The 52,300-nt window shown below is 52.8% G+C and overlaps 5 protein-coding genes and 1 pseudogene across 16 annotated transcripts; 2 read left to right on the top strand and 4 right to left on the bottom strand.

Moving 5' to 3' along the window:
* Window positions 1–2,328: 2,328 nt before the first annotated feature.
* Msln (mesothelin) lies at window positions 2,329–8,094 on the top strand. Of its 3 annotated transcripts, none has more exons than NM_001356286.1 (17): window positions 2,329–2,364; window positions 2,485–2,575; window positions 2,890–2,933; window positions 3,283–3,329; window positions 3,645–3,765; window positions 4,333–4,418; window positions 4,722–4,851; window positions 4,944–5,137; window positions 5,364–5,454; window positions 5,529–5,628; window positions 5,854–6,032; window positions 6,293–6,448; window positions 6,534–6,676; window positions 6,754–6,881; window positions 7,164–7,258; window positions 7,620–7,806; window positions 7,877–8,094. In NM_001356286.1, exons 2-17 carry the CDS (start codon window positions 2,488–2,490, stop codon window positions 7,963–7,965), a joined length of 1,878 nt encoding a protein of 625 aa, NP_001343215.1. In that variant the 5' UTR covers window positions 2,329–2,364; window positions 2,485–2,487; the 3' UTR covers window positions 7,966–8,094. The 3 variants fall into 3 exon arrangements, with proteins under 3 accessions (NP_001343215.1, NP_061345.1, NP_001361582.1); NM_001374653.1 differs by having other exon boundaries at window positions 2,355–2,364; window positions 3,633–3,765; NM_018857.2 differs by having other exon boundaries at window positions 2,329–2,575.
* Window positions 8,095–8,352: 258 nt separating this feature from the next.
* On the bottom strand, window positions 8,353–23,204 carry Mslnl (mesothelin-like). 4 transcript variants are annotated; one of them, XM_006524428.3, is made up of 16 exons: window positions 20,406–21,967; window positions 19,744–19,848; window positions 18,802–18,922; window positions 17,638–17,758; window positions 13,965–14,050; window positions 13,657–13,783; window positions 13,389–13,579; window positions 12,945–13,035; window positions 12,606–12,747; window positions 12,056–12,243; window positions 11,829–11,984; window positions 11,615–11,742; window positions 10,521–10,651; window positions 10,307–10,401; window positions 9,684–9,933; window positions 8,376–8,814 (listed from the first exon to the last, which is right to left on the bottom strand). In XM_006524428.3, the coding sequence occupies exons 2-16, from the start codon at window positions 19,784–19,786 to the stop codon at window positions 8,627–8,629; spliced, it is 2,058 nt and encodes a 685-aa protein (XP_006524491.1). In that variant the 5' UTR covers window positions 19,787–19,848; window positions 20,406–21,967; the 3' UTR covers window positions 8,376–8,626. The 4 variants fall into 4 exon arrangements, with proteins under 4 accessions (XP_006524493.1, XP_006524491.1, NP_808490.1 ...); NM_177822.3 differs by having other exon boundaries at window positions 8,377–8,814; window positions 19,744–19,844; window positions 20,406–20,667; XM_006524430.3 differs by lacking the exon at window positions 9,684–9,933 and having other exon boundaries at window positions 8,353–8,814; window positions 20,406–23,204.
* A 2,038-nt stretch (window positions 23,205–25,242) lies between these two features.
* Window positions 25,243–29,004, bottom strand: Rpusd1 (RNA pseudouridylate synthase domain containing 1). 4 transcript variants are annotated; one of them, XM_006523414.1, is made up of 6 exons: window positions 28,860–29,004; window positions 28,316–28,526; window positions 28,061–28,184; window positions 27,779–27,881; window positions 27,538–27,639; window positions 25,243–26,338 (listed from the first exon to the last, which is right to left on the bottom strand). In XM_006523414.1, exons 2-6 carry the CDS (start codon window positions 28,495–28,497, stop codon window positions 25,929–25,931), a joined length of 921 nt encoding a protein of 306 aa, XP_006523477.1. In that variant the 5' UTR covers window positions 28,498–28,526; window positions 28,860–29,004; the 3' UTR covers window positions 25,243–25,928. The 4 variants fall into 4 exon arrangements, with proteins under 4 accessions (XP_006523477.1, XP_006523479.1, NP_082285.1 ...); XM_006523416.1 differs by having other exon boundaries at window positions 28,316–28,455; window positions 28,860–29,000; NM_028009.4 differs by having other exon boundaries at window positions 28,316–28,504; window positions 28,860–28,990.
* A 268-nt stretch (window positions 29,005–29,272) lies between these two features.
* Chtf18 (CTF18, chromosome transmission fidelity factor 18) lies at window positions 29,273–37,677 on the top strand. 3 transcript variants are annotated; one of them, XM_006524017.4, is made up of 22 exons: window positions 29,273–29,460; window positions 29,584–29,766; window positions 29,859–30,006; window positions 30,158–30,332; window positions 30,735–30,827; window positions 30,913–30,965; window positions 31,073–31,211; window positions 31,969–32,178; window positions 32,607–32,704; window positions 32,941–33,064; window positions 33,156–33,304; window positions 33,394–33,487; window positions 33,765–33,863; window positions 33,931–34,061; window positions 34,469–34,616; window positions 35,424–35,648; window positions 35,734–35,883; window positions 35,977–36,107; window positions 36,698–36,842; window positions 36,924–37,055; window positions 37,282–37,339; window positions 37,423–37,677. In XM_006524017.4, exons 1-22 carry the CDS (start codon window positions 29,370–29,372, stop codon window positions 37,557–37,559), a joined length of 2,913 nt encoding a protein of 970 aa, XP_006524080.1. In that variant the 5' UTR covers window positions 29,273–29,369; the 3' UTR covers window positions 37,560–37,677. The 3 variants fall into 3 exon arrangements, with proteins under 3 accessions (XP_006524080.1, NP_663384.2, XP_030105500.1); NM_145409.2 differs by having other exon boundaries at window positions 29,292–29,460; window positions 29,587–29,766; XM_030249640.1 differs by having other exon boundaries at window positions 29,359–29,460; window positions 32,537–32,704.
* Window positions 37,605–39,535, bottom strand: Gng13 (guanine nucleotide binding protein (G protein), gamma 13). 2 transcript variants are annotated; one of them, NM_022422.5, is made up of 3 exons: window positions 39,430–39,535; window positions 37,909–38,040; window positions 37,605–37,780 (listed from the first exon to the last, which is right to left on the bottom strand). In NM_022422.5, the coding sequence occupies exons 2-3, from the start codon at window positions 38,004–38,006 to the stop codon at window positions 37,675–37,677; spliced, it is 204 nt and encodes a 67-aa protein (NP_071867.1). In that variant the 5' UTR covers window positions 38,007–38,040; window positions 39,430–39,535; the 3' UTR covers window positions 37,605–37,674. The 2 variants fall into 2 exon arrangements, with proteins under 2 accessions (NP_071867.1, NP_001344711.1); NM_001357782.1 differs by lacking the exon at window positions 39,430–39,535 and adding an exon at window positions 39,126–39,179.
* Window positions 50,888–51,658, bottom strand: Gm5836 (predicted gene 5836; annotated as a pseudogene).

The raw sequence follows: 52,300 nt of genomic DNA, 5'->3' as shown, positions 1-52,300 counted from the left end.
TCCTCCAGGACCTGAGTCTTGAGCCTACAATGGTGCTCCATTGAACTGACTGCACATTTGTCGCAACAGCCAAAGCTCTCCCCATCCAGGGTTTTCCCTAGGGTGCCAGGGTGAGGCATGCAGAGAGCACCAGAGTGAGAGTCAGGTGGCAGATAGGTCACATGGGGGTCACAGGGATACCAGCCAGTATGAACAAGTCTCCAGTGAATGACTCCTGGTCCACTTCCTATTAGGACAGCCTGGTGCTGGCTACCTGCGATTGGAAACTCCAGATCAGCTGGGGCTTCTCATAACAGTGTGCCAGGGACTTTCCTGGGGACCTTATTTCCTAGACACATCTCCAGTGTCCAGATTGTTAAGGGGCTCACATTGGTCTTATGGGGATCAGAGTGACAGGAGAGCCTATGCTAACTTAGAGGTCATACTCATATCCAAAGTGCATTGTGGGTAGGGTGAACAGTCATCTCCAGCAGTGCCTCTTGGCACCTCCAGCCCAGCTGGCCAAGGGTCAGGACAAGCACAGCCCAGGTTCTGAGAACTGTCAGAAGAGCCAGACACTCTCTGCCCATCATGGGCGTTCCACTCTGCCATGCCTAGGGGAGTGGCAAGGACTCACCTCCCTTCTGCCCCTCACTTCCTGTGTAACTCTAGCTGGCCTCAAGATATCTCCATGCTTAAGGCAGAACCAGGTGGCCCCTGTGTTAACAACCCACCCCTGTTTTTTGATCCCACCCACCCTCACCCACCCAAGCCTGACCTTTGCAAGGAATGTGGTCTGACTTCATTTCCTATCACTCAGGGCTAGCCCTCGACTGGGCTGGGGGGAGGCTTTGCATGTGGCTGTAGAGACAGCGCCAGGCAAAGAAGCAGAGAGAGGCTGTGATTTTTTTTTTAACTGTAACCCCTCACCTGCCAAGCTGGAGGGAACTGGAGGGAGAACGCCCACTTCCCCTCACAGTCCATGCTGAGGAGCCTTCTGGGGAATAAGGGACAATGTTGCCTGGCTATAAAGGAAAACCAGGGTCAGCTCTCTCCATGGCTAGGTCCTATCTTAGAGTCCTAGACAGGGCCAGCAAGGCCTGGCATAGATTGGTGCTCAGCAGGTGTGTGGGTGATAATTGAGCAGGGGGTGCTGACGCTGATCACAGGCGATAACTGAGCAGTGGATGCTGATGCTGACCATAGGCAATAAGGGGTGGGCAGTGGATGCTGATCGATGCTGATCATAGATGGTAAGGGGTGGGGTACATTTGAACGACTCTCCTGTGTTCCTCCAGTCCTGGGACCCCATACCACAATGCCATGGAACTGCTGTGGGTTTTTCTGTTTCACACTGAGATGCGTCCTTTGTCCGAGACAAGTGGGTACCAGAATCTTGAATTCTACATAACTATAGGACAGTGGCTCCCATCTGCATCTCTTAGGATGTGGTGTGAAAGATGCAGATCCCAGGGCCTGATGCTGCTTGTAGAGGCTCTTAAGGAACTCACACTAAGGCTGATAGACAGGTTTTGATTGACATAAGGCTGGCTGCAGGCTTCATAGTCTCCTGGGTTGAGGGGAGACATTAAGACATGTTTCTTGCCTGGGCTCACCTATCCTACACATCGTCTCCTGGTACACAGTTTGCTCTACCTGCTCAGGGGCTTCTTAGTGCAGGAGCCTCCTGGCCTGTGAGGTCTCCCCAGACAATCCCTACTGCTGGGTTGTTCAGGTAACTCACATACGGGGGCATGAGAAGTCCATATTCTGAGCAATGGGGGGGGCCAAGAGAGACCTGAGATAAAGTCAGCTAGAATACAGTTCCACACATGTTGAGGAGGGGAACAGCTCCGCACTCACCCTGTCCACAGAGCCCCTGAGCCCCACCCCAGAGGGGACACTGGATTGCCTGGTACCCATTTATTTACCTGCTATCCTGATCACACCAGAGCTTGAAAAACTCTCATAGAAGCCATGTCACCCAAAGGGACTGATCTATGGAAGAGACATCACCCCCCTCTACAGCGTGGTCAGCCTGATGGGGCCATGTGTTTGTGCAAGTCACAGATACCTCCAGTCCCATGCCTCAGGCCCAGGGGTGGTCCTGCGTAATTCCCAGCCTGAACCACTCAGTGCTCCTGGTACAAACGGCGAACCCGTAACAACCGGAGCAGGAGATAGCCCTGTCTCTTTGTCCTATACTTCCAGTTCTGCCCTGCCCTGTGAGGCTGGAGGGTGAACTCAGCTGTCCACTGCGCCTCACAGCAGAGGTGCCCCACTGACTCAGACCCAGTGCCCCTCCCTATAGGAGGGCTGGTTTTCCTAGGGGCGGGCCTGGCAAGCGGTCAGTGTGGAGAGTCTGCCTAGTAGACACTACTGCAGGTGCTCACAGAAGTTGGACAGCTGCTTTCCCAGGCCCAAAAGCCCCTTCGTTGTCTCCAAACAGTGGTGTGGGTTGAGGGGTGGGACAAGTGGGGACCTCAGAGTCATTGTTATCCACAGACCATGGCCTTGCCAACAGCTCGACCCCTGCTGGGGTCCTGTGGAAGTCCCATCTGCAGCCGAAGCTTCCTACTGCTTCTCCTTAGTCTTGGTGAGTATGGGTTGGGCTGATCCCCAGGAAGTGGTTAAGGAACCTTCATGAGTTGGGAGCTTGCTTTCTCCTTGGGTCATTGCTAGGTGACCTGCGTTCCAGGAGGGTTAGGACTGAGAACAGTGAAAGGCCTGGAAAGTGGGGACACTCCGAGCAGGAATGATCCCTAGGCCTACAGAGCATAGGCTATGACACAATGGGGTGAGAGGCCTTAGCTCTCTCTACACCCAGTGGGCTGTGCAGAGGGCTGGGACCAGAGAGCAGCCCAGTTTTGCCCCGGCCTCTCTTGTAGCTTTGTACCCTCTGGCTCACAGGGTGGATACCACGTCTGCAGACCCAGACTACAAAGACAAGCCAGGTGAGGTCCTCTGAGGGAAACAGAAGGATTTTCTATTCTAGTCTTGGGGGTACGGAGTGATGTTTTCGGTACTTTACACATGAATACATACCATCCCTTAGTGTCACTTTTCAAAGAGGGCTGTGGGCAGAGTTGCTGATCCCAGAGAGTGGCAGAACCCAGGATGTAGCTGGGCCCTGAAAGGAGCTGAGTTGGAGACAGTGGAGCCCTTGGGTGTTAAGTCCCTGGCCCCAGAGGTAGCCAGACTCAGACAGTATCTGGACCTTGCTCTCAGACAGTTGAGACCAAGCTCTAAGGTAAAGAAGCTCCTATCTGCTTGGGAAATGTCAGTCAGACCTTGTTCCCTTAGGAGGCCACACTCCTCCATGCTGTGAACGGTGCCGCTGACTTTGCCAGGTGGGTTCAGTACCTTTGGGGGCGATCAGGAGCCCTTGTGGGCTGAGTGAACAAGTGCCAGACATCCAGGTTCCCAAATTCTCTGTCTTGTCTGATCTCTACCCACTCCCTCCTGACCTGGCTGGCTCAGAGTTAGGGGAAGGACTGTGTCCCAGGGCCCAAGTACCTTGTCCCTCAGGTTGTCACTTGTCCCAAAGAGGGTCATGAGAAGCCCAGGGTTATGAAGGAAGGGCTCTGGGCAGGCAGGCAGGCAGGCAGGCAGGCAGGCACTTCCAGAGGGACAGTGTTGGATTCAGATCCCAGCCCTGTCCCCAGTCTCCCCACAGGCCTCTTTCTTGGCCTCACATGTGAGGAGGTATCTGACCTGAGCATGGAACAAGCCAAGGGGCTGGCTATGGCTGTAAGACAGAAGAACATTACACTCCGGGGACATCAGGTCAGTCTCCCACTATGGTCCCCACCTATACTATGATGGTTTGAGGGAGATACATGGTGGCTAGGAGGTTTGTGACTAGTTTCTAGAATTCCACTGCTCACCCTCATGCCAACTCAGGGTCTGGTCCTGGCTGGTGGCTCCCCTCAGAGCCCCTCTTGCTGCCTAACTGAATACTAGGTGTGTGTATCTCCTGGGGGCTCAGCTCCCTGGGGTCTGAATGCCTTTCTTCTGGGCCCTGCTATCCCAAGTCTGAGCTGATCTTGCTGTCCCTCTCCTGGAGACCTTGCATTCATTGTCTTTCAGGGCTCTGTCCTCAAAATATGGCCAATGGTAGCATGACTCAGGATGGGGAGAGGAAGGCCAGTGTGACTAGCTTATATGGATTCAAGATCAAGTCAGACCTATCCCTGACTATTGAGGCAGTGGGATGTTCGTGCCACAGTCTGTGAACAGAACTAGGGTTCAGCCGGTAGCATGTAGGGTGGAATTAGAACTGGGGTGCCCCAGGCCATCCTCGAGAGCTATGGCCCAGAAAATTCTGAGATGCGTGCCCTGGTCTCCCGGCAGCTGCGTTGTCTGGCACGTCGCCTTCCTAGGCACCTCACCGACGAGGAACTGAATGCTCTTCCACTGGACCTGCTGCTCTTCCTCAAGTAGGCCTCAAGCTGGGAACTTGGTCTCATCCCCCCCTTTGTCTAGCCCTGGGCTACAATGTGCAGTGACTGGGTGGCTTTGTCAGGGAGGTACTTAGTGGAGTATCGTGTGTGTGTGTGTGTGTGTGTGTGTGTGTGTGTGTGTGTCTGTCTGTCTGTCTGTCTGTCTGTCTGTCTTGTGTTTCTGTCTGTGTGTATCTGTGTCTATGTCTCTGTGTCTATATCTGTGTCTGTGTCTATGTGTGTGTCTGTGATGTGTGTCTGTACACTTACACAGTAGCCAGCATACCCTTGTCTCCACAGCCCAGCCATGTTTCCAGGGCAACAGGCTTGTGCCCACTTCTTCTCCCTCATCTCTAAAGCCAATGTGGATGTACTCCCACGGAGGTCTCTGGAGCGCCAGAGGCTGCTGATGGAGGCTCTGAAGTGCCAGGTCTGGAATGGTACCACCTACTAGAGGTAGAGACAGGGCACAGAGGGGGCATGGTTGTTCCCCTGAGGCGCTGATGCTGGCTGTGTGCACAGGGCGTGTATGGATTTCAAGTGAGTGAGGCAGATGTGCGGGCTCTCGGAGGCCTGGCCTGTGACCTGCCTGGGAAATTTGTGGCCAGATCTTCCGAAGTTCTCCTCCCCTGGCTGGCAGGATGCCAAGGACCCCTGGACCAGAGCCAGGAAAAGGCAGTCAGGGAGGTTCTGAGGAGTGGAAGAACCCAATATGGGTGAGTAGGAATGACAGCCTGTAGGCAGTGACATGTGAGGCTATCCACAGTCAGATTGGCTTTCTTAGGGCCAGGTCTCCCCTGCTGTATTCTGCCAGGTCTTGTTCCCTGGGAGGTTGCACTCCTGACCCCTCAGCAGAGGCATTGTCTGCTCCAGTTTCTGTCTCCCGATGTCTACCTGGGGTCACATTCTTGGTCTCTGAGCTATGTCCTTGTTTCTGGATAGCCCCCCATCGAAGTGGTCAGTCTCCACCCTGGATGCCCTGCAGAGCTTGGTAGCAGTGTTGGATGAGTCCATCGTCCAGAGCATCCCCAAGGTAAGGTCCTGCTACCCAGCCTGGCTTTGAGGCTGCTGGGCCTTGACACTCAACTCACTACGCTCCATCCTCAGGATGTCAAAGCTGAATGGCTGCAACACATCTCCAGAGACCCCTCCAGGCTGGGGTCTAAGCTGACCGTCATACACCCAAGGTTCCGACGGGATGCAGAACGTGAGCCCAGGGCCATTTCTATTGGGTAGCACACCGAGATGGGACAGTAGGGATAAGGGGTCTAGCACTGTAGAGTTTCATTTGGCTCCTACCAGTGGTCCTTCCTGTCTCCTCAGCTTGGGCAGTCATAACTTCACAGGGTGAATAGGATTGCCTCCATCTTGTCAGTGGGTAAACTGAGGCCATTGTGTGGGAGGAGCCTCTGACTCTTGTCTACCCCTGCAGAGAAAGCCTGCCCTCCAGGGAAGGAGCCCTACAAGGTGGATGAAGACCTCATCTTCTACCAGAATTGGGAGCTGGAGGCTTGTGTAGATGGCACCATGCTGGCCAGACAAATGGACCTTGTGAACGAGATTCCCTTCACCTATGAGCAGCTCAGTATCTTTAAGCACAAACTGGACAAGGTGATTCCTTTTTTTGTCGTTTGTCTTTCGAGACAGGGTTTCTCTGTGTAGCCCTGGCTGTCCTGGAACTCACTTTGTAGACCAGGCTGGCCTCAAACTCAGAAATCTGCCTGCCTCTGCCTCCCAAGTGCTGGGATTAAAGGCATGCGCCACCACGCCCGGCTGGACAAGGTGATTCTTAATGGGCTCCCATGTGCTTGCTGTATCCAGGACTAGGGCTTCAGGAGTTACTCTTGCCCTCACAGTCCCTTCTTCCATAGACCTACCCACAAGGCTATCCTGAGTCCCTGATCCAGCAGCTGGGTCACTTCTTCAGATATGTTAGCCCTGAAGACATCCACCAGTGGAATGTGACCTCACCAGACACAGTGAAAACTCTGCTCAAAGTCAGCAAAGGACAAAAGATGAATGCTCAGGTAACATCTACCCCGTGGGGCATGCGGCCTGGTGGGAGATGCATCTCTTCCTGCCCCGAGGTGCCTTAGTGGCTTCTTCCCACAGGCGATTGCCTTGGTCGCCTGCTATCTTCGGGGAGGAGGCCAGCTGGACGAGGATATGGTAAAAGCCCTGGGCGACATCCCGTTAAGCTATCTATGTGACTTCAGCCCCCAGGATCTGCACTCGGTACCCTCCAGTGTCATGTGGTGAGTTCAGGGGTCTGCAGGGCCGAGTGGATATTCAGAGCTTTCTAATCCCCACCATGTCCTACAATGTCCCCCAGGCTGGTTGGGCCCCAAGACCTGGACAAGTGCAGCCAGAGGCATCTGGGTCTCCTCTACCAGAAGGCCTGCTCAGCCTTCCAGAATGTGAGCGGCCTAGAATACTTTGAGAAAATCAAGACATTCCTGGGTGAGTCAAGGCACACACGAGGGGCGGTCACCACAGGGACACTGCGGCCACCACAGTCATATGCCAAGTCCTACCCTCCCCCTGCCCCTTCCCTGGGCATATGTGGCATCTGACACCGATGACTCTTCAACCCCTTCTGACCCCAGTGGTCCAGATGGTTGCTGGGCATAGAAAGGCTTGGGCGTTGCCTAGGAAGATAATCTCTGAGAAACTGAGTGTGCTAGTCATGAGTGGGACTGTGTTGTGCTATGAGTCTTTAAGCTGAGGCCTCAACACCTTCAGGTGGGGCCTCCGTGAAGGACCTGCGGGCCCTCAGCCAGCACAATGTGAGCATGGACATAGCCACTTTCAAGAGGCTGCAGGTGGATTCCCTGGTGGTAAGTGGAGGTGGGGACTCACTAGGGAGGGGCTCAAGACAGGCACTATAGAGTCGCCAGGCTTCCTGAGGAGAAGGGCTTGGGAGTTGATGGGGGTCCTTATGTGGGACGAAGAGCCTTTTGTCAGGTAGAGCCTCAGGAGGGCCTCTTGTGAAGCAGGGGTATAGGAGAGACAACTTCCTGAGGAGAAGTTGGACCTTGTGAGGGAGAGTTTGGACGGGCTCTCCTGGAAGACATATAGCCTCCTGAAGGGCCCCTTGTATATAGGAGTTGAGGTATTGTGGGCTGTGGTTTACCCCCAGTGGCCCCCTCCAACCTTTGGGGTCCTAGAGACCCTGATGGTTACCCTGTGCTCTGACAGGGGCTGAGTGTGGCTGAGGTACAGAAACTTCTGGGGCCAAACATTGTGGACCTGAAGACCGAGGAGGATAAAAGCCCTGTCCGTGACTGGCTGTTCCGGCAGCATCAGAAAGACCTAGACAGGCTGGGTTTGGGACTTCAGGGTGGCATCCCCAATGGCTACCTGGTCCTGGACTTCAATGTCCGAGGTAAGCTGGGCTGCCCTTGGGCAGAGCTAGGGATGGGGTTGGGAATCTGAGTCCCCTCCTCTCTTTGCAGAGGCCTTCTCCAGCAGAGCCTCACTCCTTGGGCCAGGATTTGTATTAATATGGATTCCAGCTCTGCTCCCAGCTTTAAGGCTGAGCTGAGACCACCACCCTGCAAGGCTCCTGGTCCCAGCTCTACTGGGGCCCTCTTGACCAGGAGTGGGTACCAGGGGTCATTGCCAAAGTTTGAGGACTCTTGAACTCAATAAACAGTGGCATATGCTCCCTTGAGATGTCCTGTAGTGTTCCTAAGACAAGAGAATGACTTTTGAGTTTCTTGTGATCACATAAATACAGCTCCCATATTCATCCTTCCCACTATCTTAGAGAAATGAAATATGGACACCCTCCCCCAGGCAGGCGGTAGCTATTCAAGGCCTTCCTAGTGTGGTTGCTGACATTGCCAAGAGTAGTGGAAATCCTGAGACTCCAGCTGAGGGTGTAAGAGGCCACCACAGTCTAGGCCCTGCTAAAAGGACTGTTCTCAACAAGGCTCTAGCAGAGACACTTTGTGCAATGGCCTTGTGCTTTATTCAGATCCGCCATCGAGGGCAAGTGACATTCAAGTAACACCGAGTCCCATCTATCTTGGAATAGGCCAGAAGATCTGGACTCTGTCTCCTCCTACCAATTTGTCCTTTTAGTTGGGCAGAATGGGCTCAGATCCTGGGAGTCAGAGACAGCCTCCTAGGATGGGGACATAGCAGCAGGTCCCCTGGGGCTGGGGACATGTACTTCAGCCTAGGCAGGTGTCCTGTCCCATCTAGCAGCTCCGTTTCTCTGGAATCTGATGTTCAGGGGTCCAACTGCCCTGGGCCAGTGCCATTGGCCCTAGTGTCCTGTGAGCAGTGGCCATTTGTCCCGAAGGTAACTGACACAGTAGCAGCCACAGAAGGCTGGAAGGCAGAGCCACAGCGAGTGACAGGTACCCCAGATGAACTGGAGGACTTCCTGCAGGTGGAAAGAGAAAGGGACCCATTAGTCTTGATTGGAAGATGCCCTCACAGGCCCTTCTGTGCATCCTCCCCTTTGTGGTGGTGACAGCTAGGAGGGTCAGCGGCAGAGCCCATCCATGACTGCTCTTCTGGTCTCAGCCTGGGCCCTTTTTGTGGTTTGGGTTGTGGGAGGCATTTGTTTTGTTTTTGTTAAATCTGAGGATTGAACCTGGGCCCTTGCACTTGGCTAGGCAAATTTTTTTCCACTGAACTACATCCACTGATGTGTGTGTGTGTGTATACACACACGTATACAATACATATATTTTTATATACATATGTATATACACACATATAATACACATACATACAGTATATGTATATAATTTAAAACTTTTTTGGTTATTTATATATATGAGTGATCTATTTGCATGTATGCCTGTATCATAGAAGAGGGCATCAGATCCCATTACAGCTAGTTGTGAGCCACCATGTGGTTGCTGAGAATTGAACTCATAACCTCTGGAAGAGCAGTCAGAACTCTTAACTACTAAGCCATCTTTCCAGCTCCTATATGTACATTTTTGAGGCGGGCTATCTCCAAGTTTCCCAGGTTAGCCTTAAACTTGCTCTGCAGCTCAGGCAACTTTTGAACTTCTTGCAATCCTCCTGCCTCAGTCTCCTGAATAGCTGGGATTATAACCTTGGACCACCAGACTTGGTCTTGGTTTGATAGCTTTTGGACAAGGAAATTGTTTCACCATAGATGGTTCATTAGGCAATGACCTGTGTCACTTGTGACACATGATAGTTCCCATGAGGCAAATGAAAGGTAGGGACAGCCAGGGGTCTGCAAAGGATGGGACCAAGGGGTGTGGACCATACCTGAGGTGTGGGAAACCCCATCATTGCCTGGCGGATCCAAGGAGTGGATCAAACTGGATGGTGGGTAGGCAGTGTTGGGGGGCCTGTTGGCCACATAGGCCTGTGTGGGGCTGGTGTATAGGCCCATATCAGACAGGTCTGTCATGTTGTGGCTGTGCATCCACAGGATGACATTTGGGTGGTTGCGGGCCTTCCGCAGATCTCCCAGGTTCTGGCCCAGCAGATTCCTCACACTGTCCACTCCCATGCTCTGCAAATGAAGCCAGAGGTTTGGGAAGGAGGTGTGAGGAACTATGGGGACACCTTCCCTTGTAAAGGACCCAGCATGGTCAGTGCTGCTCCCAGCACTGAGCAGGATGGGAACTGTGGGGCAGAGGTCAAATGCCATCCGCACTCCTCTAGCTTTGGAACATATGCATCTAAGACCTGGGGTTCCCAGCTTGGCCAACCCCACTCTGTCTGCCGACCTCACAATCCTCCTGCCTCTTTGTCTTGAGTGCTAGAATTACTGATATACACTCAATGCACTCAGACAAAGGGGCAGGGCTGTCAGGTCCAGATCAGCCTGGGTTATGGAGTAAGACCACATCTCAAGGAAACAAAACAAAACAGAGGTAGCCCACCTTCAGTGTCAGGGGGTTGAGGTTGGTGAACGTGTCAATGTCCATGGAGATGTTGGCCTGTGCCAGGTATTGAAGTTCCTCCAAAGGGGCACCACCTAGAGGGAGTGGGTGAGAGCCAAGGAGGCAGAGGGCCTGTTTGGGGGGTGACACAGGATAAAGGTAGGGGTAGTCGAGGAGAGGCAGAGGGGGAGAGGAGGCACCGTGCAGAGCTCACCGAGGTAGGGGCGGATTAAGTAGTAATATTCTCCCACATTACTGGTGTTCCTAAAGACCTCATGAGCCTTGACAAAGAGCGCATCCTTCCGACTCTGGGGGCAGGGAGAGATGTCTGGAGCTCCGGCCAGCCTGGGAGTGGGACGAGGCAAATGGGCAGGCTTGAAAGCTCTTGATGGGACCACTGGGTGTATCCTCCATCCTTTAAAGTGCTTGCCCTCTGTATAACTCCCCCAAATTTAAAACCACTGGGTACCCCAGTGGCTATATTTGGAAATAATAAATATCTTTGCAGATGAAATCAGAGTAGAAGATGAAGTTCCTAGGTTGGCCCTAAACCCACCTCCTGGTGTCTGTAGGATACAAAGACACACAGGAGAGCAACAGATAGACACACAGGAGAGCAAGGCAGGCTTCCTGTGAGGTTCAGAGGGGCCTGGCCCTGCAGACATCTTGACTTTGCACTTCTGAAAGGCCTAGAGAATTTAGTCACTCAGTTTGTAATGCTTCTTTCATTTTATGCTTTAAAAATTTTTTTAAATATTATCTCTGTGTGTGTGTGTGAGCGTACCACGATACATGTGTGAGGTCAGTACTTGCCTTCACAGTGTGGGACCCAGGGATCAAACTCAGGCTGTGAGACTTTGTGGCAAGCACCTTTATGATTGTGTGTGTGTGTGTGTGTGTGTGTGTGTGTGCATGTGTGCATGTAGCCCAGAGTTTTCACTTCAGGTGTGTTCCTCAGTACCAATTATTATTTGGGACACCGACAGGGTTCATCATTTCAGCTAGACTGGTCAGCTGGCAGGCAGATCCTCCTCCTCCTGTTTCCCCAGTACCGGCATCAAAGGTGTCATGGTTATCTCCAGCTTTTGTTGGATGTTGGAGATCTGAATTCAGACCCTTATGTGTGTGTTGCAAGCACTCTACAGGCTGAGCCATCTCCCTTGCCACTTGTGACATTCTCTTATGGCGATCCACTAGACCTCTGGTGGCGAGGCTTGGACCATTCCACCCTCTCTCCCCATGCTCAGCTTCCCCCCCCCCCCCCCCCCGGGGCCTCAGGTTGGGAAGGCGGCTGACTGGGAGGCTCACCGGAACTCTGAGGGCTGGATAAACTGAAGCTGCTTGAGGCTCATCCAGCAGAGACGGGAACCCCCGATGGCCACCAGAAGAGCTCCAGTGACCTTGCCATTGTGGTCCAAGAACCTCTGTAGAACTGCCTGGAGGCGGGGCCAGGCTCAGTGGGGCTGGGCAAAGCAGACCAGCCGGCTCCCCGCTGCCCCGTTGCCAGCCCTATCACCCTCACCTCCGTCTGGTTGTCCAGAGCCGCATCTGAGGCCAGCAGGATCATCACTGTGTCCCCGGATGTGATGTTCCACTGGCCTATTTCAGCGAGGGAGTAGAGGTAGACCAGCGAGGGGATGAGGTGCAGCTGGTCCTCAGGGATGCCATGTGGGTAAATCTGAGGCAGGTGGGCAGTTTCAGTTGGAGCTGAGCCCTCCAGCCTCCACCCCGCACAGACCAGCCACACACCTGAGTAAGCTTGGCTTTGACAACGCGCTGGCACTCTGCAGGCAGCGGGTGTTGGAGCAAGGGGTCCAGGTTGGCCCTGAGCACGCGTGTGCCTAGGCAGGATTCCAGCTGGGTGCAGTCATAGTGCACCAGGAAGAGGTCATCGTGCAGGGTGGCTGCTGTGATGTTGCCACGGACACAGGATCTCCCTGCAAGGTGTGCTGATGAGCAGTCTGGCAGGCGAAGGTCTGAGATGATAGCTTGCTGGCTTTGGGACTCTATCTGTAACCCTGGCCCTGACTTTGATCTTATTCACTTTTTTTTTTTTTTTTTTTTTTTTTGGTTTTTCGAGATAGGATCTCTGTATAGCCCTGGCTGTCCTGGAACTCACTCTGTAGACCAGGCTGGCCTCGAACTCAGAAATCCACCTGCCTCTGCCTCCCGATTGCTGGGATTAAAGGCTCTCTAGCCTTAAAGGTCTCTAGCGAAGAGCTTGGCTCAGACTGGGTCAAGATTAGGAATCTAGACTGGTGGAGGCAGAGAGTTCCTAGTATATAGCAGTAACACTGACCTGTGCGCCGCTTGGGCCTTGAGGACACTGAAGTGGCCTTGGACTCTAGGAAGTTGTCAACGAAGCGTCTGGCATCGTGCCTGCTCAGTTGGCCTGCCCGGCAAGCAGCCACCACACTGCGGAAGAAGTCCAAGCCCACAGCCTGGTAGAGGCAAGTGTGTCTATTATCAGTCATAGGAGGGGTCAACCTAGCTCCTTCCTCTGCCCCACAGGCCCTATGTGCTGTGTGATAGGAGTACCCAGGGTCACCATTCAAGGTTCAGAGTAGCTGTGTGGCACGCATGGTCATGGATGGATTGGTGGTACCCACAGCCAGTCCCACTCCAAGCACCTTCCTACCTCCTGCACCTTCTCCCACAGGTGGGGGCTGATGTAAGTGGCCAGAAGTCCGAGGGCCTGTAGCCCCTGCAGGTTCCAGGAGCCAGGAGGCCTGGTGTATGGGAAAGGATACTGTGTTGGCGTCTAATATGCCCCCCTCTTCCAAGCAGGCTGGAAGAACATTCATAGGCTCTTAATTTCTGGCCAGTGCCTACACAGTTTTGGGGGTTTATCTTGCTACAAACCTGAGGTTGTACAGCACCCTTAGCCCTGTACCTCACTGCTTCAATCTGCAACATCATAGTGGGGCTGAGGCTGGGGTTAGAGTTTAAAGAATAGTAAGACTTCAGGGAGGCATCACTGCTGTCCTGGGTTCAAACCTCAAGCCCCTTGCATCTTATCTGATGCCCTCTGGCCTCCCTGGATCCCCCCACTCCAAGCCTCATCCCCAGAACCCCCACCCACCCGATTTGCGTCTTCCCACTGGCCAGCAGGGTGTTAAGGGCCGCAGTCTGCATGACAGTAAGCCTTGGGCAGCGAAGCAGGTTCCTCAGCACACTGGGGTCTGCAGTCACAATTTGTGCTGCCTCCATGTCACACACCAGGACCCCAAGAAGCCACAGGTCTGAAGCACTGAGCTGTAGGTGGGGTCCGCCCTGCCGAGACAGTAGGTCAGTGCTGACCAGGTAACTGGGCCTCACTGCTCCATCTTACCCCCATCTGAGGAACCTACCAGACAGGCCAAGGCTGTGCGCTGCAGGGCAACTCTCTGGTTGGGCAAGTTGGTGAGCAGTTCTGTGTCCCCTTGGGCAGCATGGTGAATGAAGGCCCGGCAGTTAGTGTCCCCCACCTGGCTCAGACTAAGGAGAAGTGGAGAGGTGTCAGGGAGGCAGGACTGGGCCTCCCACCAGCCTTCCCAGTGTCTCCAGGGTGGCCCAAGACCAGAGGTGTCGGCCCAACCACCACTGGCAGGCACATGATAAGGGGACTGTCACCTCAGTCCTGGGTTCAAACCTCCCTTCTGATGGCAGGGGCACTCACTCGTAGAAAAGTAGAAGGTTGGGTGGGTGGAATTCGAAGTCATCCTGGAGACCCAGCTGTGCAGCGAGGTTGGCCAAGCAGCTGAGCTGAGCAGGGGGTAGAGGGCAAGCAGCAGGTTACTGTCTGTCCAGTGTGGACCGGCCCTGGTGGGACACTGCTCCGCCCCTACCCCCCTCAGCAGAAGGCATGCTTTAAGGAGGAACTGGAGACATGCATGAGAGAAAAACTGCAGTAGCACAGAGTAGAGAAAGGCAGGTAGAAAAACCAAGGCCCGAGACAGACAGTCCTGAGAAGCAAATGGACGAACTGAAGTGAGAAGTCAGAGACGAGCAGGTGCGATGTTCCATGCCTCTGATCCCAGCACTCTAGATACACACACAGGGGATCTTTGTGAGTTGGAAGCCAGCCTGGTCTACAAAGTGAGTTCAAGAGCAACCAAGATTATGTAGAGACCCTGTCTCAAAATTAAAAAAAAAAAAAATCCAAAGATGTTTAAATTTGAGCTGCAGCTGTTCAACTGTGTTTAAGTTCTAACACTCACCCAAGGTGAGCGTCCCCACAGATGGTTAAAGTGGTTAGCTTTGCCTGCAAAGTACTCACCTCCCTCCCTCCCCCTCCCTTCCTCCCTCCCTCTCTCCCTCCCTCCCTCCCTTCTTTTCTTTCCTTTATAGGGGTTTCACTATGTAACCTGTCTATCCTTGAGCTCAGAATTCTTCTGAGTCCTGAGAGGCCAGGAATACATCATGTCTAGTGTGGTGAGACGTCGCCATGTTCCCTGCCCACACGAGTGGGTAATGGCAGATTCTGCCTTTCCACGAACGGGTTCATTCCCTCTAATCTTCATACCTGCACATGGTTGGACATTCTTTTTTTTTTTTTTTTTTTTTTTGGTTTTTCGAGACAGGGTTTCTCTGTATAGCTCTGGCTGTCCTGGGTCCTGGAACTCTGTAGACCAGGCTGGCCTCGAACTCAGAAATCCGCCTGCTTCTGCCTCTCAAGTGCTGGGATTAAAGGCATGCGCCACCACGCCCGGCTGGTTGGACATTCTTTACCATCCCTTTGTCAAGGAATGTGCAGCAAAGGCGTCCTTGTTCCCACTTTGTGTCTCCGCACTCGCCAGCAGCCAGGCTCGGGGCGCTTCACTGTTCCTCGGGAGCAGCTTCTGGTGTTGACATCCTGCTGGCTTTGTTCATGTTTCCCTCTGGGTTTTCATCTAGCTCTCTCTTCTTTTAGGTTTCTCTCTCTCATTTTCCCCTGGTTTTCTGATAGAAAACTACACTGTCCAGATATTTTTCTTTTGGCACTTTCTTCCCCCTGTGGTAGTGGGGTTGCGTACACGCTATGGCATGTGTGTGGGGTTGTGTACATGCTATGGCATGTGTGTGGGGTTGTGTACATGCTATGGCATGTGTGTGGAGGACAGCATGTTGAAGATGATTCTTTCCATCATCTAGATTCTGGGGCCAAAATCTGTTTGTTAGGCTAGTGACAAAACCCTTTACCAGCTGAGCCATCTTACAAGACCTGCATCTTAGCTGGGCGTGGTGGCACACACCTTTAATCCCAGCACTTGGGAGGCAGAGGCAGGCGGATTTCGTGGCCAGCCTGGTCTACAAAGTGAGTTCCAGGACAGCCAGAGCTATACAGAGAAACCCTTTCTCGGAAAAAAAAAAAAAAAAAAAAAGACCTGCATTTTTCTGTTTTCTAGCACACGCATTTAAAACTGTAGTCTGTCATCGCTCCTGCTGCACTACATTGGTGTGGATAAGTTTTCTTTCTTCCAGACAAGGCCCTGCTCAGGTTCAAACTCACTGTCCTCTTGTGTCAGTCTTCAGACTGCTGGGATCCCAGCATAGACCAGCATGGCAGGCTGCATTTTTTATTTTCATTTAGCTTAAAACTTTTCCACAACTGTCCTGATGCCAGCCATGGTAGTGCCCACCTGGAATCCAAGCACTTGGAAGGTTTTTAACTTCACGAGTTTAAGTCAGGGCTGGAGAGATGGGTAAGTGGTTAAGGTTTTCCTTAACTGCTCCTGCAGAGAACTTCAGTTTGCTTCACAGCCCTCACCTGATGGCTGACAACTGTCTGTAACTCCAGTTCCAGGGGATCCAACACTCTCTTCTGGCCCTCTCCAGTGCTGCATACACACATGGTACACAGACATATATGCAGAAAAACATACATATACTTAAAAAAAAACTTTAAAAGAAAAAGAGTTAAGGCCATCGTTGGCTATGCGGTGAGTTTAAGACCAGACTGGAATACATGAGACCTCACCTCCAGAAATAAAATCTTGCAAGTTTAGTTCATGGGCTGGAGAGATGGCTCAGCAGTTTTAAGAGTACCGGCTGCACTTCCAGAGGAACTGGGTTCAATTTCCAGCACCAACATGGTGGCTCACAACCATCCGTAACTTCAGTTATGAGGCATCTCACACCCTCTTCTGATCTCTGTAGGCACCGGGCATGCATGTGACGTACATACATACACACACGACAGCAAACAGCCATACATATAAAAATAAATCTATTTTAAAGAGTGTATTGTTCAGCCAGGTGGTGGTGGCGCACGCCTTTAATCCCAGCACTTGGGAGGCAGAGGCAGGTAAATTTCTGTGAGTTCGAGGCCAGCCTGGTCTACAGAGTGAGTGCCAGGACAGCCAGGGCTACACAGAGAAACCCTGTGTCTGAGAGTTCTCCATCCACTTTCTGCCATTGATTTCTTGTTCAAGTTCACTGTGCTCTGAGAGCAGATCCTGGATGCTTTCTTTGCAAGGACTGAAGGTGGATCTCGGAGCCAGTGATGCACTTGTCTTGGTAAGAAGCCCGTGTTCTTGTTGTGCGGTAAAGCTGTCCACACACAGCGGCTCCAGCGGTTGAACTTCTGAATGAGCTCCTCTGTATTCTTGATTCCTCTGCCATACCTGATCTGTCCTGCTGGCCAGCGGACAGTGCTGGCTATCACAACGAATTTACCAGTTTCTCCTTCCAGTCTATCTGACTGCGCAATGTGTATCTGGACCATTTGAGGTTAGGTGCACACTCGTTAAAGGTTGTTTGGGTTTGTTTGTTGTTGTTTTGTTTTTAAAAAGGATCTCTCTACACAGTTGAGACAGTCCTCTATTCAGTCTTTAAAGGCTGAAGTTAAAGGCCTATGCCAGACCGTCCAGCTCTTTCCTTCTCTTAAGTTGGGCAGATGATAGTTAAGCAGGGCCAAGTAGGCTTAGCCAGCCTCAGTTGGGAGAGAGGCCAATGGGCTGAAAGCTCTTCCCTCATGAGTCCTGGTGCTGGAACACCCCAAGGAGGCATCACACCCTGGGTGAGCCCAGGGAGGGGCCTGAGGCAGTGGACAACACCTTTATCATTTCAAGCTGAGGTCAAAGCACCCTGTATACAGACTTGCTGGAACATGCTGGCAACACCAGTGTGGGTGCTCATGGATCATCTCATAGCAGAAGGGACAGACTACTTGTGACAGTAGGGCTACCAAAGAGTCACATTCTAGGTGGTCCTGAGGTTGGCAGGATGACTTGGAGACAGCCCTCTGCTTCAGGGAAGCTGTGTGCTAGCCCCGAAAGTCCTTGCAAAACTGGCCCTCCACCTGTGCACTCTCCTGTATCCCGGTCGTTCCCCTCGATACCTGTGCTCTTTTCGGCCCTTGAAGCACTTACCTGCCAGGCTTTGAGTGCAACCCTCTGTGAAGCCAGGCTTCTGATTAAACTGGAGAGCTGTTCTCGGGGCAGCTGGCTGGCTGGCAAGCACCAGAAGTTTTGCAGGAGGGAGGTGTTGTTCCTGTGCAGAAGGAGGAGGCCATGTGAGTCCGAAGGGAAAGACCCATGAAGAAAGGCAAGGAAGGGTTTGGCTACTGCAAGGGGGACTAAGACCACTCAGCTGTCTCCACCATTGGGGAATAAGAGGCAGGGAGTACCTGTTATAGACAAAAAGTCCTTCCCCTTTTTCCCTTGCTCCCTTTCTTGCTCTCTCCTTCCTTCGTCCCTTCCTTCCCTCCTTCCCCCATCCATCCTAGAGGACCTTGTTAGGGCCAGGTTCTCAGCCGGATGGGGCTTTAACATGGGTCCTGCCCTCACTCTGGGGTTCAGGCTCAGCTGGCTTTGACTCAGGCTTGGACCAGTCCTGATGGCTGCTGAAGGGTAGAGGGTCACATGCTGGATGATCACAGGTGAGGTCATCTTCTGGACGATTCTCAGGGTGTTATATAACATACACCTACGGTGGGAGGCTGTCACTGATGCTAACTTAGGCTTGGCTAGACCTACTTGGGAGCCTGGCCCTGCCTGACGACTGGCCCATTGGTGAACGTGATTCCCAAGAAATAGGGAAAAGACAAGCTCAGGCTGAAGAGCCTTGGACAGAAGACGACTAAGCTAAAATTTAGGGAATAGCGATGGCCTTGAAGGCCCTGGTCCTGGTACAAGCAGTGTGGGCTGATGGCCAAAAGCTCCAAGGGAGCCTGGCTTCACAGAGGGCCGCACTCAAAGCCTGGCAGGTAAATGCTTCAAGAGCCTGGAGATACTGGCTGAGGTCGTAAGTCCCTGATGGTTGAGGCTTCTTGTGATCATGTCCACACTATTGACAATGGCCAGAGACTTGCTGTCGTATAATTGACACTGGACACCGGAAGCAGGACGGGGAGCGTCACTGAAGTCAGGCTATGCCTTCTAGGTCAGTGATGGCAAATGGTGGCCCTGTGTGAGCCTTATGTACAGACCCTGGACATAGCCCCTCCTCCTGGGACCATCAACAGACCTTCTCAGGACCACTTCTCTTCATGCCCTGTTTTAGAAAACAATTTGCCCAGTTTGGGTTTCGCTCACCTGACCCATGTGTTGGCTTCACTTGCATTCAGTCCTCCCTTGGGCAAGCCTTTAGCCTGAGGACCCGAGCAGTGGGCGGTGAGGGACAGGAGGAGGGCGAGACCAGGACTTGCCAGGGCACCTGCAACAGAGCGTTGGTGAGCCCACGAGAAGGAGTTCCCTGTGACCACTTCAACCACAGCTCCTCTTAGAATGGATGACCTGGAGGGGGCTGGCAGAGCCTTATCAGTTTCTGTGTACATAGCCTGGGCCAGCATGTGGTATGTCTGCTGGAACACACAGTATCTGCAAGTATGTGTATGTTTTCTGTACATGCGTACATGTGTGTAAGTGCCTCCTTGATTGTTGTTCTGTGTGCTTATAGTGTGAACACTGAGACCCCAAAACTCAGAGACAGAGGGTTGGCTCCATATTCTTCTAAGCCCCTCATTTCTGTAGTGGGACATAAAAGGGTCTCCCAGCCCAGGAGGAAGGGGTTTGTTTCCAGCGACACAGAGCAGACTCTTAGCAAAATCTCTTATGCCGCAGCAACAGGGCCTATGGAAGAAGGCCATGCTCTGATGTCCTTTGTGGGCCATTGTCTCTGTCTCGCTGTCTCCTTGGAGCCTGGCCTGGTTTATGCAGGAACTACCAAAGAGGGCTTGGTCTATGTCTTTCTGCCTAGACTGGTGGTGGCCCCTTCCACAGCCCTGTCTTGTCCACACTAGGACCCCCTAGGCCTGTGCTGGTGGGGCTGTGGTTCCAATGTTCCTTTGTACCACACTAGCTGTCCTGTGTCCCAGGGAGCTCAGCCTCCTCCCTTCCTTCCCTTGCAGCGGGTCCCCAGATCCAGCTTCATGTGGATGGGACGGCCAGAGCGTCAATATCCGCCTCTGCAGCAATATGACCCATAGCTACCCAAGGGCCCAAGGTATCCCCTTCTGTGCAGAAGTTTTTTCTCACCCACTCTGGAACCCATAGCTGACGGTCGGAGAGTTCTGCTCATCCTGGCTGAAATGTCTCAAAGCAGGGAAGCCCGAAGGCTGTGGGTTGTAGGTCCAGGACTAGCTGGATAATAGGCAGGGAGCGACTCAGGTTAGTTCCATGGGAGATGGAAAGGGAGAGAGAAATAGAAAGAGAGCCAGTATTAACATCTCGAAGGGTACCTGATCCTGCCTGGAGAGGAAAACAGCCCCGCAAACAAACGTCACAACACCAGGGAGTGGCAGGGGAGGAAAGCTAGAGAACCTGGTCTTTCTTATCACAGGTTGGGCCCCGGGGACCCATGAGTGCCTTGTATCCAATTAGCAAATCTCACAAACAGTGAATCTCCCAAGCAGTGGGGGAGAAGTGCCCCCATGCCTGGTGGCCCAAACCCTCAGAGACCTCTGAGCTCTGAGTTCTAGAAGACGAGCCGGGGTCAGCTTGAGCTGTCGGGGTGCCTTGTGCCAGGGACTTTCCCTCCCACAAGGTGTACAGCCTGATGACTTTTGGGTCCCTACGACCTTCTGACTCTATGAGGCCCAAGAGGTACACAGGAAGGCTACTACCCTGCGTAGGGAGCAAAACACGCTCAGATGCTTAGGAGTCTGCAACACTGTGGTCTAGTTGGTGTCAGGTCTTACCTGAGCAGGAATATGGAGTCTGGTAGTGAAGGTTCTGTCCAGAGCAGGGAAGATGCTACTTCTGACCAGATGGCCACATGATATAGTAGATCAGGTGTTCCGGATGCCAGCGGTCCAGGCTCAGATTCTGTCGATCCTTGCAGCTGAGTCCCAGAATGCAGGGCTGGTGTGGGTAAAGCTGTCACGGTTCATGATCATCTGTAAGCCTGGCCCAGGAAGCAGCCCGGGATGGCTCTGCCTAGTCAATCTACTGTGGCTGTGACACCTGCCAGGCAGGCCTGTGGGAAGGAGACTAGACTGTGCCAGGTAATGCTTGTATCAACCCCTTGGGCCCAGGCATAGCACGCACCTGCTCTTCAGCCCCAGGAGAAACTCAGGCTGAGCTTGGGCTGAGCTCAGGGTTGGCAGGCACCCAGCACACACCCTCCCCTGGAGGCCCAGCTTCATTCAGGGTGTGACAAGGGGCAGCCTGAATTCAAGTATGTCTCATCTTTGAGCACATAGGTGTATCTGAACACTGTGGATCCCCAGAGCTTACACATGCAAGCTGTTCCCACACTGGACATTAGGCACACACAGACAAGTATGGTAGGTGGGCATCGCCATCCTCTGGGTGCTAAAACCCAGTGCTACGCCGAAATGTGGGCTGGGAAGCAGAGTGAGTATGCAGAGAGGTATACATTGGACATCTATTCCAGCTGATGACTTCACTCAGGGCCTAAAAGCTGCTGCCAAAACCTCAGGGCACTATCATCAGCACCAGGGCCAAGATGACGGCTCCACCAGGCAAGCCTCTGAGAGGGTGAGGTAAGAGGAAGGCATGCACGGGGGCTTCCAGCCTACCCGCTGGAGTGTATCCTGAGATGCAGCCTCTGGGCTGAAGCAGATGGGTCCTGAGTGTCCCAGGCTGGTTTCTGACTCATAGCCCTGACCTACTTGAAGCTCTTACTTCAGAAGGGGCCGTGGAGAGAAGGAAGGCTCCAGGGCCTTGAACCCCTGAAGTGTTGGTCTGAAGCCACACAATCACCGTCTGCACCCAAAGGTAAGCATCAAGTCTGCCTTGTAGCCCCGTGCGAGGCTGGGAGCTGTAGCAGATCACCGTCCCCCCAGGAGTCCCAGAGTCCTGCATGGTGGGTGCCCCATTAGGTTTGAGTTAGATGGCTTGGCTGTTTCTGAGTCTTCCTCAGAATGAGTCTTGCAGGGCTCCTGGGCTTCCGTCTGGACTAGTGTGACTGACAGAGCGGTCCCCAGCAGCTACATTCGGCACTAGTGAGAGGCACTCACTTTAGGGGCCTCCATTCTGGGAGGCAGACAGACAGACAGACAGGCCAAGTTGGAGGGAAGGTGGAGCAGGAGGCCAGGGCAAGGTCCTGGGGACACTTTTGGAAAAGTGTTCTAAATATAGTGGATAGGCTGACCCTGAGCCCCAGTATTAACCTGGGGTCAAGGGCCCACTGCCAATGGAGCCTGACTCCATTGCTGACCTTGGTTTTGGCTAAGGAATTGTTTTGTGTTTGTATTCATTTGTGGTCCTGGTATCGAACCTAGGACGTTGAGCATGCTAGTCAAGTACTCCACCACTAACTTACATCTCCTGCTTTGGCTTAAAAGGCTGCTCTGGACACGGAGCTGGCTCCTGGGAGGAGGTGTCATGTGGTGGGGTCTCCACCTACCTCCAGGTCCCAGGTGGGCTGGAGGAGAGTTTCTACATTCTAGCTTAGGCAGAGGTCAGATACTTGGCTGCCCAGTGTGGGCTTGACCTCTAGGGCAGCCCTAGGCCCAGGATCAACAAATGATCATAGCTGTAGAGTCATAGCTGATATGGCCACATCCCATCCCTCTCTTCTGTTGTGGCTAACTGAACCCTCCCACAGCCTTGCGCTAGTTCAAATCCTGACTTTCCAGATGAGTATAGGGGGGCCCAGAGAGGCTGAGTGAGTGGCTCTAGGGCACACAGTAAGTGCCATTGCCAGAGAGCCCTGAGCAAGGCCTTCCGCACACTGCCCCTGCTTAGCTTGACCTTGTCTGAAGTGCTGGCCAGGTTAGCCTTGTCTTAGATGGCCCCTCCTCCAAGGAGCCGTGTATAATTAATTAATCTATATCCTTCCAACCTTGCCTGCCTCATAGCCACAGATGAGGGCGAATGTGCAAGCTGGGTCCCCCACTGGGACTCTGGAGCCTCAGCAGGTGACATCCCACCTGGCATGGGAGCAGGTGCTAATCAAGTAGGTACAGGGGCCCAGGAGACCATGAGGACTGGCTGGGATTTTCTAGGCAGACATAGTTTTTGGAGTGTTTTCTGGAGCAGGGCCCAGGCCTTCTGCTCCAACTTTCCTCCAACTTGGTCTGTCTGCCTGCCTTCCATCTATCTCACTTCTCCGTGGCCTCAACTTTCCACTCTGTACTTGGCTACTGGGATAGTTCAGAGACCTCTCCTACCCCTCACACTGACCACTGGTGTTCTCCCCCGAGGGCAGGCTATAGCTGGTATACTGGTGCTGCCTAGGCACTTGGCACAGCTCAAATCTGGCAGAGCCTGTGCCATGAGGTTGAATTCTTTTGCTCCCACAGCTGGCCTGTCCTTTGGGAGGTAGGATGGGTCATGGAAGTTGAGAGGAGCATTGGCCCTGTCTGGGGACCCACCTGAAGCTCCTGTGCCCTGGAGGGTGCTGGCTATGATGCCAGTCACTGCTTTGCTTCCTTTTCCACCAGGGCCATGCCTACCATGGGGGATTTGCTTCTTTCTCTTTGTAATAATATGTGTATGTTTAAGTGTGTGTATGTATGTGAGTGCATGTGTTTATGTGTATGTATGAGTACATGTTTGGTGCATGTGAGTATATGTGTTTATGTATGTGCTTGTGTGTGAATGCATGCGCATGTCTATGTGTATGAGTGCATGTGTTTATGTATGTGAATGCATGTGTTTCTGTGTGTATGCACATGAGTAAACGTTTATGTATGAGTGCACATGTGTGTATGTGCACGTGTTTATGTGTATGTGAGTGCATGTATGTGTTTATGTATGTATGAATGTGATTGCATGTGTGTGTGTAGATCAGAAGACAGTCCTGTCAAGTGTTAGTCTTGCCTTATCTTTCATATTGCTTAAGTCTTTTTTGTTGCTGTTGTTGTTTTTTTGTTTTGTTTTGTTTTTTTGAGACAGGGTTTCTCTGTGTAGCCCGGGCTGTCCTGGAACTCACTCGGTAGACCAGGCTGGCCTTGAACTCAGAAATCCACCTGCCTCTGCCTCCCAAGTGCTGGGATTAAAGGCATGCGCCACCACTGCCCGGCTTGAGATAAGTCTTATAGTTCAGAGTTGCATACATCAGGCTAACTGGCCCATACCCTTCCAAGGAGTCTCCTGTCTCTACCTCCCATGCCACAGTAGAAACTTGGGACTGTGAGCTAGCATGTCTGGCTTTGTGTGGCTTCTGGGGATCAAAACTCAGGTCTTCACACTTTCACAGCAAGAGTGTCGTCACCCACTGAGTCGTCTTTCCAGTCCTCCCCAAAACTGCTTTGTAAAACAGGCTCTCTTCCAGCAGGCTGGCTTCCACCTTGTCATGTAGCGGAGGACTTTGAACTTGGGATCGTCTGCCTCCCACCCTGGAGTGCTGGGATTACAGGTGTGCACCACCACATAGAGGATTGTTTGTTGCTTTGCTTGCTTGAATGTACTGCTGGGGTTGGAACCCAGAGTTTCATGAATGCTAAGCTGAGCTAAGCCCAGCCTTGTTCCCTCTGGGATAATTTGCCATTGGTGCTGGCTTGGCTTCTCAGAGGCAATGGCTCTCTCTTTTCCGTCTGAAAGCAGCCTCCTTATGCAGGAGCTGCCCCGGTATCTGGCATGTGCCTTGGTGCTCAGGAAAGTCTTTTGGGAATCTTGATAGATCCCTGTCTGAGGCCAGACAGAGAAGAACCCCTGAGAACCATGAAGTTGTGAGGTTGGCCCAGCCCCACTCCCTACAGGTCACAAGCTGTGGAGCATGCTCCTTAGAGCCCTGTGACAGGACCCAGCAGTGCCCCCGTGTGGTGATAACAGGTATGACAGCTGCTGAAGAGAGGTGAGAGCTTAGGAGTTGGCTGCCAGGGAAGTGAGTGCCCAGAGCCTGGGGCTGCAGAGCCATCCCTCCAGATCACCACCATGACTAGGCCTGTACTAACCAAGGGGTTGAGGCACAACAGGAAGAGAACTGTGTCTCCCCATGGAAAGACAAGGAAAAAGGAAAAAAAAAAACTTCGTGAGTGGCCAGTGGGGGCTAGCACAGCCTTTCAGTCTACTCCAAGCTCTCCTTTTGCAGACTGGGAAACTGAGGCACAGGAAGCAGAAGCAGGGCCTCATGGCCCCGGTTTCCATGAAATATCTACCAAGATCTAGTGGGCATGGCTTCTGGTCTGGTCCATCACGGGAGTTATAGTCCAAAGCCAAGAGTGGGGGCAGCTGAGAAGACACTGCAATGGGGAGGGACTGAGCAGTAGCCAGGCAGACTTCAGAGGGAACGTTGGCTTTGTGATGTCCCTCCCATGAGCACTGGGACTCTGGGCACCTAGGCTACAGGTCAACATGAACAGTGGCTCTCCCAGAGACTCTGTTTTAAAGCTGCTATAATGCTCCTAACTGGGAGGGGCCTTCTGGGGCCTGGGCCTAAGACCCATCTTCTGGTTCCTACTGAGAACCCTCGAGTTTCTCATTGCCTGTGAGAAGGAAGGGCGGCAGCAGCCATGACCTTGAGGTCTACAGTGGGTCCTGCTAAGCAGTCACAGGCTAGAGGTCTACCAGGTTCAGCAAGGAAGGGTTAAGGGTACCCCACATCAGATATGCTCATGGTCACTCTCAAGATTGATCACTGAACATTTATTCTTAATCCTAGACCCTAGCTACAGCCAGGGTGCTGTGGCTGTGTTGTGGCAGACATGTGAGGCCCAGAAGGCTCCCAGGAGAGGACCCGAAGGCTGGCGCTGATAATCTATGGCTATGTGGAAGCCAGGCAGGTGGTGACATGTCAACGCTCCAGCTAGGAGCCCATAGAACAGAAGCGGCATCCATGGCAGGCTTAGAGGACTGGGCATGCATGGAGGATGCCTCTGTAGATGCCCCAACACACTCCCATGCATTGGGGCCAAGCGCTAGATGCAGGCAGAGGAGGTGAGGCCCTGGCAGAGTTCAGGAAAGGCAAAGGCACATGACAGTGGCGGGCAGCAAGAGACAGGTTGGGGGCTGCAGGTGACCCAAGTCCAGGTAGGCTAATGCCAGGATGGTCCTTCTCAGGCACTGTGGGGCCCTGGGGGATCCTCGTTCCTGGCCTTGCCCTTCCTGGCTAGGGGTTTGGGCAAGCCTGGGGCTAAAGAGGCAGAATGCTGTACCAGAAGGAAAACCTGAGCTTCCTCTGGAGAAATGCCGAGCGAGAGAAGACTTACCTACTGGGCATCTCTCCCACTGCCCGAAAACCCTGTCCTCAGCAATCATGGCTGCCTAGCTGCTGGATGGTGTGGTTCTCAACCCCCAAAGCCCAGAGGCCCTTAGTTGTCCGGCTCTAGTGTCCACTCTGATAGCCACTGCAGGCACGATGCTCTCTGTGCCTCAGTCTCAGGAGGGGGCCGACCTGGCCTGGGCTGTGGGGTGGAGGGGCTGCAGGGCCTTGGCCCTCCACTCATAGGGTCTGGGTCAGGGTCAGTCCTCAGGGCCTGGATGAGCTGTTCAAGGGGTTGAACACAGGTACTGGGACTCCAGCAGGCATCGAGGGCAGGCAGGAAGGGGTCAGGCGTACAGGCCTCCACGCGCTCTGCCTGTGTGGGGATGCGTAGGTAGAAGGCGTGCAGCATCATGCGGAAAGGTTGGTCCTCCTGGTCCTCAGCCTGGCCATAAGTCAGGTCACCCACGATAGGGTGGCCAAGGGCACTGCAGTGCACACGAAGCTGGTGTGTCCGGCCTATGGGATCAGGGACGGGAGGTCAGGCTGGGAGGAAAACCATTCTTTGTCACATCCCTTGCTCTTACAGTATCCAACAAGTTCTCTGGGTTGGCTGCGGAGTCTCCGGGCAGCCCCCCGGCTTGCTGCTGTGTGTTACAGTGTTGAGGAATAAACTCTCTTCTTTCTCCTTTTAAAGTTTTTTTAAAGTATATTTTAATTTTGAGTGTGTGTGTTGTGTTCCTACATGTGCCTGCTTGATGCTACACTGTTGAAGTAAATCAGAAGACAACTTTTTTTTTGAGACAGGGTATATATATATATATATACATATTTTTTTTTTTTCTTTTCTTTTCTGTGCAGCCTTGGCTGTCCTGGAACTCACTCTGTAGACCAGGCTGGCCTCAAACTAGCCCTGGCTGTCTTGGACCAGATGGGCCTCAAACTCACAGAGATCTGCCTGTTTCTGCCTCCCAAGTGCTGGGATTAAAGGCGTGCGCCACCATTTCACAATGCTCAGAAGACACCTTCTAAGATTCTCCTCTCTCCTTCCACCATGTTTGTCTGGGACTCCAACTCAGGCTGTCAGGCTTGGCAGAGAGCGCCTTCGTAGTTAAAAGATAGGTATGAACTTCTGATCTTCCTGCCTCTATCTCTAGGGTGCTACAAATGCTACCACACCTGCTTACCCAGTCTTCTTTTTTAAAGGATGGATCCCTTGCTAGTCGGTCATGGCACACGCCTGCCTTTAGTCCCTCTGGAGAGACAGAGGCAGAGGCAGGCAGAGTTCGAGGCCAGCCTGGTCTATAGAGTGAGTTCCAAGGCAGTCAAAGCTTCACAGAGAGAAAAGAAAGAAAGAAAAAAAGAAAGAAAGAAAAGTACGGTTCTCTTCTGATTAGCTGCTTTGCAGATCTGTGCTACTGCGAAGGAAGGGCAGGGCAGGGTGGGGCAGGCCCTTGGTATGGGATTCATTATATTTCTTGCTACAAATCAGACATTGGGACTCAGGTCAAGAGATTGGTCGGGGTGGGCCGTGAGGGCACAGTCAGGGAGACCCTTGATCTAGCCAGAGAGATCAGCTTGACAGCCAGGGTACATGCAAACACCAGCAAAGATCTTGCTATCGGCTCTGCCCGCACACCTAGTATAGACCCAGGCAGGCCACAATGCCTATACCTCGGGGTCCTTTCTTATATGATGAACTCCTGCCCTGGACATACCTGTAAGTGGCTTTAGCAGCACTTTGGACACAGGGTCACCAGCATATAGGCCGTGTTCCAGGACCAGCAGCTCTGTGAGGCTTGGCTTTGGGTTCTCACAACCTAGATGAAAACTAAAGTGTAAGGGCCCACTGGGCCAGCCCTAGAGCCTGAGCCAACTCCAATTTCCACCTGTCTGGCCGTTCCCATTCACGCAGGCTTTGGAGACATGCCCATGGCCCCCACAACAAACCACTATTACCATGAGTGCCCTCGATGCACATGGTATGCGTCCGCCCCTCCGTGCTATTCCTGCCAATGGCATAGTTGATCGTCACTTGGCTTTCCTGGACATGGCCTCGGACCTGTCGAGCAAGGACATCACATGCAGCTCACTGGGCCACACTGTCATCTCTGAGAGGAATGTGGCTGAGCTCTAGATAGGCACATAAGCCTGGCACGGAGCTTCAGTTGAGAGGCCTGCTGGAGTAGGCTGTGAGCCTTGGGTCTCCACACAGCATCCCAGGAACTGGCCAGGACTTACCAGTGCCAGGTAGGCTTTGGTGACTCGCCGTTCCTTGAAGCATTTATAAGCACTGCCCGCAGCTGCCTTATTCAGGGCTACGCACAGTGCCCCACTGGTGGAGAAGTCCAGCTGGTGGCAGAACCTGGGAACGGGCAGAAGAGCAGCAGTGGCTGGACCCTGTGGTGCTCTGGTTAGCACCTTTGTGGCAGAGTCCAGTGTCCCAGCATCCTTTGGAAGGATGCTGCAGTGGGGCTCTCCATGTTGGCTGTGTACCTGAACCCATAGCAGGTGTCAGGGTCAGCCAGCTCTGGGAAGTGGTGTCGGAGCTGCTTCTGTAGGGTCAGGGTCTCCCGCCAGGTCTTGCTATCAATGCGCAGGTCCCAGTGCTTGTTCACCACCAGGAAGTCGCTGCTCTGGTACACGATGGACAGATTTTCCATGCTGCCAGGCTCCATGGTGGGGCTGCACGCAGGTGGGAGTGAGCCTGGGGTAGGAGGGTGCCTGACCTGGTCTTCAAGTACTGTACACACTTACTGGGGCCAGAACCTGCTGGAACCCTTTATGTCTTCCACAAGGGCCCATGCCAGGGGTGTCAGCTCCGGAATGGGAGTCTGGCCAAGGTCAGGTGATTCTGACTTGCCATGGACTCAGGGTTAGGGAGCTCTCCCTGACTTGAAGTGGAATAAACAGCCTGGTTGTCCAGCTCACGCCTACACACTTCACGCTAGGTTATTGCCCAGGACCACCCAGGACTTCAAGCGCTCCCTAACTTGCCTCCCACCAGCCTGTGACCACAGGCAGACCCTTTAGGACTTACCTGCAACAGGGCCAAGGGACCAGGATGTCAATTCTCAGCTCTGCATCCAACCTCGCTTCCCTATACTAGGAACCAGGTCTTGGCCTGGCTGGCGCGCAGCTCCGCCTTTTCACCCTGCCCATTCCACTTTCCTAATGGATGGTCGTACTGGCCAATGGCATTCCGGGCCTGGAGCTCCGCCCACTGAAGAATGGTAAGGCCCTACCCGAATAGTCTGCGCACGCGCTTTTTTAGTCCCACCTATTTCCCCGCCTCCCCCACGGATTACTTACTGTACAGGCCAATAGAAAGCGTTCTTGATCCTCCACTCCAACCATTGAACTATTATTCCTCTCCTCCCGCCCTCTGGGAGTAAGACCCGCCCTTCCCCGCTGGCCAATGGCGGGCGCCTCTGGGAACGTCGGCTGTTGATTGGCGGTATTGGAGGCTCTCGGGGCGGGGTAGCGCGCGGTGGCGGCGGCGCGGGAAGTTCTGAGGGACTCTGAGCTGTGGGAGTTGTGGTCTGGCTCCATGGAAGACTACGAGGAAGATCTGTATGGTGTGGAGGATGATTTCCAAAACCAGTTCGCAGCTGAGCTCGAAGTGCTGGCTGAGCTGGAAGGTGGGCGCGGGTCCTGGGTCGTGGCTGCATCCTGCTGCAGCATGGAGAGCTGTGTGGATGGGATTGGTAACGGCTGGGAGTTCGCTTCTTAATGTGTGTTGCTGCTATCAACCTCTGTCTCAGCAGGAACACGGGACCAGGCTCCTCCTGGGACCCTCCAAACTCCAGCGAGCCGCCCTCCGCTAACCTTCGAAGAGGCCATCGCTGGTGGGGACACTGTCCCGCGTCCCTGCCCTGCAGGGTCGCCAGGAAATGTCAACCGCAATACTAGAAAGAATGTTCGTAGGGACCAGCCCGCGCCCTCCAGTATGTCCGATTGGGGACTGAGCACTTAAAGTCGGGGAATTCTGAGGATCAGTTTTCTATTCTTTCACCTCTTTCTGCCTCTGTCTCTGCAGGCCCCATGGTCAAACGACCCAGGTTGGACGTGGTGAAGAAGCTGAACTTTGAGCCAGATATGGAGGAGCTCTTATATCCAGATTCCCCTCCTGGGGACATTACCCCTCCACCGAGTCCAGAGGTCTTCCCTGAGATGTTGGATGCTGGGTGTGTTGCTTAAGGGCATGTAATTCTGACTTGGAAAGCTGCCTGTCCCTGCATGAGGCTCTGGAAGTGGATGTCTATGGGACGGCAAGAGGAGTGAGTGTGGGTCAAGCACCCCATTTGAGAGTGACAGGGAGCTGCTTGTCTCTCCTAGGTATTCAGATGCTAATGCTGACAAAGACCTCATGCAGACATTGCCAAGTCCCCGAAATCGCAATCCTGTCCTGAGACGGCCTCCTATCTTAGAAGATTATATCAATGTGACATCCACAAGTGGAGAACGGGCCTTTTTGGTGCTTCGGGCTGACCTCATAGGCCCTGGGGTGCAGGTGTGTGGCCATAGCATGGGGTTTGCCATGGTATTGGTTCTTTTATGTTGCCAATAGGCTCTCAGCAGGTTCTGAGGCCAGTTTCACCTATCTGAATTGCTAGAAACAGGCACGCCAGGTAGTCCAGTGTTGGAAACAGCAGTGCTACTTTTGAGGCTACGTGGCCTTAGAGTGCCGCCTTGTACCCCATATATTAGCTTTCTGTTTTTCTTTTCCTCTTCACCTTAAAGCTGACTTCCCTTGGACCAGGCCCATCTGAGGGCCATATCCATCCCCTCTCTAATTAGGAAAGGTCATTTCTGTCCCTCTGTCAGCCTTTTTTGGGGGGTGGGGAGAGAAGGGCACTGTGGATGCCTCCATGACCTGGGAGGGTTATAGAGATGATAAATCTGTCTTGCCCAGAACCCTCTTCTAGATGTCCACTGGCGAGGCTGTGGCCAACTGGACCTGCTGGGTGTCCCCTTCGCCTCCCTGAAGGAGCAAGTTGATAGCAAGGTAGGTTTAGTGGAGTGGGGAGTTTATGTGTTGAGTCTAGTGCTGGCTGGACTTGTCCTGACCTCAGCCTATCCTGTTTTTATAGAGACGGCAACAACTGCTGGAGGATGCCCAACAGCTTTCAGACACTCTACACAGGTGACTCACACATGTCCCACCCCAGGAACCCTTTTCAGTTTGGACATATCTGGTGGGCATGGTCACTGTGTTCCCTCTGTGGTGAATCAGGACTTGCTTCTCTTCAGCCTCAGGTCTGAAGGAGAGGAGGCTGTGCTTGAAGGGCCCCCTGCGGAGGAGCCAGCCCCTGGCCAGAACACCGCTCAGCACTGCCTCTGGGTGGATGAGTTTGCACCTCAGCATTACACGGAACTGCTCAGTGACGATGTGAGCTCCCATTCTCACTCACGGGTGACTGGCTTGCTGTATCAGCAAGGGGAAGAGTCAAGGGTCCAGTTGATGTTTGTGTTGGTGGGCCATTGGTTGCTAAGGATGATGTTGGGACTCTGAGTCAGCACAAAACCTTTTTACTGCTAGTTGACTGTGACCTGCTGTGGGCTTTGTTAGAGGTCTGGATGTCCTAGCCCAGTGGTTCTCAACCTTCTGAACGCTGTGGCCCTTTATACACTTTCTCTGTTGTGGTGACCGCCAAACGTAAAGTTATTCTCATTACTGCTTCATAACTGTAATTTTGCTACTGTTATGAATTGTAATGTAAATATCTGTGTTTTCCAATGACCTTAGGTGACCCCTATAAAAGGGTCATTGACTCCCAAGGGGATTGTGACCCACAGGTTAAGAAGCACTGTCCTGGCCTGACCTCTTGCTCTCCCTCAGTTGGTGCCAGCTTGGCCTGGGGTGAGGCCTCAGTGAAGTTGTTGATAAGCTGGGCCTGGGCCTTCTGAGCCTCAGTGTTGCCGTCTGTGTTAAAAGTGTGGGCTTGCCGGGCGTGGTGGCGCACGCCTTTGATCCCAGCACTTGGGAGGCAGAGGCAGGTGGATTTCTGAGTTCAAGGCCAGCCTGGTCTACAAAGTGAGTTCCAGGATAGCCAGGGCTATACAGAGAAAATCTGTCTAGAAAAACCAAAAAAAAAAAAAAAAAAGTGTGGGCTTGGCAGGGCCCCCCTCAGGCTTTGTTCTTACAGTTTACCAACCGCTGCCTACTCAAGTGGCTGAAGCTATGGGACCTTGTGGTGTTTGGCCGTGAGAGACCTGCCCGGAAGCCCAGACCTGGTGTAGAGACCACCCGGGTTGGGAAGGAGGCTACAGCCCCTGGCAAGTGGAAAAGCCATGAGCAGGCACTGGAGGAGATGCTAGAAGCTGAACTGGACCCTAGCCAGAGGCCTCGGCAGAAGGTAAACCCACCTGGCCTATCTGAGCCAAGGGCTTTGCCCTCTGGGTAGCCAGTGCTATTGCAATCGTCTCTTTGGGGGGAGGGTAGCCTGTGAGGCATCTTTAACTCTTCTAGAGTCTGTGGGTTCAATGACATCAGGGTTGGCATCAAGTGCTAGTGTTGTGAGCTTGAAGTTAAATCCATTCTCCTAAGGGTTTAGATAAAGTCAGCACAGGATGCTGGGCAGCAGGGGACGGGCTTCCGTTCCTGTCAGGTCCCCACATAACCTGCTGCATGCACAGGGTTTTCTCCTACTGAGTGTTCTGGGTGTTCTCATGTGATGGCTGGAGTATGGGGAACAGTGACCACCTTCTTTCCAGTACCTGGCTACTGGCCAGGAGCTCCCTGGAGACTAAGGAATCGGCAGTCTGTCCTCCACTCTGACTGTAGGTGGCACTGTTGTGTGGCCCTCCAGGACTAGGCAAGACCACGCTGGCACATGTGGTCGCAAGGCATGCAGGGTATTGCGTGGTAGAGATGAATGCAAGGTGAGTAGAGGAGACCCTCGACTGGGGCTTCTGTGAGGCTGAACCTGTGGGTGCAGTTCTCAAACCCTGGCTAGTGGGTGGGGCTAGGGTCCTGGATATTGGATGTAGGTGGCTGGGGTTGGGACATGTTTTTCATGGCTCACTGAAGTTGGTGGTAGCTACATCCTGTGAGCGCCTCATAGCATCCTGCTGGGACGCTGCCTGCTACCTAGTAACTCTTGGCCTTGCTCTTCCAGTGATGACCGTAGCCCGGAGGCCTTCCGTACACGCATTGAAGCAGCTACGCAAATGGAGTCGGTTCTGGGTGTGGGTGGGAGGCCCAACTGCCTGGTTATTGATGAGATCGACGGGGCCCCCACGGTGGGTCTCTGCAGCCTACGTGGGTGGGTGGTCAGGCAGGCTGAGCACACTGGGGCTTCGGCTCACTGACCTCTTGTGTGCCTCCCTGAAGGCGGCCATCAACGTTCTTTTGGGTATCCTGAATCGCAAGGGTCCGCAGGAGGCCGACCAAGGAGGCACAGCTGTGGCCGCAGGGGGGCGGCGGCGCAGGGCCGAGGGGGGTCTCCTAACCAGGCCTATCATCTGCATCTGCAATGATCAGTGAGTGCGGTGGGGGTACGGGGCCTTCATAGGCAGAAGGGTCCGCTGGCCTGCCGCTCGTGTGGCCCACCGCAGGTCCTGTTCTGCAGGTTCACACCTTCTCTGAGGCAGCTGAAGCAGCAGGCTCTTCTGCTCCACGTCCCCCCAACTCTGCCCTCCAGGCTGGTGCAGCGGCTCCAGGAGGTCAGCAGGGCAGGGAGGGGGGCAGCTTCTATCCCAACCTCCCCACCCATGTTCCTCCCCTCTGAGCATCCTGGTTCTGTTTTGTATTGAGCTGTCGGGTTGTAGTATAGTCCTATCACGGGACCTGCCCTGCACCCTCTGGCTGCCCCCAGCACAGAGCTGTTTACCGGCATCCGGGGAACCAGGTCGTGCCACAGGGTTGGCTCTGAGGATGTGCTAGACTGGGCATGGGTCCTCTCAGCAGGGGCAGACACTCTAGTGCTTATCCTGCCTCTAGATCTCCCTGCAGCATGGCATGCGCTCTGACCCGGGTGCACTGGTTGCCCTCTGTGAGAAGACCGACAATGACATCCGTGCCTGCATCAACACCCTGCAGGTGGGCGCGAGGCTTGGGTGAGGCAGGGTGGGGTGAGGTGGCTGCTGCTTACTCCGCCCTTTTCCAGTTTCTGTATGGGAGGGGCCGGCGGGAGCTGAGTGTGAAGGCTGTGCAGACCACTCATGTCGGCCTGAAGGACCAGCGCAAGGGGCTATTCTCTGTGTGGCAAGAGGTCTTCCAGTTGCCCAGGACTCAAAGGTAGGTAGCCCAGGTGATATGAGTGGGCCAGCCTTGGTCCGGATGTCTCTGTAGCCTAGGGCCCTTAGACACCGCCTGACACTGCCAGGACAGCTGTTTGGCTTCACTGTGTCCTCTTGGTAGGGTCCTGACTTGGGTTGGGGGCCCAGTTTCTACCCCAAGGGGAGTTGGCTAGAGCTTCCTAAATCTGTGGCCTAGAGGGCGACCCTCCCTGACCTTACCCTAGTCAGTTCAGGGAGAGTCTTTTGCTCCTAGATGGCTCTGCTTGGAGACTCTTGTACCTTCAGAGTGATATAAAACAGGCCAGCCAGGGCTTCCCTCCAAGCATGCAGAATGTGGCTAGGATGGCTGCCGGCACCTTTGCTTTCACTGGGCGTGGCCCCAGCCTCAGCACCCTCTACTTTCAGGAGAATCGTGGGCCAGGACCTGATGCTGCCAGCCCACGCTCTCCTGCTCAGCAATGGTGACAAGGGCTCTCTGACCCTGGCCTCCCAGCGCTTTTACCACATCCTGCGTGTGACCACCTCTGCGGGCGAGCATGAGAAGGTTGTCCAGGTACCTGTGCCCACCTCAGCTCTCGTGACGCTAGTACTAAATGAGTAGATACTGAGCAGGAGATGTCCTAGGTGGGTTCCAAAGTAAAGGGTGTGGATGGACGGGTGTCAGGCATCTGAGGGGAGGGGAGGATCAAGGATGGGCCACAAGGACCCTCAGGCCCAAAAAGGGAACTAAAGGAATAATGTTGGAGGTGGCAGAAGGCAGGATGAGTTTTGAGCTGGTAACTGGGAACCATCTGGAGAGCCCCGTGAGGTCCATGCTGGGGCCTGGGCTTACGGGGACTAGATACTAGCCGGAAGGAGGGTGCCCATGCTATGGAGAGCAGGTAGAGAGGTATGCACTTGAGCAAGTGGCATAGCCTCCCCTACTCCCCAGAGGCCTGGCTTAAGCTGCTTCCAGCTCTAAGCAGCTTTGGATTAGTAGTTGGGAATCCACTGACAATCTGGAAATGAGCAGTTTAGAGGGGGTGTTGAGTATGGGGTATGGCCAGTGGGAACTGGACTCGCACAGGCAAGCTGGGGCCGCTATGTCCTGAATTTTGAGGGTGTAGCTTTCTGCTCTAACTTCTGGAAGGGTGGGGGACTAGAGCACATGCCACCTCCTCACTTGCCTCAGGGCCTTCATTAGACTAGTAGGTCCTTCCCTGGTTTTGGCAGCTGATCCCTACCCCTTGGACTTCACAGAGCAGGAGCTAGTGGGAGGGTCCTGAGACTGATGCACACACACACTGTGGGGAGATGAGGGCGTCAGAGGGTCAGGGCCTGCCTACTCCTGCAGGGTTCATGACCTGCTTACCACTCTTAGGGCCTGTTTGACAACTTTCTACGCCTTCGGCTTCGGGACTCCAGCTTAAGCACCGTGTGCTGTGCCCTCGACTGGCTGGCCTTTGATGACCTGCTGGAGCAGGCTGCCCACCGTGGCCAGAGCTTCCAGTTGCTGTGCTACTTGCCCTTCGTGCCTGCGGCCTTCCACGTGCTCTTTGCCTCCAGCCATGTGCCACGAATCACTTTCCCCAGCAGCCAGCAGGAGGTGTGTCATCTGCAGAGTTTGTGCTTAGGGTCTGGCCCCTGGTGGGGTTTCTGCTCCCCTGGCCCCGGCTCACTTTCTGTCCTAGGCCCAGACTCGGATGAGCCAGACAAGGAACCACATACAGACACTGGTGTCAGGTATGGCACCGACCACGCGTAGCCGGGCCACACCACAGGCCCTTGTTCTAGATACTCTCTGCCTGCTCCTGGATGTCCTCGCACCCAAGCTGCGCCCCGTGAGTGTCAGATACGGAGGAAAGGGTGGAGTTTGTGGCCCAGGTGGCTCTGGGCATTGCCGAGTTGCCCAACCTGTGCCCTCTTGACCCTAGGTGAGCACACAGCTGTACAGTGCCCATGAGAAGCAGCAGTTGTCCTGCCTTGTGGGTACCATGCTTGCCTACAGTCTCACCTACCACCAGGAGCGCACACCTGATGGGCAGTACCTCTACAAGCTGGAGCCGTGAGTGCCCCTGTGCCTGGGGCAGGGGGAACACCTGGGGACATGCAGTGTGTGTGTGCCAAAGCCAGTGTGGTCTTGGTGAGGTATCCAAGGTGTTGTGGGTTACAATTTAGGCCTGGCACAAATGTGGCTGGCACTAGGCCTCATCCTAGGTCAGACACAATTTTGATTCCAAGTTTCAGTGTAGGGTTCATATAACCTCTGTCCATCCCAGGGTGGATAGCCTGCGTGTCTGTAGCTCCTTGGGGTTCTAGAGGGCTCTAGGCACAGCAGCAGCAGCAACCTTGGTATCCTGCAGTTTAGTGAGGGTCCCGGTGTCCCTGCCTGTTCTTGCTCCCTCTCCTTAGCCCCGTGCATGTTCCTTGTCTTCTCCACTTATAGTTGGAGAACCCCCAGCTGCCATGGGGTTAGGCTGTAGCATTGTCAGGACCTTGCCCTACACCCAAGATCTTGAATTTGGTGTATGGGTTGGTGCCATAGGCAGACCCTGGCTCTTACTGACCCCACACCCTAGCTCTTAGACTTGGTGCAACAGGCAGACTACCTCTGCTGACTGGTACCGTGGTATCTTGCCTCACCCACCTGGGTAGGAATGTGGAAGAGGTCTGCCGCTTCCCTGAACTACCTGCCCGAAAGCCCCTCACCTACCAGGCTAAGCAGCTTATTGCTCGGGAGATTGAAATGGAGAAGATGCGCAGGGCAGAGGCTTTGGCCTGGGCTCGAAGTGGCCCCCAGGTAAGTTTGTCCCCGGTGTTGAGACAGCATACAACATCAGTGGTTTGGCCTTGGCTAGCCGACTCTCATGCTTCCATTCAGGTGGACCAGGGCTCCTCAGGGCCTGCAAGTCTGTGGACAGACAGTGGGGAAAAGGGGACAAGGCAGCCTGTCCCACGTAACCATGAGCAGCGCCTAGAACACATCATGACGAGAGCAACCGTGCAGGAGCAGGTGTGTGTGTGTTGGGGGTAGGGCTGGAGCAAGATGATTACCGGAGGGTGGGGCTTGCCCCAATCCCAAGGAGCCACCTGTTGCTCTCAGAAAGTGGGCAGTGGTTAGTAGAGGTCCTCCTAGTCGCAGGCCTTGCTCAGAGGCCTTGGGAGTCTCCTCTCACATGGGAAAGGCCTAGGTGTGCCTGCTTGTTCACTGGCAAGCTGACGGCCCTCTTTTCTGCTAGCCTGAGAGGGACTTCTTTGGACGTGTGGTCATCAGGAAAGTGGCAGTCCCGAGCAGAGGTGTGTATGGGTCACAGAAGGAAGGGAGGGGGTGGAGACATAGGCTGGGGTCTGCTGAGGTGCAAACCTTTTGGTCCCTGCAGAGGTTGAGGCCCCCCAGAAGGACGCGGACGAGTGGCGCATGGGTGTGGCAGTGGGCAGGAGTGAGGTGTGGTTCCGGTTCAACGAGGGCGTCTCAAATGCTGTTCGGCGCAGCCTGTACATCAGGGACCTGCTGTAGCCCCACTGCCCCAGGACATCAGATCGCACTGGCTCCCACAGGGAATGGACTAAAGCAGAGACACCCGGAGAAGTCTATTTATAAAGTCACACCTTACAGAGAGTGTGGGTCAGGCTCATAGGATGGTGCACTTGGCCTTCTCTACCCAAGGGTTGTTCTTCATCAGGTCTGGGTTCAGGAAGGGGTCCTTGGGGATTCCATCCTCAATCCACTTGAGAAGCCTGTGAGTGGGGAGTGTCAGTGAGTGTCGGTCATTCCCGTGGCACCTGCCTACTGGGGGTGTGAGGTCCTGGTTCACACAAGGGGCAGTGGCTGGGCAGGTAAATGACAGACATCATGGGGCACTCACTCGGGGATGGTCTTGGACGACATCTCCCTCTTGAAGGCCAGTTGGTACTTGAGGCTCTCTACCTCCTTCTTCATCTGGGGCACATCCCACTCCTCCATGGCGTCGGGGGCGTCGGTGGTAGCCAGCCTGAGGCTGGTGGGCAGGAGAAGCGAAAAGAGCTGGGTCTGCAGCCCCCACCCCCACGCCACCCTCAGCCCCAGGACAGAGGGAGATCCTGGGACCATACCACCCATTGGTCCTTCCTGAGGTCTGGAGTGATGTTGGCAAAGAGCCCGAAGAGGGCCACAGGGACCCACTAACAAGACCCCTGAGCCTTCTCTACCCAGTGGGGCTGATTAGCTGCAGAGCAAACTTTCCGTTCTTGGCTGGGCAAATGAGCCTGAGAAGGCCCAGCCCTGGATTGGGAGGACAGACTCATCCCTGCCTAGGGAGGTTAAAAGATGGACTTCTGAGTACCCAGGGCAGCCCCCACCCCCCTTCCAGACCCACTTCTAACTCAGACCCTGGGTGCTGCGATGAGAGCCCTGAGATGCTGGGTGCTGCCTGGCCCTCCTGGATGCCTGTTTTGCATGGGTAAAGAGGCTGAGAGGCCAAGTTAATCTCGGGGCTGGGAGGATTTGTCTGCAATTTGCATGTAGGGTGGGGTATGTGCAGAATGTCTGGGGACACAGGCCTTTCAGCAAGCCCAGGACTTGGGAGGTGGGTAGCCTTCCTGAGACCAGTGTTTTCAGATCCAGTCACTGACCTGACTAGGGAGAGCTGTCAGTTGGAGCACAACGGGCCTCCCTTTACCCCTCCCTAGCTAGTTGCACTCCAAAAGACCAAGTCTCTGGTTCTCCCTCCAATCACAGCTTCCACGACCTTGAGAGGGGTCTGGCACCGAGTACCAGACACATCCGGGCTAAGCTTCCATCCCGGGATACTGAGCTGAGCTGGCCTTGGGGAGAGCCTAGGACCCAGCCTTTAGAGTGGCCCATCCTAAAGAGGTCCTGGCAGGGCTCGCAAGGAACCAGTGAGAGGTTGGGTGGGCTAGTATTCCTGGTTGTGTGGGGCCACCTGCAGAGTACCTTTCCCAGAGACCCCCAAGTTACAGTGCCCCACCCTGCTAGGTTCTCCCGCGCCCCACACGCCGACAGGCACGTGGGCGGAGGATCAGCTGCGGGTCCTCCACAAATGGGAGCATCTGGGCTGGGGGCATGGCCCACCACTGGCCCTACCTGCGCTGCTGCCGCCGCCGGAGCCCGGCCGCCGGTGCACCCCGAGACGCCCCCGGCCAGGCGCACGGCGGCGCACACGGGCACTGCGGGCGGCGCGCACGGCGCAGGACAGACGCGCCCCCGTCGCGCAGCGATGGCTCCTGCGCCGCTGGACTCGATCTGTCGGCCGCCCCGCCCCTGAGGCCCGGAGGCAGTTGCCCTGGTCCCAGTAGTTAGAATTAGCCTAGGGGCCCCACCTGGTCAAGCCCTAGAGCCCTGGAGTCTGTTTCCCCCTCAGTGTGAGGTTTCTGTTCATCGGACTTACTTTTGGAGGAGACAGCAAAAGCAGAGATGACAAGGGCCGAGGGATCTGTGGAGTGAGGCTGGGCTGTCCGAGTCCGGGGAGCCCAGGCAGCCGCCCCGCCCACTCTTGCCACCTGGGGCCTTGGTACCGCCTTTACAGGGTTGGGCTGACCCCAAGAGCTCCCTGGGCTGCTCCTACAGCTTTGGCAGGTCTCCCCTGGGGTGGGACATGCAGCAGTGGGAGCTAGTCCCGTCTCTCCTGGGTCAGCTACAACTGCTGGCAACCCAGTTTGACAATCTTGTGATACTGGGACCAGAGCCCTAAACAGCAAAATATGCCCCACCCAACAAGGCTTCTCTGGTCAGGGCCCTCCTATGCAGGGCACTCCAATGCAGGCAGCTGAGAAGAGGGGGTGGGGGCAGAGCACTTCCCACTGTGGTCTTGCAGCCCACCTGGTGCAGGTGACCTTCAGTGTTGTCCACTTATGGGAGGCTGGGGGGCATCCCGCAGAATTCCACGACAAGAGCCTCACCTAGAAGGGGTTCAGGCCTCCCTCCATAGCACTCCCACCTTCTGGCGCCTTCCTCATTCCCAGGCAATGACTTCAAAAGAACCCACGGTTGGATAGTGCGTGGGGGCCTCGGGTGTGAAGGGTCACCCATCTCCAGCTTTGGGTAGATTAAAAGTTAGCTTAGGGGGTGAGTAGGTCAGTTTCTTAGCTGATGCTGGATGGCCTTTGGGTAGGGAGAAGAGTACTTCCTCAGCCACAGGATTTTGAGCCCTGTGCCCGGCGGCAGCCACCTCCCTATTTCTCAGAGACTCTGTAACGGGGGCAGGGGGCTAGCCCTGCCTTCAACTAACCAGAGCAGCGCCTCCCTTTCCCAGTGTTACTGTCAGAGGTACACCTCACCAACTCTTGTGGGAGCTGTGCTCTGGGGACCTTCATATGACGCAGGCTGCAACAGCAACCCGTGGGGGAGGGGCAAGCCTGTCCTGGGAGGCAGGGCCAGTACCTTGCTAAGTATTCTGGGTCCTCTGAGGGCTGGAGGTTTGTTGAGTGGCCCTTACCTAGACAACAGGATAGGTCAGAGTTAGAGGAACAGAAGGAGTTCAGAGCTCACCCTGCCCAGGAGATGGCCTGGACCCCTGCAGGTATGATCAAAAGACAGACCAGGTCCCTGTCCCTTGGACTCTCAGGACCATCAGTCACACAGCAGGCTTCCCTGGTGTTGATCAGTGAAATGGGGTCACCAAGCTTCCCTGGCCCCTGATGTGCATCAACATGTGGTTAGATCAGGAGGCATCCCTGGAACTGGGGCACGCTAGGGAGCGGAGAGATTACTTATCATGGATTTGGGGGTTGGAGGAGCTTAAGGTTAATGGTGCCAGGCCTCAGGGCAGATGTCGTTCTTCCTGGTAGGGTGGAGGACTGTCATATCTCCTGGGACCTGTGCTCACTCTCCCTCCCCATGCCTTTTGTGTGCCCTGATCTAGATGCACACCCTAACACTTAGGCTACCATGGGTGTCTGGCAGGAGAAAAGCTGGGAGAGCCACCAGAGCACAGTGACAATAGGGAGGAAGGGGGCCAGCCACTCTAGAGGCTGAAGGACTAGGTGACCTCCAGAGGGCCCCAGGCTGCCTACATTCACTGGGATGAGGTAATGTTTCTGACTGCACTCCAATGGGACAATCTGAACCCTCAGGTGGTTTCCACGGCTTGGGTGAGTTCCTATTGCTGAGACAGTAGGTAGTGAGACCGGCCTGCTTCAGTGTCCCCAACCCAGCCCCAAGGCTCAGGATTCAGGCTTTATGACTGTTTGTTTGTTTGAGACAGGGTTTCTCTGTGTAGCCCTGGTTGTCCTGGAACTCCCTCTGTAGACCAGGTTGGCCTCAAACTCAGAAATCCGCCTGCCTCTGCTTCCAAGTGCTGGGATTAAAGGCCTGTGCCACCACTGCCCGACTTTATACAATTTATTAGACTCAGAGAAGTCAGTTAGGGGCTGACCGAGATAAGGAAGTGAGTCCTGGAGCGGCAACAGGTCCTAGAGGTAGTCAGGTCTTGGATCCCTATCGAGAGGGCCCCCCCACCCTCCACAATGGAGGCCGGGGGGCATCTTAGGGTGCACTGGTGGCTGGGCTCTGGCTGCAACAGCAGCACAGGTAGGGCCAGTGGTAGGCCATGCCCCCAGCCCAGGTGCTCCCATCTGTGCAGGACCCACAATTGGGATCCACATCTGTTAGCCAGGTGAGGTAGGTCCTTTAATTCAAGCACTTGGGAGGCAGGGAATCTCTGTGAATTTTAGGCCAGCCTGATTTACATAGTTCCTGGTGAGCTAAAGTCTCAGAAACATCAAGAATCCATCATAAACAAACAAACAAACAAACAACCTCCAAAGATACCATCTGTTCTGAACTCATGAGTCCCTGTCTGGGCTGAAACAATGACCCCATGACTCCTTAGTTCCCATCCTTCTACCCAAGTGGAAACTTCCTAAATGTTCATCCCAGTCCTCTCAAGCAGGAAGCAGTGTGGAGGGGTCTTGATGCTAGAGCACAGTGGTAACAGGATACAAAAGATTTGTAAGATGCTGGCTGTAGCGGCATATACTTTTACTCCTAGTACTTTCAAGGCAGGAGGATCTCTCCGATTTGAGGGCATGCTGGTCTAGATATAGATTTCCAGGACAGCCAGGGCTCTATAGTGAGTGTCTCTATCTCAAAGGAAAAACAAACCTCACTCCCTGTCCCCAGTTTGATGGAAGGAGGACTTTCAGGAAAAAATACAGTATACTGCTGATCAACAAGTGTGAGCTGTCATCCCTTGGGCTCCTTTATGAAATTAGGACATTAACTGGGCCGTTGGGTGAGTACACACAGGGTTCCTTCCACTGGCCTAGAAATGGCCTCCTCAGCTAGAGAGCTCCTAATAGGAGAAGAGAGCTTGTCCCAGCCCAGCCACACCTGGAGCCCACTCTGATGACTCTGGGGCAGCCGGGCTGGGCCGACTGCTTTGTTCTTAGGTCTCCAGGAGTGGTGACCGAGGTAAGGGATAAACTGGACAAGGAAGCTCCATGCAGAGAACAGCCCCTAACTCCAGATGGCTGATTCTCTCACAAATTAAAGGACAAAGGTCAAAGCTGTGCCCAAGCCAAGGACAAAGAATGCAAGTTGGCCATTGTCTACCTATGTTGACCTGAGAAGGCTGAGCTTGTGATCTGTGAGCCCAAAGGCGGTCAGGATCTGTGGAACCCTTTTTCTGGGGGGCCAGAAGCTGGGCCAGGGCTGGGCCTTTCAGCCTTGGGGGGAGGGCTGTTGGACAGGTTGGCAACAGCGTGCTAACTTTATTCTTGTCCCCACAGGCCACAGAAGCCAACTGAGATTGGGAAAATGCGGTTTCTCTTAACCAGCTCTTAACAGCCATTTCAAAAATAGTATCTTAGAAAGCCTGGAAGTGGTTTTCAAAAATAATCCAGACAACTACAAGAAGCAATGCCGTGGTGTTGGGGAGATGGCTCAGTGATTAAGACTCTTGCTTTATAAGTGTGAGAGTGTGAGTGTGGCTCCCCAGCGCCCACACCAATGCTGGTGGGGAGCAATAGCTGCCCAGTAGTCCCAGGATTTTAAGGTGGAGAGAAATTGTGGCTTGAATGAGAATGGTCCTCAAAGTCTCACGTATGCGCATGTTAGTCTGCAGCCAGAGAACTGCTTGGAAAGGATTAGGAGGTGTGGCCTTGTTGAAGTAGCCTTAGTGGAGATGGTGTGTGAGCTTTGAAGTTTCAAAAGCCCATTCCAGGCCCTCCCTCCCCTCTCTGCCTGCTGTCTGTGGATCAAGACAAGTTAAGGCTCCCAGCTATTGCTCCAGCACCATGCCTGTCTGCTTCCTGCCACGATGATCATGGACTAGCCCTCTGAAACTGTAAGGAAACCTCTGGTTAAATGCTCTCTTTTATAAGCATTGTTTCAGTTCTAGTGTCTCTTCACAGCAGGAGAACAGTGACTGACATGCAGAGGACTCTGGAACAAGCTGACTAACCAGGCTAATTGTACTGGTGAACACTGGGCTCAGTTGAGAGACCCTACTTCGGTGAACTACTGAAGAGGGATTGCGGAAGACTCCTAATGTCACCCTTAGGTCTGCACACAAATACCCACACACATGGATGTATGTGTGTATATGTATATGTGTGTGTGTATATATATATATATATATATATATATATATAAAATGTATGTATGTGTATATATATATATATGTATGTATGTGTATACATATATATATATATATATATATATATATATATATATCCCTCCTCCAAACACACACATGTGAATACACACCACACATACAGACACACAGAGGAAAGGGGGGTAATGTTGTTCCAAGGAAGACCCATCTAGGTAGCTCTGCTCTTGTCCAATTCCACCTCTGAAGACAGCTGAGCACAGTGTAGGGACACAGACTCCATGCCCCTGTCTTAGGAAATTAGTGGTATCTTAACTGGGTTGACTGAAGTCCTGGGTACCATGTAATGATGGTAAACTGAGGCGCTGCTTCAGAGAAAGGCCTGCTGGAGACATGGGCATCTCTTTGCTAACAACTCTGTGAGTTGGGTCGGGTGGTTTGATGCTTGTGTGCAGCCTGGTGCTTGGAAGGCTGAGGGAAGATTGCCTGAAGTTCAAGGCTAGCATAAGCTACACTGTGAGATATGGGGGGTGGCGGCGCTGATCCTGCCTAGTGTGGGGGCAGGAGTAGGTATTGGGGTCACTATCCCTGGAAGAGCAACAACCACCACTCCACGTGCTTACTCTTTGTGGGCAGCAGTAGGTTATATCAGGGCACTGCCCCCTGGACCTCAGCACGGAGGGGAGGGGTGGACAGGAGCATCAATCAACTCAGATACACTTCTAAAATAGGCCATGCTGCTAAGCTGAGGGCAGTACAGTTCCAGGGGTTTCAGGGGGTATGTTTCTGTGTTTTTGCACCTCCCCTGACATCCAGGGTGGGGTCCATGGCATGGTCTCCCCCTAAAGATAAGGATAGTGTCTAGCAGCCGTTGTGTGGTCTGGGCAGCCTAGGGTATGCAGAAGGTGAGGTTGTGTGTGGAATGTCATGGTGGGAACAGTCCACCTGGCATCTTGTGTTGAGAGTGCATAGCTGAGACCACTGCGTGCTCTGTCCAGAGCATACTTCCTCCCACCCAAACTGTCTATGGTACCTGTGCACTTGCCGGCATGATAGCTCTCAGTGGAAGCCATGGGTCTCACCTGCTGCTGCTGTGAGGAGTGATGTGTGGCCACACCCTAACCAAGAAAGCTGGAGCCTGGCTTTGGAAATAGAGGATTCCTCTCATTTTTGTAATGTTAAGGTTCACTTCCTTTGTCACTAGGAGTGTTCTCAGGACAAAGTCTGGGCACATCACCTTCTATAATTTCTGGGAGTCCGTTCTATTCTAGTGTGAGGGTGTCTCTACAGGCAGTCACATTTCATGTGTCCCTCTAGGGCTGGGTCTGTGCCTGAGCCAGGGATGAGGGGCAAGAGATGCTTCGAGTGTGTAGTCGCTGGTTAGCATGTGAGGAGGGGCCAGGCTGCAGATCCCTGGATAGCTAGAATGTCTCCAGGAGCTCCTATGCTTGTCACCTGGCTTATTCACTTTTTTTTTTTTTTTTTTTTTTTTTTTTTTTTTTTTTTTTTAGCCTTGAGCTCTCTGATGCTTCTACACAGGGATCTTGTCTTGTACCTGGAGCCAGATCTGGCCAATGACTTCTCAGAAACAGTCAAATACTAACCCTAGAACCTGCTCCTGTCCACAGCCTGTCCTCATGCCTGCCCTCTCTCATAGACCTTTGGTGGCGTAGGTGTCATGAGAACTGGTCTTCCATCCCTACCTCATGTGTAGACGAAACCTTGCCACTTGAAAGCTGCAATGTGGAAACAGCTGGGGGAGGAGAACTGACTGACCATGGCATGTGGTCGGGACTGAGTCCAGAGGTAGCCGTGTAATCAGTCCTCAGTGTGCAAATGAAAGGTTGGTGACTCACAGCTATCAACAGAGAAGTCTTGTGGGGGCAAATACATTCTGTGTCTGGGGCACTGTGGTATATATGAGCTCCATGGCAGGGCCTCCTATCTATGTTTGTTTTGGGGTCTTCTCAGTGCCACCTATGTACTGCTATGTATGTCTGCAGACTGCCTGACCTGCTGTACTATGTGTTGGCTCATGCCAGACACTTCCAAAACTACTAGGAGGAACCCAGGAGAGAGGAACCAGGGCATCATGTGTACAAAGAAGTGACCACAAGTGACTCTGCCTGCCTTAGTTAGGGATTCATTGCTCTTAAGAGACACCATGACCAAGGCAACTCTTATACCCAAAACGTTTAATTGGGGTTCACTTATAGTTTCAGAGGTTTAGTTCATTATCATCATGGCAGGAAGCATGGCAATATCCAGGCAGACATGGTGCTAGAGGAGCCAAGAGTTCTACATCTTGATCCAAAGGCTGCTAGGAGGAGGCTCTCATTCCACACAGGGCAGAGCTTGAGTACTAGGAGACCTCAAAGCCTACCTACATAGTGACACACTTCCTCCAACAAGACCACACCTAATCCCATAAGGCCACATCTCTGAATAGTGCTACTCCCTGTGGGCCAAGCATTCAAACACATGAGTCTATGGGGGGGGGGGGCAAATCTATTCAAACCACCACACTGCCCATCTCCTGTCATCTAAGTGCCCTTAACTGAGTGGATTCAGGCATCTTATTTGTTGGACCTTTGGGGTCTGTCTGCTAAGGTGGTCCTCTGTGTGCCTTTGGCTCTTCCTTCAGAGGCTGAGTTTGATACAGGTCCTAGTGAAGTACTGGGACTTCATGGAGACAGACATGTAACATAAGACCATAGCTGTAAGAGGCTGTCAGACATCAGAACAGATGAAGGCCCTAAAGCATTGCCCTCCTGGGAATCTGCCCTTTACTGGTCTATGTCTTCTAGTCTGTCAGCTTTAATCCTGACCAGTTAAGTCACCAGAGGAGTATCAGTTTTCCACCCTATCAGGCAACTGGTTGTGGGCTCCTAGAACTGGTCAGCAGCCTGTGGTTGATTAGGATAGCGTCAGGCCAAAAGGTGGATAGACACGATAAGGTTTTGAGGACTTCTTTACATCTTATACATTAGTGATAAATGTGCCCTGGCCACTCAGCCTTGAACTCAACACCCACCCACAAGGGCCTCAGGCTTGAGAAAGCCCCAGACCTGCTGACCCTGGAGCAAGTGGGCTTCCTCATGTCCAGGATCTGGTATCCTGGTACATCCTGTGTAGGTAGAACAGGCCTCACTCGAGGATCTCTAGGCCTCCTTGCTATGATGTTGTGAGGACCCGTGCCTCATTTCAAAAACTGATAGGGGTTTGATTGTCCATTTCTGAAGTGGGAGCAAGGCAGGTGGAGTGACAGCAATTCCTGAAAGAGCTTGTGACCATCAGTAGAGAGAACTGGGGGCTTCCTCGGCTCCTGTGGTACTCATGGCCTCTCTGTGACTCAGCCATTGGTCTCAGGGCAGCCCCAAAGGAAGATCCAACACTTATGGTAAACTGTATCTGGCTTAAGACTGTCCTTTCTTAGTAAACAACTAACTGAAAAGCCTGGAGCTGCAAGCTCTGACTTTATGATGCTAATTAGTACTTGGTAGGTAACATTCTAGTTGACCTCCGAATTTTTGGATGATAGGTGGGAAACAGGGAGAAGGGGTTCGGCCAGCTCTGTAGTACAAGGCCAAATGGCTTTTTTATTTGGGTGGGAGGCAGTGAAGGGCTTGCCCTTTCAATAGTACGTCTCCAATCTCTCTCCCCCCTATTAATTAAGTTAAAATAAGGCAGCGCTTAACTGAGGTGATCAAATGATTTTCTCATCCGTAGATGAGTGGGCTTTTAACCTTGGCTTGGGTGGACATTGACCCGATTCCTCCCGTGGGTACTGTTAAGACCCACACCTGTGGCTCTGGTATCTTTTGGGGAGGAGAGGCAGAGCCGAAAAATATTTTTGATTTTTAGCCAAAATTTGATACCAACCTCTTTTAAACCGGGTTTATCTCACAGGAAACTCAGAAATGGTCAAGCTGGACCTTACCCTGTAGTGCCTCTGCACCAAGCGATGCCCATACTGAATTTGTACAATCACAAACCAGTATGCACAGTTCTGAGTGCTGTGTAGCTCCTAAAGGAGAATTATCAACCTCAGATTTAGCAAAGCCTAAGCAAGAATTATGTCGTTAGTAACACCACGATTTGTGGCTAAAATAGGAGCTGGAAGTCGTTCCTCCTCATCCCTGTTTTTTCCACAGCCTTATTGAGCTAAGGACACCTTGCAGTAACAGCAAGGGTGAAAAGCCAGAGGCCAGCTAAGGGACTATGCCTGTCTATCAAAATAAAAACCAATCTTTATTAATATAGAAATATCTACTTTTCTAGCCCTCTTGGTAAACCTAATTTTTAACTCAGACTGAAGGCCACATGCTGGAATTGTCCTTGGAATGGAGATAACAGCTGCCACCTGTGTGCTCTAGGGGGGCGGGGATGCACATCTGCTGGTCCGGCTCAAGAATGTTGATTTACCTGCTTGAAAGACAAAATCTCGACAGTGAGAAAGTAGGAAAGCAGAACTTCTTTTGGGGAAGTCCAGGTACTTTATTCAAATGCAAATTGTAAAGCTGAGGCTAGTCTCCGGCCTCCTGTCGGGAGCTGGCTCAGAGAGTAGCTGGAGACTGTGGAAGCCAGGAGGGAGGCCATCTTTGTAGCTCACCCATGTACATTCTTCTGTGCCCTAATCTAAGCAGCTGGCAGAAGCCAGATTAAAGATGGATCTTGCAACTGCAAAAGGTCTGGATTAAAAGTAGGTGCGGTGATTTGAATAAGAATGGTGCCCGTAAGCCGGGCATGGTGGTGCACGCCTTTAATCCCAGCACTTGGGAGGCAGAGGCAGGTGGATTTCTGAGTTCAAGGCCAGCCTGGTCTACAAAGTGAGTTCCAGGACAGCCAGGGCTATACAGAGAAACCCTGTCTCAAAAAAACCAAAAAAAAAAGAATGGTCCCCGTAGGCTCATGTGTATGAATAGGGAGTGGCACTATTTGAGAAGGATTAGAACAATTAGGAGGTGTGGCCTTGTTGGAGGAAGTGCGTCACTGGAGGTGGGTGGGCTTTCAGGTTTTGAAGGCTCATGCCAAGCCCAGTCTTTATCTCTGTCTTTGTCACTGTCTCTCCCTATAGATCAGGATATAGGACTCAGCTACTTCTCCAGCACCTGCCATGTTCTCTACCATGCTGATAGTAGACTAAACTGTAAGCAAGTCCCCGATTAAATGATTTCTGTCATAAGAGTTGCTTCGGTCATGGTGTCTCTTCACAGCAATAGAACAGTGACTAACACGTTGGATCTCCCCACTTCAGATGATCTAATTAAGGAAAAAAAAAATCCCTCATAGATGCACTCAGCTGCTTGGGTTTTAGTTAATTGCAGATGTAGTCGAGCTGACCAACAGGAATAACCACCACAACCCAGTGGCTGGGGATCAAGCTCAGGTCCTCATGCTTGTATGAGAAGCAATTTACCAGTGGAGCCATCTCCCCAGCCCATATTAATATCCTCATATTTAATGATGCCCACTTTTCAGGCACCATGGCTCTTCGTGTCTCAGCTTCACCTCCTATGTCCCCCGTCTTGGATGAGTGAATGGAGACTCAGAAAGAGGAGCTGGGCCCACAGCTGTGGTAGCATCAATGTCTACCACTACATGGACATCCAAGACTCAAAAAACAAAATCATTGCACAATAAGTTCAAAGATCTTACTTCACTCTTCAGTGCCAATTCAGGTAAGTCCTAATACCATAAAATAGTGTTTCAGTGAGCCAGGAAGAAGAGGCAGATCTTTTTAAAAGACAGATTGGAAGCCGGTTGTGGTGGCACATGCCTTTAATCCCAGCACTCTGGAGGCAGAGGCAGGCGGATTTCTGAGTTCGAGGCCAGCCTGGTCTACAAAGTGAGTTTCAGGACAGCCAGGGCTATACAGAGAAACCCTGTCTTGGAGGAAAAAAAAAAAAAAAAGACAGATTGGGGTTAAGGAAAGCTGAAACAAATACCACTATCAAGCTAGTCACTTCAAAGTTTCTTAGCATTAAACAAAAGTTACTGAGACCACTGTTTGGACCAAGGTCCAGCAGAAATGAATCTCGAGGTCAAGTTCCTTGACACTTATCTTTGAAGGAAATCAGGAGGGGAAAAAATGGCCAAATGTGATCCTGGCCTCAGCCTCTCTCCTGCCTCAACTCCAGGCCACCAAAGACGGGGAGGGAGCTGCCGTTCTGTACCTACAGGGATGAATAGACCATGGACCACAGAAGAGCCCTGGGCATGGCTTCCAGTCCACAGACCTGCAGTGTTTTCCAAGTTTTTGAAAGTCTTGAGCCTACACACGTCTTAGAGTAGTGCAAATGACTCAGACATAGCACCATGTCCCCTAAAATCCAGTCAGTTTTGCTAACTAGCTTAGATGCCTCCCATACCCAACTCCAACATGGCTGTGGAGGGCACCCCATTGTTGAGTTTCAACATAGAGAGCCTTAGCAAGACACGCCCTTTCCGGTTTCCAGGTGCACACTAACTCCCAAGGAGGAAGGAAATGGTGATTTCTCTGAAGGCTGTTTGTCTTCTAATCTGTGGGACCTGGTTTGGCCAGCTCCAGCTCTGTGGTCCCACAATGCTTTCCCGGTGACCTCCTTGTGACCTTTTGGAGAACAGGGACTGGGGAGCCAACCTATGATGATGCATGGGGCCCAAAGGCACATCCTCTGAGTGGTGGTTGGAGACTTCCCCACCCAAGGTCTAGCCCACCCCAGGTCCAGCTGGTGGGCATGGCACCAACCTCCTCTAGGGGCTCTAAGTTGGTCCCATGGGGAGTCACCAATCCTGCACACCTCCTATGTTCTTCTATGTTCTCCTATGCTTCTCTTCTCTGCAGCTCTTGTCAAATAGTTCTGTCCCTGGCATCATTGGCCAGACCTTACTTCTTTGACATGGTGGCATATATTGAAGACTAGCTGAGACATCCAGCCTCATAGATGAACAACTACTGGATTCTCTCTCTCTCTCTCTCTCTCAAGATTTATTTTATGCAAGTACACTGTAGCTGTCTTCAGACACACCAGAAGAAGGCATCAGATCCCATTACAGATGGTTGTGAGCCACCATGTGGTTGCTGGGAATTGAACTTAGGACCTCTGGAAGAGCAGCCAGAGCTCTTAACCACTGAGCCATCTCTCCGGCAACCCTCCTCCCCCCTTTTAAATTGGGCAGTGTTTTATTTTTTCCTTTACAACTTAATAAATCCTTCTTGATAACCGCACATGAGGAAAGGCCACAGTGATGGTGTTTCCCTGACCGTCTTCAGTGCTGAGTGGAATGACTTGTGTGAATGACGTCACTGTCAAACCAGCAAGACCACATTTATGCACCCATCGTTCTCAGGATTGTTGGTAACTTGGGCACACTTTCTCCAAATCACCTTGCCTCCTTGTATCACAAGGCCCAACTCGCTCACATTCACTTCAATAACTGTACCTTTGGTGATCACACCCAGGGTTGCATATAATGGGGATGATGGATTTTTTTTCACACTGAGTACAGGCAGGCAAAAGGTAGCTTTCAGCTCAGGGTGTGTGACATGGACTTTTTTGAAACGTAGACCCATAGGCCTAATGAACCTTTCATATTTAGGTGGTTTTCTTGTAAAGCCATCGCCAACAGAGCAGACTTTAGTAACCGTTCTCTTCCATGCCTTCTTTTTCCTTTTTCCTGTTCGAATAACTTTCAATGCTTCTGTTTCTCCTTGGGCACGAACTTTGGGTGGCAGGACCTCCCGTTTTCCCGCCTTTTCTTTTCGTTTCTGCTTAATCCTGTTGGAAAGTACTCTTGCTCTCGACTCCCTCTCTGTCCAGCAGATAGGCGGGGACGCTCCCCGTGGAGTCGTCCCATCATCCTTCTGCTTGGTGTTTCTCTTTTTGTGCATCTTAACAGTCTTTTCATCCGTATTTTCTCAGCATGGTGCCGTTTATGGTAGAGCTTAGCCTTCAGGCCAGTAATTTTTTGCCTTCTTTGAATGCTCATAGGCCTCCCAACCTTTCTTTCTCTTTTTCTCATGGTAATCCAAATGATATCCATATTGTTTGCGGTGCAATTCAATATATTCATTTTGTGGCATGATGACAGCCACAGAGCAATCATTCACGACCTTCCGGGTTCCAAAAACCTCTTAATTTCTGGGTGTCACTGGCCCACGAGCCTGCTTTGTTCAGGCTGGAACTGGAAAGTGTCAACTACTGGATTCTTAAAAACTTCCATTGATAGGCAGCCATTGTTGTACTAGATGGAACACTGTGAACTATTCTAATAAATTCCCTCTATCTGTCTGTCTGTCTGTCTGTCTGTCTGTCTGCCTGTCTGTCTATCTATCTATCTATCTATCTATCTATCTATCTATAGATTCATTCTGTAAGTTCTGTTTCTCTAGAGAACCCTGACTTTGGTTTTAGAGAACCAAACAGACTTTAGTGCCAGAAGTAGTTCTAGAGCAACAGAAGTATAAAGATGGAAAAATTTAAGACTCTGGAATAGGCTTTCCACTTCGCTAACACCTGCAGTCACTGAAGCCTTCTCCAGTTGAGACCTCTTTTAGAAGCCCAGAGACTACTGAAAACCCATGGTGCAAACTATGTGACAAACTTAAGGAATCTGATGCATTTGATTATCTTGATTCATCAATGGTAAAAGGCAGTGGATTTGGTGACTCTGCATCTCAAACCTTTGACAGTTTGGGGAAAAATAAGGAAAATGATGGTGCTCC

The sequence above is a fragment of the Mus musculus genome, chromosome 17 (genome assembly GCF_000001635.26).
Source record: "Mus musculus strain C57BL/6J chromosome 17, GRCm38.p6 C57BL/6J".
Taxonomy (NCBI): Eukaryota; Metazoa; Chordata; class Mammalia; order Rodentia; family Muridae; genus Mus; species Mus musculus.
Note: the sequence above shows the minus strand (reverse complement) of the source record. Positions and strands in the feature narration are given on the sequence as shown.

What these genes read in the sequence shown, in the direction of transcription:
- Msln (NM_001374653.1), top strand. Translation starts at nt 2,488, where the DNA reads ATGGCCTTGCCAACAGCTCGACCCCTGCTGGGGTCCTGTGGAAGTCCC. An exon ending in TTACACTCCGGGGACATCAG is followed by an intron (nt 3,766 to 4,332) that starts GTCAGTCTCCCA and finishes GTCTCCCGGCAG; the next exon opens with CTGCGTTGTCTGGCACGTCG. An exon ending in GACAAAAGATGAATGCTCAG is followed by an intron (nt 6,449 to 6,533) that starts GTAACATCTACC and finishes TTCTTCCCACAG; the next exon opens with GCGATTGCCTTGGTCGCCTG.
- Mslnl (XM_006524428.3), bottom strand. Translation starts at nt 19,786, where the DNA reads ATGAGCAGAACTCTCCGACCGTCAGCTATGGGTTCCAGAGTGG. An exon ending in TCAAAGCCAAGCTTACTCAG is followed by an intron (nt 11,985 to 12,055) that starts GTGTGTGGCTGG and finishes CACCTGCCTCAG; the next exon opens with ATTTACCCACATGGCATCCC. An exon ending in TCAACCCCCTGACACTGAAG is followed by an intron (nt 9,934 to 10,306) that starts GTGGGCTACCTC and finishes CTTCATTTGCAG; the next exon opens with AGCATGGGAGTGGACAGTGT.
- Rpusd1 (XM_006523414.1), bottom strand. Translation starts at nt 28,497, where the DNA reads ATGGAGCCTGGCAGCATGGAAAATCTGTCCATCGTGTACCAGAGCAGC. An exon ending in GACACCTGCTATGGGTTCAG is followed by an intron (nt 28,185 to 28,315) that starts GTACACAGCCAA and finishes GCCCGTTCCCAG; the next exon opens with GTTCTGCCACCAGCTGGACT. An exon ending in GCTGCTAAAGCCACTTACAG is followed by an intron (nt 26,339 to 27,537) that starts GTATGTCCAGGG and finishes CTGATCCCATAG; the next exon opens with GCCGGACACACCAGCTTCGT.
- Chtf18 (XM_006524017.4), top strand. Translation starts at nt 29,370, where the DNA reads ATGGAAGACTACGAGGAAGATCTGTATGGTGTGGAGGATGATTTCCAA. An exon ending in AGGAGCAAGTTGATAGCAAG is followed by an intron (nt 30,828 to 30,912) that starts GTAGGTTTAGTG and finishes CTGTTTTTATAG; the next exon opens with AGACGGCAACAACTGCTGGA. An exon ending in TACCTCTACAAGCTGGAGCC is followed by an intron (nt 36,108 to 36,697) that starts GTGAGTGCCCCT and finishes CCACCTGGGTAG; the next exon opens with GAATGTGGAAGAGGTCTGCC.
- Gng13 (NM_022422.5), bottom strand. Translation starts at nt 38,006, where the DNA reads ATGGAGGAGTGGGATGTGCCCCAGATGAAGAAGGAGGTAGAGAGCCTC. An exon ending in TCGTCCAAGACCATCCCCGA is followed by an intron (nt 37,781 to 37,908) that starts GTGAGTGCCCCA and finishes CCCCACTCACAG; the next exon opens with GCTTCTCAAGTGGATTGAGG.